Source organism: Vanessa atalanta, chromosome 22 (genome assembly GCF_905147765.1).
Source record: "Vanessa atalanta chromosome 22, ilVanAtal1.2, whole genome shotgun sequence".
NCBI classification, from domain to species: Eukaryota; Metazoa; Arthropoda; class Insecta; order Lepidoptera; family Nymphalidae; genus Vanessa; species Vanessa atalanta.
In genome coordinates, this window is record NC_061892.1 from 892,876 (window position 1) to 964,964 (window position 72,089).

A 72,089-nucleotide genomic window follows, 5' to 3' on the forward strand; every position below is an offset into this window, starting at 1 on the left:
GACCTCTCGATACCGTCGGGCGTTCAGCCTTTTATGACAAAAATGTGTGGAGAACTATTCACTTAATATAAGACCTATTTATGGAAATAAAAATGTATCAGACTAATATAAAATCTTAGAATTCACTAAATATTATTAATTTAATAATCAAACAGTTTTCAGATATCTATCAGATACGACAATGTAACCTTAAATAGTTAAGTATATACACAATAATGGTAGTTAAATTCGCTGGTAATGGCCACTTCGTTTCAAAAAGCCACGTGTTTCGAAAACGACTGACATAAAAATTTAGCAAATACAATACAATAAACGAATTAAAATTAAAAAAAAAATGTGTTTACCTATTAGAAAAAATATGGATTCGATTCCGAGAAGTCGGTTGATGAATTTTGCTCAATGCTACGAGTCATGGCCAATCTCCGGGCTTAGCAGTACTTCCATAAACAATCAATTGATTTTATGATTAACTTTTCGTTTGCCGCATTTTGATTTTGGTTTTCGTTTAAATATCGAATGGACCCTGAGGGTGAGAATTATAAAAAAAGAATTTAGAACACGAAAATATGATCTCTTCAAAAATATATTACATTAAATTTGATGTCGATAACAGGGGATATTGTTTTGATTTATATTTTAATTAAATAAGTGAAAATCGGTGGTGTTGTCAAGATACATCAAACAGTCATAAGAGCCAATTATTCGTTCCACTCAATAAGACGTTTTGCTTTGATGACTCTAAGTATTTGACTGGATTTGGGTTGTTTATTTTTATCAGTGGTCTAATAAATTTGAATTAATGTATTTATAATAAAATGCTTACAGCTAATTGATATTGATGGCAGACTGGCAAATGGGAGACCTGATGATAAGTGGTCACCAACGCTCTTTTGCACTGGAAAAAATATTGACTATCCCTTCCTAAATACCAATCCTAGCAATTAAGATGTTATGTCCCTTGTGGCTGATGTTACACTAGCTCACTGTTTGGTAAGTTGATGGTACTCAGACGGGCTCACACAGAACCTCACCACCAAGTAAAACTATTTACTACTATCGTGCTATTAATATCAGTGTGTTTGCATACTTATAAAACTTGGCAGTTTACAATGTTCTAATCCACTATTTTTACGCTTTTTTATTGTAACTACAATGAACTTGACTCCTGGTTTCTCGGTAACCAAAGCCCCAAATTATACGTAGTCTCAAGTAAAACTATCTTGTACAGATTGTGTGCTAATTCTGTTTGCTTTTGTTTGTGTTTGAAATTAAAAAATGTTACAAAAGACTTTCTCGGGGATGTTGATGTTTTTATAATTTCGAATTAGGAACGTGAAAATAATTACTTGGTGGTAGGGCTTTGTGCAAGCCCGTCTGGGTAGGTACCACCCACTCATCAGATATTCTACTGCCAAATAACAGTACACTGTATTGTGTGTTCCGGTTAGAAGGGTGAGTGAGCTAGTGTAATCACAGGCACAAGGGACATAACATCTTAGTTCCCAAGGTTGGTGGGCGCATAGGTGATGTAAGGAATGGTTAATATTTCTTACAGCGCCTTTGTCTATGGGCGGTGGTGACCACTTACCATCAGGTGGCCCATATGCTCGTCCACCAAACAATGCCATAAAAAAAAAAATTGGTTTTCTTGCTTAAAAAATTTAAATATTTAAAAATAGAACAGACAGATGTGTGCTATCCTGGTACGCGCAATTTAGCAAAAAACTTTCTTGGACAAGTAAAGAATTATTAATTTAAAAACGTCAGAGCCATATATTATTTGTTTTACTACTTACTAACGTTAATTTTGCGTTACGGTTTTCAATTAAATTTGAAATCAATTTGACTGTAAAATATACATGAAATTCGATTTAATACGCTCAATAATGCCGCTGAACCTAGTCCTATTCTTATTTCAGTGTCCACATCCACATCTTCAATGTCTTAGAAGCATAATCCGATATAATATAATTCGGTTCATAGCACGGTGGATCTCTTAGACTGTAACAGTAGTCGATCGACGTCTGTGTTTGGATTGGTAGTGGAATAAATATAAATTTGATTACTGCCCTCATGCTTTGTCCTGAAATATATATTATAAAACTTAAATTAAAAATGTTGGTATCAAGAATAAATATTTGTAAAGTAGGTATCTATAGCCTATTCATTGAGACTATTCCGATGAGCTCAACAACGATATTTCTGCTGTAAGTTGGCGAGGAATCAACAAGATTCATGATGCTATAGAATAAGCTAGAGTTACCATACAATTGTCAGAAAATCGAAGTATTTGAAGCAGGTGAACATATTTTCTTTAATATAAACTAAAAAAAACTCTCAGTCGAGTCACCTTTCAAAGATTAAAAACTAAATAAATATCAGTTTTATCTTTGGCAGCTACGATGCCACAGCTAGACATGCGAGTAGGTACGCACGTTCAACTTAAAAAAGTCGTATCGTACTTTTATATTAAACGTTAAAGTTTAATATAAAAGTACGTTATCAATCACTGTTCACTGAAGCGTGGATCCTGTTGTGAAAATTCAAATAAGTTCCGTGAACTTGAAATTAATATTTATGCTTTGTTTATCGTTTGAGATACAATTTACAAAAAATTGTATCTTAAACGATAAACTGAGCTATGAGCGATGTATTTGTGTATGTTTTATTTGTTCAATATAACCTTAATTTTTGCTTATACTATTCAAAAAAATTGATTATTGAAACATTTATATTAATTGAAATAAATTACGCCTGCCTTTATTTTAGAGCAAAAAGGTAAATATTGTATTTTACCATTAATTTATAGCAGGCCATTTAAAACAACATTTATAATTATTTAAAGATGGAATTACCAGCAAGCTTTTAAATTATTTAAAAAAATAAATTCGCTTTCCACATCTGTCTCTTTAATTGCTAACTACATCTCAATTACACGTTGGATTTTGATATGTCATTTAACATTATTTAGATAATTTTGATTAGTTTTTAGTAAATCATACTATTTATTACAATTAAAATATTTTTATAATGTATGTATTCTACTGACATACTCTGTAATTAAAATGGCTAAAAAGAGTAACTACTGAGTTTCTTGCGGGTTCTTTTTGGTTTTTAAACCTTTATTTTATTAGTAATCAAGTATAAATTATTATTAATAACTATTTTTTTATTCGAAAAAACCATCGGCATATTCCCAAAAACAATGCAGTCAAAAGTACACGGACCAATGCGGTGTGATACACCGTTACTGGTCTTGGCTTTACGATATATAATAAGGGTCTATGTAAACGATTTATTTTGCAAGACAAAAATAAAAAGAATAAATCATATATTTTTATGCCGAGTAAATAAAATATGTCGTATTTCCGGAAGAATAACTCATCAAATTTCCATCACAGTCGAATGAATAGTTTAGAAACGACAGCAGAAATTCACTTATATTTTGTAATAGCGCCTGTAGAAAATGTAATAGCTATATACGATAACATGTATTCTAGCTAATATATAATTGAAGGCTCTATCGTATGGGTATAAAAAATGCTTATTTGTACGGTGCAAATATCTTATCTATTTAAGATGACCCACTTGCTTGTCTGTGCCTAAATAAAAACTGATGTATTATTTAAAAAAAAATAGTCGTGAGGACACCGAGTGGGGACGAAGTTGATTTCGCTTTATATTATGTATTAAATAAATAATTTATCAATTACATAAATATAGAAATAATAATTCAAATTAAATTCAGGCAAGAACTATTGAATTTTGATGTACTTGATTTTGGTTAATAATTTATATCGTACTCGACAGTTCTAGAAAAATCGTAATGAAACATGATGACAGATACAGACAGACAGATATATAATACCTTAAGATTATATTATTTTTCAAATCCAAAAATGATTTCTACCAATAATAATAATTGCACCCGTTTTCATTACAGTGATGTTAAATTTCATAATGATATTTAATTGTGAATTGAAAATAAAAAATAAATCAGGTACAAAAATTTTATTACAAAATATACAAATCTATAATACTAAGTCTTATATATGAGTCGATACCGTCGAAACCGATACATTAGAGATTCCAGGTTTAACTTTCGCGTTCGCTTCGCGTTCCTTCGTCTGTCGCTTAGGTCCGAATAGAATTTTCTGGAGCTGGCAGGCTGGTGCTTCCACGAAGAGATGAAGCGGCAGAGATAGAATGTACGTTGTGCATACAATCCCAGCGAATAGCATTATCTGGTAAAACAAACACCAATTAAATCCTGTAGCAGTCTCATCTTAATTCAACCCAATCCCTTTTTGAAACTCAAACATGATAATAAAATATAATTTATTAAATTCAAGCCTTGATAAATCGGTAACAAGCAGAAAGCGAGTCATGAAATAATTTAAAGCCTTCTTTTTAATTATTATGGTAAGTTATCGCCCAAAATTTAATTGGTAAAATAATAAAATGTATGTTTTCATGTGAGTATCCTAAAAAATCATAATATGAAGTTTACATCCAAGAAAGATCTTTTTTTTTTAATTTGACCGAATTCTTATATGAACCCATTTTAAAGTCTCTCGAGTAAAAGACTGATACTATTTTCGATGTACAAGGCGTTATGCTAAAATGAGGTTTCTTTCAAAATATTATACAAGTTAAGGTCCTGCTATATGGATATCACTTATACGACTAGGTTCAATCTACTTAAAGCTGTTAAAATTGGGCGATTTTTTATTTAAATTGATATATTCAACGCTCCTCTATTTAATCTGGTAGTTTCTCAAATCGGAATTCAAATGAAGGCTTAATCTCGTTAGCATCGGAATCTTGAATTAAAAAATAAACTCTAAAAAGTCAATCCTAATTCAAGTATCCCGTATTCATTACATTAGTAGTAGTTAACTTGCTTTACATTACAAATTTTATTCTAAAAGGTATAATTCTTAGCATTATTTAATACATAACTTTGTGCGAGAAAAGATTTCATGGAAACTTTTAATGTATCCTAAGATTATTCAAAGTATGAAGGTTATCATTTCATCCTCCATTCCTCCATTAATTCTGAGCACAGCAACTGAAGTGTGCAAAATTGTAAAACTAAAATAAATAGGTATTAAAAAGAATACAAACAGCGGTGTAGTCTGTAGCATAAAAGGATCTTCTCAGCTGACCACCATAGGTCCTTAGTACAGTCGCATGTAACAGCATAGCGCAGTACGATATCCTACCAAGCGGCTGCAATGGGCCCCATTCTACTGCTCCAACGTAGATTCCTGAAAAATTAAAAGAAACCTTTGAATGATTCCTTACGAGGAATCTATTACGTTTTGAGGTCCTAAGAGTTCGATTCCCTTTAGAAGAATGTCAGTTTGTGTAATAACCTAACAAGTACCAATTTAAATTAAATGAGATTCTACTTTTAAAAAATCATATACAGGTTCAATTTGTTACAAAAATTTCTAACAAACTAGTTTCGTTATTCATTTTTAATGTGTACAACGCTCTGCATCGTAATTTAGCTAGCACTTGGTTTATCAAGCAGGCCTCTCATACCAAACCGTTTGAATTCCGCATACCCAGCACGTTCCGATCATTTCAAAGGCATATTGTTATATTTGGTGTTAAGTATTCAGCGTCATCAATAGCTTGAATATTATTACGTAAATGCCTACACAACAGGGATAGCAACATCTTATCGGTGATTATGGATCTGCCAGCGCGATGTTAAGCTGAAGCGTAAACGCAAATCTTCACGTTTTTATTTTTATCCAGGTTTCTTTTGTAATCCCCTTATCTCTCGCAAGCGAATCAAACGTTTGTGTTTAAATTTCAAGACGTGTTTTCGGAGGTAAGCCACGTAAGGTAATACTAGAAAGGTGGAACTAAAAGGGATTTAGAAAAACCAATTTTAATGCTTCGATAAATACGAAAAATCTTAGAGAGGTTTTCTTAAAATTTTCACTGAATTTTTTACTTTACTTTTTAATACTTTCGAATGGAATTTCGCGAAACATTCTATGAAGGAAATTATCGGATTCGAAATTGTAAATTCTTGTAACATTTTTTTAAATCGAATCCTCGATTATATAAACGCTATTTTTATAATCGATATTATTATTTTCTCTCGTACTTATTTCTTGAAAATATTACATGTCGTTTTATTACCGATAAATATAATTACTAAATTGAATATTATACTTTTACTTCAGCAATGGTCGTTAGCTAGTTCTTTATAACGGAATTAAAGAAAGAAAAATATATTTGCCAACTATGAACAACGAGAACGATAAAATTAATATTCAAATTGTGTATTGCTTATACAGAGAACCGAAACACTTTTGTGATTACACCAGTTCTCTACACATAAACTATAGACAAATATAATGAGGTCCAAAAATTTATCGTTTATAATTAAAATACGACGGCTGGCAGGAGCTGGATGCGAGTTGCCGAAGAAAGACCACAGTGGCGTGCATTTGTAGAGGCCTATGTCCAGCAGTGGACGAATGCGGGCTGATATGTGTGTGTGTGTAATTAAAATATACTTTAATGAAATAGCTGCTTACGAAGATTCTTGAACTGGCCGTATTCAAAATTATATTAAATATAAGAAGAAGACCAGAACCTTAGTAGTTACATACACTATTCCATAAATAAAACGACAAAAATCCTGACTAAAATCTCAACAAATAACTCCACACTTTTAAGCATTTATACAAATTTTAAATCACAATGATGATGAAAATTATTAAACAAGTAATAGACTTACTGTTACATTTATAGAAATTGCCAATGATGAAAACGCACATGGCAAGGGCAAAGAAGTTTTGATTCAAACTGTTGAATACTGCAGATTCGAAGGCGGAAGCTTCTCGGTGGTGCAGGTCCCAACCCATGAGCACTGTTCCCGCGGCCACGGGTATTGATATCAGAAAAAGAATCTTTAAAAGCTGTAACAATTCATGTCAAATTTATTCATACATAAGTTTTACAGACCAAAATATACTCTGAAGAAATAAAAAATGGTTTTACATATTGAAATTAATTATCTTTTGACTTAAAATTATATTTTAGTGGATGTTTGCTGATTTGATTATATTTATCATTGGAAATGTCATCGATATCTGTAACAATCATTTTCCGAAAAACATCGCCTAATGCTATCGCTCATTTTTAGTATATTTTTGACGAATTGGCAATTTTGGAACGATTACATTTTTTCACGAAGTCAATATCTACGGATAGCGGTGACCATACACCATCAGCAGATCCATTTGCTCGACCAAAAACTAAATTTTCCATGTCTTTAATACATTTATACACAGAACTGAAGGAAAACATTCCGAGGAAACTTCAATTGGTTAAAATTTAATTTCAACACGTTTATCATCTAATCCATAATAAGAACTGTTTGAAGCTCGAAGCAATTTCCTTGAAATGCACTCTCTTTAGGAGGATTTTTCCCAGTAGTAGGATATAAACAGGCTGTTACTTTTTTACAGTTGGACATCATATAGTTTACGTATGAATCAACACTACCATCATTACTTCAATCGGTTATAAATATCCCTTTATTGCTAAAGCATAACAAATTGACAAATGTTCTCGTTTATTTAAGATAACTTAAAAAAGGCATATATATATATATATATATATATATATATATATTAAGTCTGTTTCGGCTAGTCTCTAGAAAGGCTGGACAGATGGCAGGTGATGTAATAAGGCTACTAATAGTAGTAATTTAGGCTACATTTATTTGAGAATTATATACAAAAATTCAGTTAAATTCTAACGCGCACCAAGTCGCAGGCACAGCTAGTGAATGATTACAATTTACAGCAGAAGTAATTCATTTATAGAGTTAATACTATACGCATGTAACTTTTGACCTTATTAAAGCGTACAAATTTAATTCCTTGCCTACTAACTAATAGAGTTATGTCCAAAAAGTAATCTACTTAAATGAAACGTAAAACCTTGAATTATATCAATAAATACGTACCCAAGATTCACCTAAATCCCATTTCTTGGTTTGTGCTTTATGATAAAACCAGGCGGTGAGAACGCCTAGATGGTAGCCGGCCCAATTTCCTTGCGCCGACACGTAGGCATGGTAAAAAGTTTCGTTGTAACCGAAAATGTCCCTTATCGACCTTAAAATAAGATAAATATTCCTTCAAACTCGTTCCCAAGTACATAAAACAGGTTATTTCCTTGAGAAAAGCAAGGTACAATTTGTTTTAGTAAATTGAAGTGGAATTGAATATCTACTAAATTTGAAAATGATTTCATGTTTGTTTTTACTAAATTTGTTTGTAAAACTTTTAGTATATTTGCTTTACGTGTGAAATTATTTTTATGCGCCAAGCATTTCGTTATGAATTTAAGTATTTCGGCTTTGCGAGACATTGATAAAAAAATTGCGGTTCTCCTCATATATTTTGTTTAGTTCAGTTAATCGTTGATTTCTCATTTTGTCATCATTGATTTGTCATTCGAAAAAAGTCAGCATTTTGGAACTAATCATTGTTTAAAAATCTTTTTTGGTATAGTAGATCTTATAACATTTGGAAGTGTATCTTGAATTTACTCCTATGATTGAAAATTATCTAAAGATCATTTAAGAATTGTAATTTTTACAATTTCTCAATTATCTACCGCCAGCAGTACTCAGTATAGTTGCATTCCGGTTTGAAGGGTGAGTGAGCCAGTGTAACTACAGGCACCAGGAAAATAATATCTTAGTTCCCAAGGTTGGTTGCGCATTGACGATGTTAGCAATGGTTAATATTTGTCTCAGCACCAATGTCTATGGGCGATGGTGACCAATTACCATCAGGTGCCCATTTGCTCGTCCAACCATAATCATAAAAAAAATCATAATTTTGGATTGAGAACTCTGAAGCTGATATATTCATGTTGATACACTTCAAGAAAACAAAACTCAGTACTGATAAATAAATGCTTAAAATTACTCACTCTGGAAATAGACTGACTCTAATTGGTAGTAGATTCATGAAATAACTTTGCAAAAATGGAATAATCAGACTGATGACCATCACACTTGATAGCACAGGGACTCCTGATTTCGGCCATCTCCAGATTATCAATAAAATTATCAAGGTCACGAAGAACAGCTGCGTATCCGTTCCTAGATACCTATAAAAAGAAATTCAAAATCAATAGTGTAAGGTATTTTAGCCTACCTTCCTAACCCTAAATTGGACTGTATGACGTAAGATTTTAAGCCAGGTTAAGTTAGTATTTATAGAAGAGTTTATTGTAAAATTAGTAAAGCTTAGCACAGCATCTGCACTAAAGTCCGTATCGAAATTAAAGTCAAATTAATAATACAAGAATTTCAAACAATTTTTGTAAATAATAATTGCTTATTTTTTTTGCAATTTGAACAGTTTTAGATAAAAAGTGGAATCTGACGTTGAACATATAAATATAACGCAGTACGTTCACTTCTCATCTCACTTTGCGAAAACAAGTTAATTGTGTAATAGCTTAACTCAATTTCTTAGTACATTATTATTCTTAACCAATAAAATAAAAGGTACAAACAGCGTATCGATTATTCATCTTCGAGACAGTATACGCAGCATTACACGCCATAAATATTTAACGTGTCTGAGATGTAATACTCTCAAATGCTCCCATAAATTGTCACTATTGCATTAAACAGCGCTAAATAAGGTACTATATAGCAAGAAAATGTCTAGACACGTGATTATCAAAGGAAGTCAGACAGTTTAACACGATTAGGGATGCGTAAATCACAGCAGCGTGTAATGATACATAACCGTCATGTCCACAGTTATACTTGCGTGGGATTAGACTTGTATTCTTGTATCTATGGTTGTTTTTAATTTGAAAATCAATATGTAAGTGTAATGTTTGATGTTCTATATTGAAAAATGGAATTTGATTCGTTTTCGTTAACTAGAAAACAGTCTTTACAAATAATTTTATCGAGGGTCTTCTGAAAGGAGAAATTTTGAACTTTATTGCCCCCTGCCTCGCTCTTCCGACACGTTCAAGTTTCCTGACGATTTTTACAGCCAATATATTATAAAATCAATGGTGCTTCTCCGTGTTCGAACTCGCAATCATCAAGCAATTGTGCCATCTCGGCTGTTCGGTTAATTCAGAAGTAAGATAATATACCGAATGATCCCCTTCTTGTTACTCGGACTAGCCGTCTTCACTCAAACTGAATTTTAGCTACCTTTTATTCCATCCCTCTTAATCCGATCGAACGGCAATCCGATACGATGACGTTGGCACCCTTGTTTTTATTAAATTCTACTTAGAGGGTCGTCACGGTTTGAAATCTTGAAGGTACATGTTTTACTCCTTTAGGATCAATTTCATCGATCTAATTTTTTGTACTATACGCATTAATGATACTAGACAAATATATCACTGTATGTTCAAAGCAATAATATTATATATTATTATCATCGTAAAGTTGTAACTTCTGTAAAGACTATGTCAATTCTACTCTGTAAAATTGACGTCAAATCTCACTCGTGATCTGTTGAAAATCGAATTACGGCGATAGACTATTTTGATGGACGTATAATGCTTTAACTATTATATTCATTTTCGAATGCGACTTTCTGACATTAACGATCGAGTCTGCGGAGAGAGTCGAGTTTATTTTTACAGAATAATACCGACTACTTTCTTAGCACGTTTTTGTTATTTTCTTTTTTTTTTAATTATTTTTCTTTTTGTTATGTTTTCAGCGCAGTCTACGTTCTATTATGTATATGACATGTATATTACAGTGTAACACTATCAAATTATAATATTTTGACAGAAACATTTAAAAACATCGTCAAACCCTGTGATTTATTCGCACTTAAGTTACTTACTTACTTAAGCTACTAGACGAATGATTTTACCAGCTGATGATATAAGGCGTTAGAACGCATAACAAGATACCATAGCATAATAAATAATAAAATTATCCGCCTGTAAATGTCTCAACGCTATGCATAGAACTCTCCTCCTCTACAAAGGGTATTTGTATTCCACCAGGCTGTTCCAATAAGGGTTGAAAGATATGTTGCAGATTTTTGTCAGATATATGCCGTTTTTTCTTCCATGGAGGAGTGTCACATTCACCAAAGATTAGATTAACTATAAATAAAAATTGAACTCCTGAAAGTTTAAATAAACTCTTTGACCGGGTTTGAATTTGCAATCATCGCTTAAGATTCACGTTTTCTAGCCACTTATATACATTGATTATGCCGTGGAATGTATAAGAACGTTGCTCAGGCTAGCAGTGTTCTTTATATCGAAATGCTTTAATATACGGGAGCCGCGCGTAATTGCAACCAATGAAACCCTTTTTTAATTACATTTTACTTGAAATCTAGTCTTTTTATTTGGAGTTATTTTCATTGGTTGGTAAAACAAAAATGAAATTAGCCTTCATTAGACCCGAGCACTAATTGAATGTGTACTTCTTGAAGTCCGAGAATCTAAATTGAATTTAAGTGCAAGTAGTAATTAGGACTCAATATGTTGTAACTCTTAATACAATTAAAATAAAGTTGGGTTTACTGCGAAATTAATCACAGTCAACAGTAGGACAACCTACTTAAATCTGAGGGATTCGGTTGGTAAAAAAAAATCTAAATTTTTTTTTGTGTTGCTTACTATTAATAGTGTTTTTTTTTTGCATTAGCAGCCCGTAAATGTCCCACTGCTGGGATAAAGGCCTCCTCTCCCTTTGAGGAGAAGGTTTGGAGCATATTCCACCACGCTGCTCCAATGCGGGTTGGCGGAATACACATGTGGCAGAATTTCGTTGAAATTAGACACATGCAGGTTTCCTCACGATGTTTTCCTTCACCGCCGAGCACGAGATGAATTATAAACACAAATTAAGCACATGAAATTTCAGTGGTGCCTGCCTGGGTTTGAACCCGAAATCATCGGTTAAGATGCACGCGTTCTAACCACTGGGCTATCTCGGCTTTTTATCTCGGGTTTTTTAATTCTACATAAATATCATTGCTTTTTTGTTCAGTCGAGATTGGAGACAAACTTCTGTTATTTCATTTTTTATGTAAATTTTTTTTTTATGTTTTTCGTGTCTTTCCTTGCCTGTGTATTTTTATTACCAGACAGTATCACAATTTAAATTGGTTTAATTTGTTCTGCTTTTTTTTATTGTAAACATTCCATGGGTTCTAGTAAAATGGTTTGCGGGCCGCTCAGCGAGGAAAAAAGTTTCAGAATCGAACCTTCACTCCCCACCAGCTTTAAAGTAATTGGAAATCCATAGGAATATAAGTAATTCCTTAAAATGTAAAAAATAAATGGTTATTAATATATATCTCATTTAAATAATCCATTGTTATACCTACATAGGTTCCCAGGCATCAAATATTTATCTACCGATCAAAATTACCTAGTATTGTTTAAGGGAGTCAAATCTATTTTAATTTATAGTCCATTAAAAATAGCATGGAGTATTTAAATCTAAGCTTAGGTAGTAGCAAATCAACGGGTTAACATTTTACGATCTGACGCAACACTGGGATTTAAATTTAGATTTAAAGATTGATTGTCACTTCCATTTATAAAATAAAAAACATTTTTTATCTGTGGAGTTACAGTATACATGAAACTAAAATAAGTTTGTTTCGAAAGGCAGCATCAAAACCTTTATTGAATATATGGTGTATGATTGCACTGATTTTGAAAAAGGACGTTTTTCCAAAATAAATATAGCTGGATTATTAATTGTACTTTTCTTTTTTAGCTAAAGTCGCGTCGAGATATTTGCTTTATTAATCCCGAATGAGTATTTAAAGTGTTTAATTTGTATCTGTAGTTGTATTTCCTATATACATTAGACCGCAATGGAGCGCAAGACCGCAGAGGAAGCCTTTGCCCAGTTATAAGAAAGACTGTTATCTTGTATTGTTCAAGTCATGTTACTTAGATTTAATATTTAAGATATTCGTAATATCAGATGTCCTCTTGTACGTTATGTCTTAATGAATTTCTGGCACAAGGTTTATTTGTCGCGATGTGTATCACTTATGTTGGTCTCTTGTCAATTTGCGCAATCCGTCTTGCGTTGCTATAGTATTTGTTTGTCTAATAAGAGTTGTGTACTTCGTGGCACGTTATTTGATTAATGTGCCCTGTCCTCGAACTTTTACTTTGCAGATTTATACCATCAAATCCTTGTTAGAAAATAATAATAAATAATGTACCGACAAGATTATACAAATGACTTAAAAACTTGTGGTGGTGGTGGTGGTAAAACTAGTTGACTTCAGGATATATTATATAAATATATATTGGACAACATCACATACAATACTTTGATCCCAATGTAAGTAGCTAAAGCACTTGTGTTATGGAAAATTAGAAGTAACGACGGTACCACAAACACCCAAACCCAAGACAACATAGGAAACTAATGAACTTTTTCTACATCGACTCGGCCGGGAATTGAACCCGGGACCTCGGATTGGCAGAGTGGACCCATGAAAACCGGTGTACACACTACTCGACCACGGAGGTCGTCATATATATAACTGTATTTAACTGATATAAAATTTTATTTCAAATTTTGGAAATGATTAAGTACTGAGTTTCTTGTCGGTTGTTCTTGGCAAGAAAGAACTACGTTTAGAAACGGTGGTAGCTTTACTTTTAGTTCTGTAAAATGTATATAAATCTTGCAAAAACCTACTCGAATAAAGTATATTTTGATTTTGATTGAACTCTGATCCCTTTTGTGTTTTTAGGATAATCGTATTGTTATCACTATTCACCATCTTTTCATGTCCTTAATTTCTATGTATAAAGGAAAGCAGTTTTGAATAAAATAGATTTAGTTTATACCTTTTCTTTTTTCTTGTTTCTTTATTTATTATTTGTTTAATATAATTTTAAATAGAAGATTATACACTTACCAAGCTTGTGGTAGACATAGGTGTTCAAACGGGAATAGATTAGGCATTAATATCACCAACTGCCACCAGTTACTCCTACACATCTCTCGTTCACGACCGACCACAGCATCCCACATCGGTCCAGAACCTAAATGTGGTACCCAGGTCATCGCTAGACCCATCACAACCAAAACAGCCGGCATTAATCTGAAAAAAAGTTTTTCGTTTCTCTTATGATAAATTGTAATTATTTTCTCGAGTATCTTCTTATGATGAGTTGTAATTTTTTTTTTTTTTTTTTAATTGCAATACCTGTGATTCGAGAACTTTTAAGTTAGATCAAATTAGTGATATTTGATTGCATTATATATTCGTCAAAAGCAATACATTAATGTAGAGCTACTTCATCTATTCCTCTGAATATTACATAATAATGGACATCCTATTGAATATTGATAAGCCTCGTAAATAAGGAATGTGACGTGACTTTAAATTCAATATGCTTAATTTCAAACGCAGTTGGTACTAAAATCACTTTTCACTAAATCGTGACGACATTTTGTCGTCGAACGATAAAGATTCGTGACTTTAGTAGCACCGTTATTAAAGACGCTCTTAATAGTACGTGTAGAATAAAATAATGACTTAACGATACAAATTTCTTTACGACAAATGAAGATGAAATGGTAGGAAGATGAACTGTTTTAACTAGAAATTGTTTGGTCGTAAGTTAAATAGATATAAGTAGATAAAATACTATTTGACAACTCGGTATTTTGAAGAATGATCCGTCATTTTATAAAAATAGAATTAATTCTGACCACTGACAAGTATCAGCTTATAATTTTTACTCAAAGCACGCTATATCTCCACAAGGATCACACTATGATTATGACATTTGTTTATAATTTCATGCCATTCTGTGTATGCTTAACGTATGATGTGTGAAATATCGTAACTGCTATAAACTGGTTTGACTAAATCAAGGTCAATGGTCAAAAGCAGGTAAATTTTGTAAAATTTTACTATTTCTTATCAAGTTGTATACATTTAATTATTTGTATGATTACAAAAATATTTTACAAAGAAAATGTCGTCAAGATTAAGTAAAAACCTAGATATACATGCAAATTGTAAGTTTATTGACCTTACCTAAACCAACGATTAACAATAGCCATCGGCACAGTTTTCAATGTGAACTGGTGGGTTTCAGCGTAGACCAGCATCTTGTAGGCCATGAGGAAACCCCCCATAACGAAGAAAATCTGAACGATGATGCGTGCATTGAAGAGCAAGGACTTGAAGAAATCGTCGTAAGACTGCAAAATATAATACATTTAGATTAAATTTATAAATAATAACATTTAAAGTCTTCTGAAATGGGTTTCATTATAATTTTGATTTATCTCTCCGTTGCCAATTAATTGCCTTTAAGTGATTAAATGTGAGTTGGTAAATGCGCGATGAGTTGCGCAAAACTTTCCGCTTCAGGTAATCCGTGCAAACGAGGAAATGGTGTTCTATTATTGTATTACACATCGATACTGTAAAAAGTAAGTCATGTTTGCTTACGCATGAACTATAAATCTAGTTTACAGATTGTTTATGTACTTTCATTAGGTCACAATATTGAAAGACGAAGTTCAGAGCTTATTTCGCCACGCGGCTCCAGTGCGACTTGGCGGATACATATGTGGCAGATTATTATCACAAACTTATGTAAATTCTTGAATAGATGGTGGTAGGGTTTCTAAGGTCGCCTGGGTAGGTAACACCAACTGATCAGGTATTCTACTGGCAAACAGCCATAATTAGTATTTTTATCCGGTTTGACGGGTTAGTGAGCTTGTGTAACGGCAGTTACACATAACATTATAGTCACCAGTTTAGTGGCAAATTGGTGATGTAAGGATGGTTACTATTTCTTAAAGCGCTACTGTTAATGTACGGTGGAGACCACTTACCATTATAAGTCTTGTTTGCCTATGTATGTTATAATTTACATTTTACATTACATTACATTAACAGCTTGTAAATTTCCCACTGCTGGGCTAAGGCCTCCTCTCCCTTTGAGGAGAAGGTTTGGAGCATATTCCACCACGCTGCTCCAATGCGGGTTGGTGGAATACACATGTGGCAGAATTTCGTTGAAATTAGACACATGCAGGTTTTCTCACGATGTTTTCCTTCTTCGCCGAGCACGAGATGAATTATAAACACAAATTAAGCACATCAAAATTCAGTGGTGCTTGCCTGGGCTTGAACCCGCAATCATCGGTTAAGATGCACGCGTTCTAATCACTGAGCCATCTCGGCTCCGATTTTATAATATCAAATAAAAAATAATTTGAAACCTTCACTTAAAATTCAGGTGTTCTAGCAACTGGGAGATGTCGTCACAGGTAGGTTAGATAATATTATTATTCACGGATAATATTTGGTCTGCTCGAACCTATTTTCAGAAAAGGGTTTCCATTTAATAGGGGGGATAATATGCAAATCGTTATCCATTATATAAAGCAATATCATAGTTCCATTAAGTCCTATCTCGTCCTAATGACATTCCAAAAATAAAATTTGATGTTTATGAAGTAAATGAATATTCTTGCGGAATATTTGCAAGTATAAGTGGTATGTTCAGCGTTAAACTTGAAAGCGTATGTCGATAGTTCTAGAAGTCAGATCGGCAACTTTCACATCGTTATCTGGCTCGTATTCCAACCCTAATTCATTCAGCAGTTTTGTTTTAGAGGCGCAAACACATACACATAAATGATTTTAAAATAAGTTGTGCAGACTGGTAAATTGGTGGCCTGATGCGGTTAGCGTGTATAGACTTTTTTTTAATGACATAGGTTCGTGGATTAGCAAGTGATCACAAGCTTCCATAGACAATGGCGCTGTGAAATATTAAGCATTCCTTACACCGCCAATACGCCACCAACTTTGGGAACTAAGATGATATGTTCCATGTGCTTGTAGTTACACTGGCTCACTCACCCTTCAAACCGGAATGCAACAATAGTAAGTACTGCTACTTGGCGGCAGAAATCTGATGAATGGGTAGTACCTACCCAGACGGGTTTGCACAAAGCCGCCAACCATCAAGGATAGGTCTTTGTGCTTCAAGTATTACACCATTCATCTTATCTCATTACATGACCAAACGACTACAAACCATTTCTTTCGTCTTATGCTGACTGACTGACTGACTACCACATCAGTTGTATTTGACTATTACCTGAGCTTTACAACATTCCAGGAGAGTACCTACACAAAATAATAAAAACTATTTTTATTTTTGGCATTATTATGAAAAAACATAAGATGTCAAAAGTAAAATTCATCATTAAACTTGCATATTGCGTGGCTACCATCCGTTAATTGTACATTGAAAAAAATCTAGTAAGTACATTTGCCAGCAGTTCTGTGTTTAATTAGTTCTTGGTTAATATTTAATAAAATATACAAGTCAATTACCGATGAAACAGCCTAGAAAAATCAAATTGATATCATACAAATCGCTGTATTAACTTAATTTAATAATAATGGCAACATTATTAGGAACAACGCGTCAATATAACCAATAATTTTATAATTTCTTTAAAATATGAATTTCTGTATTCAATACCAAACAAGGTCGAGAGAAGGGTTACTTTAAAACAAACGTATTTGTATCATTTCAAAAGGTTAGAATGTTAATTTATTTACTTAAGCCATTGTTGTACAATAAAATAAATATATTAAAAATACGCATCCATGAGGCTTCATTAATGTGAATAAAGACCGAAAAGAAAACTTATGAAGACGTCCTTTGTTGGAATTCATCAAATATTCGACAGAACGGCGCATAAATAGAACAAAAGCTGTCAAGTGTACTATAAAATCTAGATTTATACTTAGACACACGCACACACATACGACACTCATTGCGAGAAAAAAACGAACCTTTTGGAATGCCACATGTTTTAAACGGATTTCTTATTTACACACATGCGACAGAAATAAATTGTATATATTAACAGGCTGTAAATATCCTTCTGCTGGGCTAAGGCCTCCTATCCCTTTGAGGAGAAGGTTTGGAGAATATTTCACCACGCTGCTCCAATGCGGGTTGGTGGAATACACATGTGGCAGAATTTCGTTCAAATTAGACACATGCAGGTTTCCTCACGATGTTTTCCTTCACCATCGAGCACGAGATGAATTATAAACACAAATTAAGCACGTGAAAATTCAGTAGTACTTGCCTCGGTTTGAACCCGAAATCATCGGTTAAGATGCACGCGTTCAAACCACTGACATCTCGGCTCGGCTCGGTAATAAATTGTATACACGACACAAAAAAAAAAAATATTAGACGTTTTATGTTATATAAAATCACACTGGATTTTTTTTTTTTTATTTATGATTTCGGTAGGCAGACGACCAAAGGGCCACCTGATGTTAAGTGGTTACCACCGCCCATAGACAATGGCGTTGAAAGAAATATTAACCATTCCTTACATCACGAATGCGGCATCAACCTTGGGAACTAAGATGTTACGTCCTTTGTGCCTGTAGTTACACTGGCTCACTCACCCTTCAAACCGGAACACAACAATACTGAGTACTGCTTTTTGGCGGTAGAATATCTGATGAGTGGGTGGTACCTTCCCATACTGGCTTTCACAAAGCCCTACCACCAAGTAAAACCTTTTAAAATCCTTTTAAAAAAACACTTTAAAAATTCCCAGACAATAATGTCGCATGTGTGTAGGAGAATCTATTATTATGAATACCTCAGCATTCTACGACAGACGTCCCCCAACGCTGACAGACGCCAGTTTTTATTAGATCATAAACGACCCTCTAGGTTATCCGTTGAATACATCTATTGAATAAATAAAAGAAAAAAAAAGTGTAATAACAATTACTTTTATAAATATGGCGTCTGTTACTCTTGATAGTACTCTCATTTGATTTAAAATAGTTAAAGCATATTATAATTTAACACGTTGATTATTATTTTAAAATACGTACATAAAAATAAATGTGGACTTAGTATTTGTTGATTTCTAGATAGGATATATATAAATGTAATTGTACTTTATTGACATGCTCTGTATTAGAATGGTGTATTAAATGAATCGACAAAAAGTATTATATCAACGTTCTCGTATCACGTCGCAAAGCCGAGTTATTTTCCTTCCTTTTCTTCAGTCCTTTTTTCAAGATGGCGGCGAACGCACATCGGAAATCAATTTCAAATTAAGCTATTCTATACCCCTCCTATAACATACCCAAAAATCATCTCGGTTCGTTTTTCTTCAAATGTCTATAACTACTGAACTGTAATATCATGTCAAACTAAACACTTTGGTATTCTTCGTTAAGATCGTCTGATGTTCTTCTAATAGCAAATATTTTATAGAAAAAAATATATTATCTATCTATAAATTTTATAAAAAATCTTTCACTGTACAAGCTGTACAATTATGGAATGCATTGCCTCTGTCTATTAAACAAGCAAAAAATCTGTCAATTTGTAAAAAGCTTGTGAAAGACCATTTCCTGGCATTGTCTTATGGTGACAATACTTTTGATATTTGATATAGCATTTTGAATGTATGTATGTAAGTATCTATGTATCTATGTATGTATGTATGTATGTATGTAAGTATGTAAGTAAGTATATATTTATATATTTTTGTATGTATATTATATGATAATTATTATTTAATATACATTAAACATTATAACATGTGACACCACCCTTCTCTGAAATCATGACTGTGTTTCTAAGCCCATAAGGTTGTCTGGTAGAAATCGCTACCTAGCGATAAGACCGCCTTATTGTGCATCTACTTTTATTTTGTATATATTTTATTTTTATTGTTAAATTACTGTGTTACTGTGGTGTACAATAAAGTATATTATTATTATTATTATCTATTAATGTTTACTCTAACACCAGTCCGTGTTACAACAATACAAATAATTAGATTGAATTTGATTACATTCAATATATACGTCTATTGACAGTTTAATTTTACATTTTGGCTTATAATTTATAGTATCGAGCAAGTAATTTCGGATACAATTTCGAAAATTTGCTCTTCGAAACTTATAATACTGACTACGGGAAAATTATCGTACCATTCAAGCCTTGTAGCGCTTCATCAATTTAATTACGCACTCGGTTTTGAATTTAGGAGCTAAAAGTATCATAGAAGCTTCATTTGAAACGTCCGTAATATCAATAATATTATAATGATTAAAGTTTACATTTTTTTTTTAAACTGGACATCGATAAGCAGGCACGACCACCAGCCATAGACATTGTCACTGGAATAAACATTAACCTCGCCACCGCGGCCCCAATGTCGGAACTGAGATATCTCTTTCGCCTTTTACACAGGCTCACTCACCCTTCAAAACACAGCAATACTAAGCAATGCTATTAAGCAATAGAAATTTTTGATTAGTGGGTGGTAAGTACGCAGAGGTGCTTCCAAAACACTCACAAAATATTTACTTCAACTGCCCCTATTTATTTAGCTTACATCTTACATAGCTGCAGATAATGAGGTTTTACGTGTGTCTCTGGTCGGGCTCGGTCCCTTAGTAGTGTTTTTTTTTTGTATCAATACATTCTCAGTAGCAGGATGACTTCAGAAGTTGAGGAATATCAAAATCTTGCTTCGTGAGAAGCGTAACTGCTCGATCACTTATCCATTCGTTTCGAAATGCCTTTCACAGAGAGTGTATACGTTCAGCAATTAAGAGTAAATACAATTACTTAAATTTAATGATTTTATAATTTACAATGACGTTCCTCTTTCTTCATTATTTTAATAACGTGTTCGATGCTATTTCCGATTATTCTTTGTTCTGTGATTAAAACAACGATTCACATTTGGGGCTACGTTTAATTTATGAATCAAATAAATCAGGTATTTAGCATACTAAAATAATATTCCAAACCATTGATCCTTAAACTTTTATTACGATTAATGATATTTTATTTTTATCAGGTGATAAAAAAGCTATTAAGGACCTTACCTATCAAGGATGTCCTTGATAGGTAACTACTTATAGGTAGTTATTATGACATCGGTTTAAGGGGTAGTATTAGAGCTGTTTTTATAAACACAATGTCATAAGGAAAAAAAATTATGTATTAGATCTCACATAATGTCTTTTGTATCTTACTCTGTTAATGCTTATAATAATTGGGTCTTAAAGAATGTTCCTTAGCTGTATAGTTTCAAATCTCATTTGCTTCTGGAACGTTCTCGAACGTGTTAACATAAGAATTAAATCTTTTATCATTTCTTTGGTGTTTGCATTTCCGACATTAACCTATCAGTCCTGAGAAATGAATACAAGACCAATTCAACGTCGTTTAGTTTTAGCAATTATGAAAAAAACACTTTGGGACAATCATCATAAAAAATCTCTTTTAATATTGTCAAGCATAATGTCTTTCTTGATCTTGAAGGTTCGTTTTGATCTTTGTTTATAAACATGGGCTTTCTCACAAATAGTAATTACTCTTAATACTGTTAATGACTTACAGTCTTGAGAATTTAACATGTTATAAACGTTAATTAAGAACATGGAAACTTAGTGGAACAGCAAAGTTTGGGTAAGATTTTCGGTAACTATGTAGGTGACATATTGACGTTACTTTAAAAACCGGAAACCGAATTTTCACGTGGACCTATGAATCCGATACAAATCCATGATTTACTAATATTAGTCTAGCACTGTGGACGGATTCAATGAACATAAATAATACGTGTAATTCGTAATGATAGCAAATATACCGTTTTACCATAATTTATTGAAAATTCTACAAACTATAAATCGATTGGAATAGCTTAGTGGCGTTTGTTTTTGGAATTTATATGTTTGGTTTAGAATTTAGATTCTACAAAATCCATGTAAATTAATAAGGACACGTATCATATGTATATTATCTAACAGAAAAAAAACTACTGTTTCGAAGAAGGTTTTAATATATATATTAATATATAAATAATAGAGATTCGTAGTTTCATCAGCTTTAACGTTAGAATATTGTGCAATTATATTGATTAAGGTGATAGCCTTTTGACTTTTGGCCACGGCAGCTGTTCTTAAAGAAGCCTACTAAGTTCTATTTGCATAGAACACACTATTGTATACAAGTGTTTCTTGTTTCTTGTTTTCCTCACTGTCTTTATCCAGATGGTTATATTTGACTGTATAATAATTAAAAATTCATAACCCATGGCAATCTAATTCGGTCAGAGTTCAGTCAGTGAGTTAGTATTTAGGCATTGTATCTATATACTGCTAATTAATAATTTTGTTATGTCCAACAACCTGAGCTTTTTACATTAGAATTTGAGTCTAGGTCTTTGAGACCTGCTTTGTTATAAAATAGCATTAAAGGGCTATTTATACCTTTTGGAGTGGACTTAAAAATAATGATCAGTTTTTAACTGACTGTTCCGATGCGAAAAGAATAATCATAATATAAGCAGAAGGAATATTTCTACGATATGCTGTTTTCCACTCTCTAAAATTAATTCTTTGTTAAATCCTAAAAATTTAGTAAATTGCAATAAATAATCTTCTTTATTTTTCTGCACATCTATGGGTGCTCTTCAAATTTATGTGCAGCTATCGTCCCATAATCACTGGGACAATATTTTACGCTATTAATATATATAATAACGTCTAACTAGGTGCCCTTGGTTTTGTCTTTGAGTCCCGAGTTTTATTCAACATATATGTAATTTGAATAAAACAACAACAAATATTGAAAAGGACGTATAGAAATTGGTAAGTAATATCTTATGATAGATTCATTACAATACCGACGTCTTCCCAAATACAGTCATATGTGTCAAGACCCTCATTACGTTCCGCACCTAATTTCCGACTCTCATATTTTATAATATATGACTGGAACTTCTCATTGAGAGAAAAAATCAATACTAAGGAAGTGTGTTATATTTGTGGAAATAGTTCCATTATGTTTTAGTTATATAAAAACAGGATAAGAAATTTCGATGCAGCTCGTTCAATGGATTACATGGTGGTTTTTGACGACATCGTAATATCAATCCAAGGTCACTAATACTATTCTGCAATCCATTCGTTTCTCACTCGTGTGACTTATAGTCAGGATTCATTTTATATTAGCTACCTTTGTTAGCTACTACTACTAGCTTAGAAATTGTTGGTTGTTCTCTTTATAATGAAGCTTCTCAAGAAAAAATAGCTTGATAGTAATCAAGTGCAAAAATGGACCACAGATCCTAGACTATTATGGTGGTTATTATGATACGGGTATCCTTTAACTGCTATGATGATTATTATTATAAAACATTTTACAATGTTTCTTTATTTTTACCAAGTTTTACCAAGTTAGGAGACTTTGCTCTTCCTATATTCATATTAGAGTCCAGAAATTAAGTTGAGATAATGAAATATAAACATAATAACTACGTTTTGACAACCTCCGTGGTCGACTAGTGTGTACACCGTTTTTCATGGGTACGCCACTCCGAGGTCCCGGGTTCGATTCCCGGCCGAGTCGATGTAGAAAAAGTTCATTAGTTTTCTATGTTGTCTTGGGTCTGGGTGTATGTGGTACCGTCGTTACTTCTGATTTTCCATAACACAAGTGCTTAAGCTACTTACATTGGGATCAGAGTAATGTATGTGATGTTGTCCAATATTTAATTTAATTTAATTTGTGATATATTTCATTAATAGTTTAATAAATAAATCTTGCAAACAAATATGCGTGTGCGGTTGTATGGGAATGTGCGTGCGTTTGTTTTGTGTGTATGTGTGTATTAAATGTCGTAAATATCTATATAACATTTCAAAATTATGATCTACCATGAGCTTCACGTTTATAACGGTGAGATATATTGTTGCTTTCTCAATAATAATTATTGGTGATGGTAAACCGGTCAGTACGGTCAGTCTAACGAGTTTTCGTTTAAAGTCAAGTAAAGTACGTCAAATTTTCTAAATTCAATTTTAATTTTCACCCACCGAAGCAATTGTATTGCACAGATTTTTGCAAAAAGTCTAGTATTTTATTTTTAAATTAAATTTTATTGTTTTCCTCACAGAATATAAAACATTTGAAGATGAAATCTCCCGTGGTATTGTGTGTGTCAACAATTTGTTAATACATTAATAATGAACAATTAAATTGAAAGCACTTTAGAGGCATCAACAATAAGACGCGTCGTTTCGCACTACCGAGAATTTTTATTTGTTTTTATTCCTCACTATAATGTTCCGCGCGCTCCATTTGCTTTTTGTTTTATAAGCCGAGTTTCGAGTAAAATCAGATTTTTTAAATAAATTATATTAAAGTTGTATGTTATGTATGAGCGATAACTTACATTTTCAATGAAGTCGGGGTTCTCCGTATAACCGTAACCTATGAATATCATGGAATGTAGACCAAGTATCATCACCATTGTGTAAAATCTGAAATAAAATAAAAAAAATTGAAATTTCAAAATATAAGCAAAAATGTCAATTTCATAAAATTTGTGATCGAATGAGGATTTCATTCTTATACATTATGAAGATAGATTATATAGATTGATTTTCTTTTGTACCATTAGGATCTAAAATAATGATGATGACAACGATAATGATGTTGACGCCATGATCAATTTCGGTCACCACGTATAAAATCAAGGGAGACACGCCAATTACGCAGGACATGTTATGTCGTGTACGTGTTATACGTGTGTGTTCAAAATCAAGAGCACTCTCTAAGTCGGCAAGTTGGCATCACTGGAAAGGATTAATGCGTAACTTAATTTTCTTTTCGAGGTACGAAAGTGTAAACATTTCCAATTTGCAGACTTACTGAGAATTTTTGGACAGAAATACCCAATAACTTTTTATTAGACCGACCAAATATTCGAACCCAGGGCTTCAGGATCTGCCTTATATTTCGCCAATAAGCCGATAAGGCAGTAATCACAACAGTTGAGTTATAACGGATAATTAAATCTGGTATTGCAACATATGCCGGGCATGCTATTTGATCATAAAGGTGCATAATATAAACGTGTCCTTCAGATTGATTTTGTGAATGCGGCCATTCTAGTAAACTGCGCAAATGATGTTATAGTGCGCCAGCATAAGTACATTATGCAATCCCTCAATGTCAAGGCAATTTGACACGTCTATAGAATGTTCAGTAGCAGGAACAACAGCTGCTTTCCGAATCATGGTAGAACTGGTACTGTCTAATTCCAACCTTCAATCTGCTATTCGGAATTTAGTGACGTCAAAATTCACAGCCCATTCATAATTTATCACCCTACACGGGGCTTGAATTTAGTTATTTGGTTTAATCTTGGAATCTGCAGCCATATACGCTGGCCAAATAATTCTTCTTGATACCTTTAAGTGTGATATAAATAAACAGGTCAACTACTAATATCTTACCTCATAGCCTGGAAGCACTTGAAGATTCCACCTTCAGCACTTCCTCCATATTTCAAAGCTTTCCAATTCTTTTGAACGCAGAACGCTAACATGTATCTGTTACCTAAAAATGAAAATCAAATAAGCAACATGTCTCAAATACCTAAATTATTCAAAGAGGTTCATCAAGTTGCGCATATTATCAACAAATTTATACATTAAAACCTACTTTACGAAAACTTTTTGGTCGTCTATGTAATCTTTAACGGAATAATGAATGATTAATGGTATTATAATTTCACTTTAAGAGTGTTTCAAAATCGAAGATTACGACAAAACGGGTGATGTGGGTAGAATGATAGAATTTGCATACTGATATACAGATATACATATTTCCTAAAAATCTTATTTTTATTCAACAGCAAATATAAAACAACTTCCAAGACACTATATTTAACATTAAAGAACTCTTCATAATTTAAGTCTTCTAAATGAGAATCTAGTAATCAGTTTATTACATCTTCATACCATTAAAATTTTAAACATTGCATTAGTTAATATCCTAAAGCTTTCAAATGTCTCATGGTTGAGATAAGGCATCAGATGAAGGCTTGAAGATTTCAGCACTCTGCTTCATGCGGTTCGGATATTACAAACGTCGTGAAATTTCACTCAACGCAGTCATCGTTAACAGATTTGCTCAAGATATTTCCCCTAAATGAATTACAAACTCAAATTCGGCTGTTTTTCTTCATTCTAATATAATAAATGTAAATATAATTAATGTCTATTGAAGTCAATACGTCATGTCATGATCTGATGGTCTATGCTAAACCGTCAGTGCATCTGCTGTATTGTCAATGCGCTCCAAATGATCGCATCTAAGATGTCCTTTGTGTCTTTAATCACACTACCTAGCCCATTCACTATTCAAGACTGGTTACGTCAATACGAAGTATTGACATTATAGTTAGTTTTAATTATTTTAGTATTGGTAAAATTTAAGAAATAATTTAGTGTGTTAATTAATATATTTGAAGATATTGCATCATTTTTGTCTGACAATTATAACGCGCACAGTAATGTTCCTTGACCTTTGATGAAGGAATGAAGATATACAATCCCTAGATATTTTTTCACACGATTTTCTTTTAGTTCTTGGTTAATATGTCTCAATTTATAATACAAAACTTAAACTTAACTTTTACCCATTTTAATTTTACTTCCAAATTTCCGATAGCAGTTTCGTCGACGTTCAAAGCGCATTTTTTCGCAAAGCCATAATGAATAATATGAAATCAAAGAATATTCAAGCCTATTCTCGACCTTTCGAATGATATTGCGTCAATTCGATGTCAAATGTCATTTGTTTGACTTTTGTCCTCTTGTGGTTGGAATAGACTGTAGGATATTATAGCATTTGATACCTTTACGAAGTGTTACCTTTTGTTCGCTATTTTTTTTAGTTACCATTCTTAATTTGAGGTAGTATGTAAATTAAATAAATAATAATAGTCTGGATTACAATATTTTTAAATACTAAACGAATCTACACACGAAACCAGCTGATCAGCTGATACAAGGCTATGTTGTCGGCGGATTCATATCAGCTTGTCACTAACGAGAAAATCGTCGATGGCATAAAATATGTAATTTTTTTTATAATATCATGATGCCACCGACACTAGTTCGGTCGTCGTTCGTTCTCGTTCGGTAGACGTCGGCTAGTTCGGTGTATAGACTCCTTTATAGTATCATCTTACAAAACATAATAGTAGGTTTAGTTACTCGCAATAATTACTCACACGAATACCTCACACGCATTAACATTGATGCTATAACAAAGTCAATTTTACTAAAACATAAGTATGATTTTATAGGTGTTCTGTTTAAAATCTTTTTAAAACGTAGCAATTAATAAATCTCACATTGATTTTTGAAAATACTAGTGTTGACTCCGTGATCAAAATTTTCGCTGGTTCCAAACATATTTTTCTAATCTTGTCTCGATTTTTCGATTGGCAACACTGATGCTCTTTCAATAGGTAAAAAACAACAAAAAATATCGTTGACCGAAAAGAATAGAAAAAGGCACTGAAGAACTATACATTTTCATCAAACTATTATCGTACATATAATTATCTAAGTTTATCAGCTATGAATACTCTGTAATATTTTTTAAATCCTCAAGGAAACTGAGACAGTTTTATTTACAAAACATTTAATACATACCCTCGTCATCTTCTGGTTGCCAAAAGAAGTAATACGCTGAACATCCAAGATTAACCAAAAGCAGTAACAACAATAACGCTCCAATGATATAATCCAGAAAATCAGGAGGAATGTAATCGTTTTGGGTTTTGCAATATCTCACGGAAAGGGAGTCGACCTATTGATGAAAAAAAAAACATTTTTAAAAACATATAAAACAAATCTATATTAGATACTCAAATTACTCCAGATAGTTCTGAATTTTTCAGGCGTTTATTTAGGTGCTTTTATTTCATCCCAGCGTGAATGCATCATAAGAGATATGCATCGCTTTATCAAATATCACTCACCTGTAAACCATAGCTTTGATGAATAGTGGTATTGAAACATCGCTTCAAAGATACCGCTGTGATTTCACTCGCGTTCGCATGGGTGAGATTTAGCCCACAATTTTGAGAGCCACACACACCTCTATGCAATTTCGTGTGCTTATAGTTCTTATAAGATAAGGACGAGAAGTTCTAAAAAAGGATTAATTGTATTACATTTACATAAAATACATTAATTTAACATAGCAGGGCAGCGGAGAAGTGGAAGGCAAAGCTGTCGTGTGTCAGAATTTACAAGATTAGTGATGAGTTCTTTGATAGATTAAAATGGAAAGTTTTTTTCTGACAGATGGCTGGTAAGTGATCACTATTGCCCATACACAGCGGGCACATCGCCAATTCTCTATCGACCTTGAGAATTAAGATTTCTTTAATTTTTAAAATAAAAAGACGTCTTTCAATATATGACGATGTGAACAATACTCTCTCTGAAATAGTAAATTGGTTTAGTGTTAATAATTTAATGTTAAATAGTAAAAAGACTAAATGTATTAAATTCACTACTCCCAATGTAAGATGTGTCAAAACGAGTGTACGTTTAAACGGGGAAGCATTAGATGTTTTAGAATCAACAGAGTTCCTTGGTATGACAATAGACTCTAAGCTCCAATGGGGCCCCCATATAAATAAATTGGCGAATAGACTTAGCTCTGCAGCCTATGCGGTAAAAAAAATTAGACTTTTGACTGATGTGGGTACGGCACGCCTTGTGTACTTCAGTTATTTCCATAGTATAATGTCGTATGGCATCCTACTCTGGGGTAATGCAGCTGACATTAATACTATTTTTGTACTGCAGAAGAGGGCTATTCGTGCAATTTATAACCTGGTCCCAAAAGATTCGTTAAGAGGTAAATTTAAAGAAATTAAAATAATGACTGTCGCTTCTCAATTTGTTTTTGATAATGTTATGTATGTACGCAAAAACATAAATGATTTTCCCAGAAATTGTGACGTACATTCTATTAACACTAGGAACAAGAATAAACTTGTTACTCCAAGTACCCGATTACACAGGGTTAGTAACTCTTTTTTGGGGCAATGTATACGTTTTTACAACAGGATCCCAGAAAACGTTCAAAATTATTCAATTATAAAATTCAAAAGAGTCGTTAAAGAGCGTTTGTGTGCTAAAGGATATTACAACACAAATGACTTTTTAGTTGACTGCACACCTTGGGAATGAAATGATCGCCTCCAGGCTGTTTCAAACAACTAATATATACTTATCATTGTACCTACATGGAAAATGGTTAAAAAAAAATGAAAAAAAATATATCCCGCTGAGTTTCTTTCGCCGGTTCTTCTCAGGTCCGAGGTGCTAAATTCCGAACCGGTGGTAGATTTTTGACAATCAATAAGCAAGTGCAAACACTTCTATATTGAATAAAGATTTTTGACTTTGACTTTGACTTTGACTTTGACAGCCTTTGTGGCTGTAGTTTTTGATTAATAAATATACATAGGTACAAACATGATGACTCATATTTTAAGTTTCGTAAAAAAATAGTACTTAGACCTTATTTCGTGTCATAATTATGTTATTACAAGCTGAGTTCTATATTGTCCTGGATAACCATACTTCATAAATATTTGTTTGCGAAATAAATAAAAATTACGGATCTTCAATATGCGACAGAACAAAAAAGAGATTTAAATTATATATCCGTCTTAATGTTAATATACTCTTTAAATCTGAACATTAAATCTTAGTATTGCTGTTTTCTGGTTTGTAGTTTTTCAGCCAATGTTACAACAGACACAAGGGACATAACATCTTACAATTAGTTCACAAGGTTGTAGATCAATCAAAGATGTAAGGACTGATTAATATTTATAAGTAAATGGCCTATTGACAGTAATAAGCTTTAGATCCATTTGCCGTTCTGAATATCTATTTTAAATAATAAATAAATGGAACTTGAATAGCTGAAATATGTAGTGCGATAAATACAATACGTAGAATTGAAATAAATCTCGGATACAAATCCAGTTAAATCCTGTTGAGTTTTTCACCTACAAAAGTGCTTATTATTTATTCTTTGCTTAAGGAAATATATTACATAAGACCGAAATATTTTTATCTCATTTTTAATTTTAATTTTCTTGGAAATGAATATACTGAAAATCCATACCTTAATATACTGGTATAGAGGCGTTTCATCTTCCAGCAGTTCAAAGTCTACAATACAGTAGACGGCGTCTGGTTTTCTGAGGCACAGGTCGTAGTCATCCAGCTCAGACAGAGCCGGCATCGAGTAGTAGTCGAAGGGTTCCAAGATATCTAAACAAAAAAAAATTGGTTTAAGACTTAAATATGTAGTCATAATAGTATTAAATCTCAGTTAAAGGACGTAAAGACATGGTCCTCTACCTGATTTATTTACTCTCCACCGGTAATATAAGACTAAAGGAAAAAGAGGTCAGTTAAATATGTTCTTTTAGAAGAGCAACCAGGAGGTACACCTGACGGAAAGTGACTACCCATGGCAGTTTGCAACACTTGCAGACTTGAAAGATTTCTAGGTTGGCTGTTGGCTCTATAATTTATATCTTTTAAACAAACTGTTCTTTCAGGTTGTTTACCCCTGTCCCTTACGTTTATGTATTTTATACCTATTGTTTTTCATTTTTGTGTGTTTTATGTATGTATGTATATACATATGTGTATGGTAATGACGTTTCAAAGAAATCAGACTGGGCGGCTTGGAACTAAATTCCGTATTTAACAATACCAAAAATTCAGCTTCTTGATTGGGTTGAAATTTCTAAACATATAATAATAATAATTATATATATTTATTAAGCGAAGAATATATATATCTGAAGTAGCTAATTTGATAGATGACTTGAACCTTAAACGAAGATTGACTGTAATCTAAGTTAACGATAAGTCATTTGTGAAATTATCATCGGTAATTTAGGATATGTAGGAATAAATGATCATAGCCTGCTGAAATCATATCCCACCTTTGATTTCGCGGTAATCGGATAAATTCGGAAAACGTTCGGATTCTGCTGTATTTTAAAAACAGTAACATTTAGAATTTTTGGCATTAGCAGCCTGTAAATTTCCCACTGCTGGGCTAAAGGCCTCCTCTCCCTTTGAGGAGAAGCCTTGGAGCATATTACACCACGCTGCTCTAATACACATGTGGCAGAATGTCGTTGAAATTAGGCACATGCAGGTTTCCTCACGATGGTTTCCTTCACGGCCGAGCACGAGATGAATTATAAACACAAATTAAGCACATGAAAATTCAGCTTGCCTGGGTTTGAACCCGAAATCATCGGTTAAGATGTACACGTTCTAACCACTGGGCCATCTCGGCTTAAACAGTAACAACTGCTTAGAAATAAGCTGTCATTTATGAAGGTAAATTATGAAGTATTTTCTAATACGCACGAAATAACTGGTTGCTAACGGAAATGCAACGATGCAATACTGTTGAAGGAAATTGTAATACCTGTTTGACGAATGTTTCAAATGTATACAAACAGCTGTTTATGACATTGCGTGCGTTTTTTTTTATAATGAAGATTGAAACATAACTTTTAAGCACGAAAGAGTTTTTACTTATTGAGCACTGAACCAATAAATACGAGTCATTATTTTTATTTATTTAATTTGTTCCATATTAAGTAAACTACTGAATTTTATTATTATTTTAATAAATAAATGTAACATAATTTCATTTACTTCTTCGGCCTATCAAGCGCGAGATAATTATTAACACAAATTAGCCATTGACACAGATTTTAAACCCTTACGATTTAAAAAATCGTAGAATAGGATATTGTTATATTCTTGAGTTATTTTTTTTTTAAATTGTTTTTAAATAAACAAACAGTGCAAGCAAGCGAAGCAACGGGCTGAAACTAGTTTTTAAATAATGTTGTTACTTATTGTTTCTGGTTCAACGCTCGATGGTAAAAGGTCACCAACGCCGGTAGACATCGGCTCAGTAAGAAACATTAACCATTTTTGGCGGCAGAATATCTGTTAAGTGGGTTGTACCTATACTTGCTGACGGAGCCATTAAGTAATGACCATGTAACTGTTCAGTCTAACCTGTTCAGTGGGTTGTACCTATACTTGTTGACAGAGCCACTGAGTAAGTGTTCAGTCTATTCCAAATTCAATTTTTTTTTTTTATTATTATCGTCATATTCCAGGCTTATCTAAATAAGTATCTGTATGAAATAATTGAATTTCTTTTTAAATAAACTAATTTACTGCATACCTGCAAATCATGATACGCTTCCTACTTTATTGTATATTATTGAAGATAAAAGAAAGCAGCATAATCTACGATCTTAGACTATTTTAGTTATAATGATATAAAAAAAAAATTAAGTGCTCTCTTTACCTCTTATACCGTATATTCGAAAGAGAGAGATATATAATTGACTAAGAGCCTACATTTTGTTTACTTAAAGAACTATTAACAATGTTTTACAATTGCGATTTAGTTTTAAGTCATTATTTTAATAGTAGCAATCTAAAATGTTTGCTTTGAAGGATAATGTTCTTAAATACGTTAGTCATAGGGCTCAAAAAGGTATGAACGTGATAATATCTGGACGTGTCGTAAGTACAACCGGTTGCGTACACACTTTATTACTTCAGATTCAGTAGAAAATAGTTAAAATATACTAACAATTTTGTGTTATAAATTTAAGTATTATTTTATTCAAACAAATGTTAATATAATTACAAACATTTTTTTTTAAGAATGCAAACATTTAACATCATACATCCTTAATTTTTTTTTTTTATTTATTTGTCCAAGAAATCAAATCAAATTATTCTTTACTTATGAATATTCATTTTACAAGACGTTCAATTTGAAGCTACCTTCTGTTCGAAGAGTAAATTCTAACGAGAAGAACCGAACAAAAAACTCAGTAGGTTGTAACTATTTTTCAAATTACGTATATAATTACTAAATCATTGAATTTTTAGATATAAATTAAAATGCCAAAAAAATCAAAAAAACAAACAAAAAACGTGTGCAGTACAAATCGCTTACCACCGATTATATTCATGCTAATTAAATTTGTTATACCGTATAACGGAATGAATACATGAATTTTAATCATTTTTATAATTATTTGTTTCTTTAAGATAACTTTTAATTTACTAATCGGCAAAGGTATTAAGGTGCATACATATTTTTATGATAAAAACGAATGATTTATCGCACAAAGATTTTGTTGACTTTTTGGATCGAGAAACTTAATATTATACTAAAAAAGTATTTATTTTATAAACACACTATAAAATCTATGTTCGTCCTTAGATTATATAATATGTCCTACATTATTTATAATCTTGAAGCTCGAGACTCCCGCCGGGATGTTTTCAACGAAGTAGAAATACTTCTAGTTGCGTCACAATTTAGTCGAGATGTCTTAGTTGCTTAGAACACATTATTCTTGAAGAAAAGTTGGAGGTTCAAATCTAGGCAAGATGCAATCTGTTCTCGGGTATTAAAGAAAACGTCGTGAGGAAATCGATGTGCAATCACCAATACGCATTGAATTAGATTGTCTGTCTGTCTCCAAGCGTTTTCCTTGAGAGGAAGTTCGACCTTCTTCATGAGATTTGACGTCATCGGTTTTTTTTTAATAATATAGTTTGATGATGTAAGTGGTCACCATTGCCCACAGACAATTGCGCTGTAAGAAATATTAACCATTCTTTTTATCGCCAGTCTTGGAAACTGAGATGTTATGTACCTTGTCCCTGTAATTACACTGACTCACTCACTCTTCAAACCAGAACACAACATTACTGAGTACTACTGTTTGGCGGTAGAATATCTGATGAGTGAATGGTACCTACCCATGAGCTTGCACTAAGCCCTACCACCAAGTTATTTTACTAAATTTTCTCTGTGGGTATGTAAAGTCGAAACAATTAAGCACTTTTAAGCCGATATTCGACGGGTTATTGTCGAAATACAACCTGATTTACTGAGAAGATAGTATGAAAATTAGATCTCCAGACTACGACATGTACACGCCAGCTATGGCGGTTAAATTTCCGAAATCATATTCAAACATAAAGGCAATAAAATTACCTTTAAATAAAACCAATTTCACGAAGATTAAAAACATTCCTCTGTATTTATTTCAATTCAAAGTTACTTGCCTCCAAAAAACTTATTATATATAAAAAATAACTGTAAAAATTTATTGGAGACAACTTGGCCAACTCCGCTAATAAATTTAATATCGTGGCTTCTAATTATGTTAACATTTAAAGTATAACTTAAATATCAACTAATCGTATATTCACGGAACAGTCGCGTTCATAGCTTGTATGGTCTAGTAAATGGATTACAAATAAACGAAACGCAATAAGATTTAGTCTATCGATGTTAAGTAAAATCGTGACTTGCTTTTAAGGCTTAGGTCCACTTTGTACGGATTATAATTTTATTTATATTGCTCTTACTCTTGTAGAGAATGGAAATTTGATCACGGTAGCTAATTACAAAGACTGGATAGGATCCCTATTTTTAGTTGTCTACGTGCAACGACTGATAAAAACGTATTCAGTTTTTTGGTATAAAACCCTGGAGTCGGAAAATTAGTATATACTCTTAATCCTCGGAAAACGCGCGAAGCAATTGGTCTTGAGCCTAAACTCTTTCTGGACTGTTATTCAGTGAACGGTTTCCATTGGATTATGAGATTGAGGCACCAGAGAGTGCACCTGTGCCTTTGCGCATACACTTCTGAACTACATGATCAGCGTAGTTGGCTTGTCTCTATTATGTCAACTGTGATCGATAAGATTAATGAGGACTTTATCAGCATCATTATTTAGTGTGCTAGTGTGTGTGTACCCACACATGATCTCCTTATTGTTTCACTCTCTTATACCGATGAGACGGCAATAGAATTTCAGGACAAATAGCTTAACGCGTTTTCATAGATATTGGAGTACAACATTGTCATTAATTTCGGGAGTACCCTGAGAAATTATTATTTAAAAAAAGAGTAGTATTTTTGGTCCTACGGTTTGGACCGACTACGCTGACGAATGGTTACAGACAGAACCCAGGTGACTCAAGACATATAATGGATTCTAACTGAAATTAATAAACGCGCGTTACAAAGTACATAAGTACAATTAAATACAATAATATATAAGTAGAAAAAATGAGGACGATGGCTCAGAAAAATATAAAAGCTTAATGTGAATCAATTGATATTAATTTATTTTAACTTATAAAAATTAAATTCTATAAATGGTAACATAATATTATAATATAACAAAATACATTTATATAACAAAATACATTTTTGTTTATATCATTTTAATTGCCCGACACTGCCATTTGAATCCAGAACCTCAGTTTAAGCCAACTCGACCATCATTTATCATCATTACATAGTATAAAACAAAGTCGCTTACCGCTGTCTGTCCCTATGTATGCTTTAATCTTTAAAATTGCACAACGGATTTTGATGCGGTTTTATTTTAATAGATAGATTGATACAAGAGGAAGGTTTATATGTATAATACGTGCACCATATGGTAGATAAACACTGATAATTTTAGAGGTTTTTAATGTGATGTCGTAAATAAACACATTTTTTGCGCTTACATTGCAAACGCTGGCTGATAACTACGAGATAGCTCAAAATAATGTACTACAGTATTGTACAGCTTAAATTATTTAATCTTTTACTTTTTACGAGCAATAATGGCTTATTTCCGAAGCGGTTATAAGCAATGCAGCATTAATCCTTATCCAATTAAGTACCTTAAATACATTGTGCAATATGGATTAATATGGCCCTTTACAGCATATTTAGAGGTAGCATTACACCAGTCCGAAGCCGGGGCGGGTCGCTAGTTAATAATAATTATTAGAGGAGCTAAATTCCGAACCGGTGGTAGATTTTTAACTATCAATAAGCAAGTGTAAACACTTCTATATTGAATAAAGATTTTTGACTTTGACTTTGACTTTGACTTATTAATAGTGGAATCATGTAATTAATTATTAAAATCATAGTAATAAACGAGAATGTTACACACCTGAGCGACCAAGCGAAGCGAAAGCGACTGTGAACTCAGGAATATATTACAAATTGTTTTTTTTTTTCTATCGAATTTATTTTAAAATGTAAATTTAAAAAAATAAACGAAAAGTGTCGTGGGATATCCGGTTAAAAGGATGTTAAATGTTTGTGCTATACATATATTATACATTAAATACAGTGTGAATTAAAACAAAGACTAAGTTTAAACTATTTTATATGTAAAGAACCGTATACAACAGAAAGAGATAGAGATAGAGAGAAAGAGAGAATATATGATGAGAGGCTGGTGTATGAAAAATAAATAATAACGGATTGAATAACTATTTTTAAACTATGCATGCATATGAGTGAGCTATACTATTTTTACATTTAACGTATTAGAGTTGCTCTAGAATGAGAAACAAAATTGTATACGGCGTCGGTTTCATTTTTAATAAATAATAATTAATATAATAATAATAATATAATCATCCTTTTTCATCATTCAATTGGAGTCTCCCCATTCGAATTGGGTCAGCGTTGTGATGGACAGGTGAGGAACTTCGTTGATTTTTTTTTTTTAAATTTTACCGTCTTTTGTTTTCCATAATTGCCGTGTTTGTAGGTGCTTTTTTAGCGGTAAGATTAAATTCTTGATGTTAACTCAAGGGTGCAAATTCTCAAATTGGTCGCACCATCTGTGGCTAAATTACGTGTCTTATTATCTAGAAACCAAATTAGCCGTGTTAAGATTCACGTGTTCCAACTACTGGGTCATCTCAACTCATCATTGTATTAAAAATTTTATATAGCGAATAATTTCCAACTTCGATACAAAATAGAGATTATGCAAAATATCCAAGCTCTAAGTACTCCCTGGATAATATAACGAAACCACATCTTAAAGTTGTCCAGATTATAAAGAGTAGAATTAAGTCGTCTCTCGAGAAAACGAAATGGCTTGGGCCCTAGTTTAAGTAAAAGTTATTCCTTGAAGTTAAGTAATATCTAGCGAACCAGTCTAGAATGTCACTATTGGTAATCAACTGGTTTTGCAATTGTATATTACCCGTTTGCAAGTGAACTTAATAGGCCTTTAACCGACTGTGCAGCGGAGGATGCTATGTTTGGTAAGCTCGTAACGACTAATATTGATTAGGCCACATATATATATGTCTAGTATATAGTTGTATAGATAAATAAATTCATTTTTTTTTCATTGAAAGACAAATGAAATGGGAAATACATAAATGTATACTAACAGTAAACTATATATACTATGTCTATATATAGGTGAAAACTTTTACCAGACGCTCCAGCGCGTTTTGGACAAGTTTGTAGTAAAATACAAGGTCACGCAGGAAAACGTCTGCTGAAGATTTTCTTGTATTGATTATTACAACTCACAAGTTATATAGTTGCCGCCTGCGGTTTATCTCTCGTTTTAGGGTTTGGTCACGTTTGCCTAAAAAGTATCCCATGTCCTTCCATGAAGTTCAAGCTTGACTCGTACCAAATTCACCCTCGGTTCAGAGCCTTGATCGTGAAAGAACAAGAGACAAATAGACTTACTTTCCCATTTATAATATTAGTACTCTATGTATTTTATTATAGAGTAATTATAAAGGCCTCTTGAATAAACTTAACCGTTTTGTATTTATAAAGAGCGAATACTGTAAGTAATATTAAAGATTCCTTACAGAGCCAATACGCCATCAACCTTAGAAACTAAGATGCTTGATGATGAGGATATACTTATGCCTGTTATACACTGGCGGACTTACACCTCAAACCGGTACAACAACAATACTGAGTACTACTATTTTGCGGTAGAATATTTGATGAGTGGTACCGACTCAGACGAGTTTACACAAAGATAATATTACCAAATAAACAATTAAACTATGCCGTAAATATATACTAGATCAAAACTAAAAATCTCTATCCCTGGAACAAAACCGAAAACGACACGTACTAAGTTATGAAATTATACAATTTGTACTTAAAACGCTACGCAAGAATCTGTATATCTTACAGAATAATTACAAACTGTAAAAAAAAGAATGATATCATTGAAATTAATGCGTGTTTACGGTATTAAGTGATTTTTGCAATAAAATCTTCTTAAAATATACAATTTATTACGAAATGCAATAATGCTTGACGTAATACGTATTAAGAACGTCGATGGTACAAAGGAAAAGTGAGGTTAGTATAGTTTTCGTTGATTTATTTACGGGATATATAAATTTAATTGAATAAAAAGTAACAGTAAATATTTCACAGCTGGTTTTAGGGTCTCCTCTCTCTTTAAGGTTTGGAGGTTTTCCCACCACGCTGCTACAATGGTTTGATGGATTCGTGCGGCAGATTTTCATTGAAATTAGACACATGCAGGTTTCCTTCACCGCCGAGCAGAAGGTGAATTATAATTAAATTAAACAAATGAAAATTTAGTGATGCTTGCCTGGATTTGAACCCGCAATCATCGGTTATACACGCGTCCACCTGAACCTAGTAACGTATATGTAAAGAGTTATCACCCATAACTGTTTATATGCAAGCCCGTCTGGGTAGGTACCACCTACTCATCAGATATTTACCGCCAAATAACAGTACTCTGTATTGTTATGTACCGGTTAGAAGGGCGAGTGAGCCAGTGTAATTACCGGCACAAGGGACATTACATCTTAGTTAACAAGATTGGTGGCGCATAGGTGATGTAAGGAATGGTTAATATTTCTTACAGCGCCTTTGTCTATGGGCGGTGGTGACCACATACTATCGTGGCCCATATGCTCGTCCGTTTACCAATGCCATAAATAAAATGTTTTAGAAGTTGTGCTCCTTTTGCGTTTATAAATATTACTGAGTGAATTTATATGACGCGCACAGGATTACACGATAAGTACATGAAGTCAACTGTCAACTCACTCGAAATAGACAACTTCACACTTTATTTAATGTTTATTTTATTAGAAATAGTTATTCACTCCGTTTATTGATGAAACCGCCTTTAGTTTAAAATATCTAAGCGGACAGACGGCGGGAAGCGTCTTTGTTTTCTACTATGTAGAGATTGGCAGTTGTCTGATGCGGTTTTGGTTCGAATTTATTTTCAACGTTCGTGTCGTCATCAGAAACGTAATAAAGCGAACAGTAGTCACAATATTTTTATGTTACAACTTTTGATTGGTTGCGTTCGGATCTTTTTTTTTCGCTATTGCATTCTTTTATTAAATTCAAAAATAAATGTTCCAAATTAATAAATCTATACGTAATACATTTACTTTTAAAAGTAACGTATAAATGTCATTGCTGCAAACGCCTTTACGTTTGAAAAAAACCACCACCACGCTACTCCAACGCGGGTTGATGGATACACATGTGACGAAATTTCACAAACCTACTTTCCTCATTGTGTTTTGTCACCAAGTACGAGGTGAATTACAAATTCCTACTAAAATTATAAACGCGAAAGTAACTCCGTCTGTTACCTCGTCACGCTTACACTGCTGAACCGATTTAGATGAAATTTTGGTATGGAGATAGTTTGAGTTTGGGAAAGACCGTAGAACTTAATTTGGGGTGAAGATGTGTATGCTATAAAATTTTATAAACTTCGCGTAGGTAAAGCCACTGGTTCAGATAGTAAAAAATAATATATACGATAACAAGGATTTGATCTCAGATACTTCGATTAGATTCGCTTTTTCTAATCACTGAGCCGTCAGATTACAGTAATTAGCATAAAAAAACTACTATATACAGTATTTTTATATATTATATATTATCATATATTATTTTTATATTATTATAAAATGAAAAAAAAAAATGTCAGCGTGGGCCACGTCTTCCAAGAAGACGACAAGCTCGAAGTCCAGCGAAGATCTGCTGATGTTTAGTAAAAATATAAAAGAACGCCGAAATTAATAAAAATAAAATGTAAAAAAAGTCACGGGCAACTGTGAGCCCGTGGATGTTGTACATTAAATTAAAAAAAAAAAAAAAAATCACTGGGCCGTCACGGTTCGTTCATGTATTGTGATTGTAAATTCATTAGCACAATATACTTTGTAAATTTACAGCTGTCGATGTTGAAAGGTCTTACAATGAAAAAGAAAAACTGAAGCGTTACATGAATCTCTTACGACATAAAATCGTATTATTCGCTTTACTTTCTAAAAACTGTTATTTTGAGACGATTATATGTCGCCTGTTACGTTCTTGTCTCTTGTCGAATGTTAGGCCGAAATAAGTGTAAGACTTGTGTTTTTAGAAAATGACGTTTAAAGTTTACATTTTAGAAATCATTTTTCAAAAGTATCATTATGGAGTTGTGACGTTTTTTCCTTTAAACTGTCGATATGTATTTAGTACAGTGATAGCCTGTAAAAATACCAATGGTGGGCTAAGGCCTGTATCCATCGTTCTGCTAAAAAGGGAGAGTCCCTTCGTCCCTAGAGTTCGAGGAGAATGATGGAGCTCATTTCACTACGCTGTTCCAATTTACATAAGTTTAAACACAGGTAATATAACATAAACATAACATAAGCAGCCCGTAAATGTCCCACTGCTGGGATAAAGGCCTCCTCTCCCTTTGAGGAGAAGGTTTGGAGCATATTCCACCACGCTGCTCCAATGCGGGTTGGCGGAATACACATGTGGCTGAATTTCGTTGAAATTAGACACATGCAGGTTTCCTCACGATGTTTTCCTTCACCGCCGAGCACGAGATGAATTATAAACACAAATTAAGCACATGAAATTTCAGTGGTGCCTGCCTGGGTTAGAACCCGAAATCATCGGTTAAGATGCACGCGTTCTAACCACTGGGCCATCTCGGCTCCACAGGTAATATAATTTATCTAAAATTATATTTTCATAAACCAAGCAGATGAATTATAAATAAATTATTCACTTAATAGTTCAGTACTTGGTTTGGAATTACTTGGCCGGAATTGGAGTCGGAATCTTCGGTAATGATTCACGAGTTGTAATCATCTCGGCTTATATATTTAATTATATTCATATATTAATCTACCTATCAGTATTGGTATTATTATATTCCTTAACTTATTCATTACATTATAATATTTTAAGTATATTAAATTAATATACACCTCTCTTTCTTTCTTTCTTTTGTCTCTTTCCTCTACCACAAGGCCGGTCCATCACTGGTAGCAATAATGTGCTGAAGACAGACCCTCGATAGCTCGTTAATTGCCTTACTGAGACGAGCATTCGTCACTAATGCAACAAATAAAGTTTTGATATTGTGTATTCGCCTACCATTAATTAAATTGTATTTACAATGACGGACGAAGATGAATATGTTTTATATTGAGTGCGGCAATATTGATTCTATTATATTCTTTACATAAAAGAGCAAATGATTTATATTGGTGTCACAGCTGATTACAAAATTGACGAAATTTGTTAAGTTGCGTACTGTAATGTTCGGTGCTTCTATTTCACTTATGTAATGCTCGTGTCTGAACTATTACAATATAGACGAATACCTTATGTGGGACCGCCCTTAAGGTTGTCTGGATGAGATCTCTGTCTTAGCAAGCCACATGAAGCTGGCCGTGTGCATTGGGAATAGTGCTTCTCTCTCTAAGCTAATTCTAGCTACTGCGTTTTCCAAACTCCAGAGTCTCGGTCAGTAAAAGTTTCAGACTTACGTAATAAAATATGAGCAGGTTGGCAATTAGATTCGACCTACTCTACTGAGACAATCTGAGAACTTAACCGAGATTCTGTACCAGTTAAACTCTTGGACTCGCGTATCAGGGTATAGGATTACGACCATAGATAAGAGTGGCTCTCGTTGCTGTCTGTTTTCTTGAGTCAGAGACGTTTCAAATAGTAACTCAAAAACGCAGTCACGAGTCACGCTCAAGTCGAGCCTACTGCAGTATGTAATTCGGCCTGAAGCTATTGATATGCATTGAGATTGAGATTGAGATTTTAGGTGTTTTATTATATTGGGCAAGGTTTGATTTTTTTGGCTTTTTTATAATGAATAAGAACCGATACGACTATTTAGTAATTTTAATTAAACTCGTTGAAGTCAGTAAGTACCAAACACAAATTCATGTCACGCTGATAAATAAAAAAACTAATTAATTTGTAGTAAAAAATGTATGAGTTTAAGCAAGAAATACTTATTGTGATTTTTTTTTTTATTTCTTTTATTTAATTAAAACATCCACGGGCTCACAGTTGCCCGTGCCTTTTTTTACTTATTACTTTTATACATTTTGGCGTTATTTTATGCGATATTTTAATTTGTGATATTTATTTACATATAAAATAATTAATAACTCCAACTAAATATCGCTGTGGTTCGTTTATCTCATAAGATTAAGCTAATTGTTAGCAGATTTTTTAACAAACATAGTAATAATTAAGAAAGCCTATTTACCCATTCAAATACATCCAACAAAAGTTCAACCTAACCTATATACAATTTACAACTAACCAAGCAAAGCAATATCCTACCCTATAACATACTCTACTGTCCAAATAAAATAATATCATAATAGACTAATTATTATAAGCGCAATTTTTTAACAAACATAATAATAATTAAGAAAGTCGATGTACCTATAATGAAAATAAAATATACCGTTTTTTTTTTTCAAATATATTGTAACCAAACCCTCCTAAGCTGAAACCTATTTAATGAATCTGGCTACTTTATAATAGCAAAAAAAACGCCTGTCGCGAGATTTACTAGTAAATAATTTGATGTAAATAAATTTTTCGACCTCCGTGGTCGAGTAGTGTGTACGCCGGTTTTCATGGGTACGCCACTCCGAGGTCCCGGGTTCGATTCCCGGCCGAGTCGATGTAGAAAAAGTTGATTAGTTTTCTATGTTGTCTTGGGTCTGGGTGTATGTGGTACCGTCGTCACTTCTGATTTTCCATAACACAAGTGCTTAAGCTACTTACATTGGGATCAGAGTAATGTATGTGATGTTGTCCAATATATATTTATTTATATAAAATTTTCAAATTAAGTAAATACGAGTAAGTCTCTAGACAAGTTTTTTTTTATCTTATAAATTGTGTCAAAAGTGTCAAATGTAAAATTATGTTATAACTTACCAGTAAAAGGTATTTTCTTTTTTTCGGCGTATTTAAAAAAAAGGCTTGTTTTTAAAAAAGTCTTTTAGTTTTAATTTATTACGTAGATAAAGGTGTATGTGTTAATTTATCGTTGTGTGTGTAATGTTTTTTTTTATTATCTTAATGTATAAATGTAATGCATACTTTATAAAAATATCTACACTTCTTCTCCACATAAACTTTAATAGTGACAAATTTCATATACTTCGCGTCTTTTTGGTAAAAAAGGGGAATAAATTTCCTCCATGTATTAATATATAGAAAAAAATATAATTTCGTTTCGACTAAAGATTTTTCTCTATTATTTATTTAAAAGATAGATAAGAAAAATTTAATTGTATTTATATTTATAATTGATATTAAAAAGTTCAATGAAACCAACAAACCATAATCAATTCTATAATTTAGATCGTGATTATATGATATAATATATATATACATATATGATAATATATTTAATAATAATGCACTAGCAGGAGAATGCACTAATCTAAAAAAAAAAAATTAGTTTACCTCTTTTTGTGTCATTATCTCCTAGAACTAAAGTCACAGCACAGTATAGCACAAACCACCACATTTTGAACTCGACTGTGCGTTATCGCTACCCGCATTGCTGCAATGTTAGAAGTGGGGTTTTAGGTACCGAGGCTTATTGTCGAACGTAGTCGCAATCATGATAATATTCGGTTTATCTTTTGATGTTGGTCATTGCTTTAGATTGAAGACGTTACTCTTTCATAGTTGCCGTGCTCTAATAAACTATTTCCATCGCAAAACAATTAAAAAAAAAAAACTTAATATAATCATAGTTAAGTATTATTCATGTAACAATATTTCTATTTAAATATAAATGTAAACATATTAATATATATATCGACGTTAAAATATTTAATTATGTACCTATATATACATTTATAATTTATATACAAATATAACAGTCCGAAAATAGCCCGCTGTTGGGCTAAGGTCTTCCTTTGGCTGAACATAGCGGATCGTTGACACGCGACAGATCACCCGCCACATGCTGGTATACTCACCATGTTTTCCTTTACCTCTGAATTATAAATAGAAAACTAAGCACTTCAATTCAGTGTGGCTTTCCCGTATTTAAACCTGAAATCATCTCGTAAGATTCCTGCGTTCTTACCAAACATAAGAACTATAAAGATAAAAATAAATTAATTGTTTTTTTTTTTTTTTATTTTAGCTCTCATATTTCTTAAAAAACCTTTCGAAGTCGATATAATTTTTTTTTGTATTTAAAAAATTTAAATATTATTCTGTGAATATATATACCAATATTACAAATGTGAAAGTAACTGTTACCTCTTCACATTTAAAACACCGATTTAGGTGAAATTTAGTGTGGAGATAGTATGAGTCCCGGGAAATAAATTGGCTACTCATTTAATTCACCCCTCGAGCGGGTAGAATGTGAAGTGATGGTTGTTAAAGTTTATGAATTTATCTAAAAGACGCAGATTTAGCTAGTAAATTATAAATAAAGATCGGTCTACAAAAAAAAATCGTAATTAAACGCGTTTTATTACCGTAGTATTATATTACACATATAAACCGATGCAATGCAAACTCTAATATCAGGAATAGCAATCAGACACCAACGGAAATATATTGCCTAGCCTAACCTAGGAGTGTGGCCCAACGTAGCCGGGCTGCTAATGAATACTCAATGCGTTTAGTAACCTCAATCAGATTTAAAGTCAGAACCTCAGGCTCTACAAGCTTTATAATTTAGACCACGAGCTGCTGAACTCAAATAGAAGTTGCACTTAGAAGTAAAAAAATCAGTAAGTGTTTTAATTTCAACGCTTCTGCGTGTGTCTATATTATAGAATGCTTTTACTACAAAATTATTGTTTAATAAAATTTTTCGAAAAACTCGAAAACAAGTATGTTGTTCGACAAAGGCTAAACCTTGAAAAACCCGCCTAAAATTTCAATAGCATGGAATTTTATTCATACAAATCGGTCAAGTTGTTGTCGAGTAATTGAAAATAAAAAAAAAAAAACTCTACTCTAAATATTTTGACGTATTTTGACCAACGACGTATGGAGCTAAAAACATTTTTATTTGAAATTTTTACACAAAACGGATTATAGATTTTGAAAAACACAAAAATGTATATAAATATGTTTAACATAAATACCAACACTAAAAATAATATTACCACATAGTTCCTTGATAATGAATGAACCATTACAGACAGAGAGTCTGTTATTGAAGAGTTTTTTTATTGTACAATTGTTAATCGAATATTCCAAACATCGCTAATAAACCACCAACTTTGGGAACGAAGATGTTACATTATTAAATTAGATATTAAATATTGGACAACATCACATACATTACTCTGATCCCAATGTAAGTAGCTAAAGCACTTGTGTTATGGAAAATCAGAAGTAACGACGGTACCACATACTCCCAGAACCAAGACAACATAGAAAATTAATGAATTTTTTGTACATTGACTCGGCCGGGAATCGAACCCAGGACCTCGGAGAGGCGTACCCATGAAAACCGGCGTACACACTACTCGACCCATAGGTTGTCGTCGTCGACGTTTGTGCAATGTCTAAATCACCCTTCAAACTGGAACATAGGTAAGTATTGCTGTTTGCAGGTAGACTGATCTGATGACCGGGTGGTACAAATCCAGACGGACTTGTACAAAGATACAACACTACAACCTACAATATGGAGCTTAATCCACCACGCTACTCCAATGCGATTCAGTGACTACATAAATGATATCTTCGTGAGATTATAATCACAAACCAATCACAAGAAAACGCAGTTGTGCTTGACATTGCTTGACATTGAATCTTTGGTTCATTCATGAGGTCTATCGCATATTAGTGTATTACAAGCAATTCGGAATAAATCTTGAGATTAATCATGGATATTGATTTTTAAAATAATAATTGTAATAATAATTATTTTTAAAGTATTTTTTTATTTAGACTAAAAATCTAAATTAAATTGTTTTGATTTATGTTTCAGGAGATATTGGTATGGAGGTAGTGGTACTGAATCGCATTATAAATACTGAATGTACCAGACCATTGAAAAACTAGCGGTACCCACTGCGCTTTAAGGAACGTCAAAGGATCGCTTGCGTACTGTCTTGACAATGCGAGCCTCCTTTTTCAGGGTAGTTCTCGGCCTAGAGATAATTCGTCTAGAGCCGATGGCTGACGGTCTGACGTTGACCTGTTAAAGCTTTAAAAAAAATATAATATCGCACCAACATAATCTTGGTTTCGATTCCGACAGGCCGAACTATCACCCAAACTATTCAACCAAGAACATCGTGCGAAATACTCCACAAACGCTTGCGTTATATTTTTTTCGTCATTTCACGGTTCATTATTTACATTACAATACTTTTTCTTCGTCGATCATTTTGTATATGTAATTGCTATCATTTCAAAAATTTTACGATGCTTTTTTTTCTGACGGTACTTAATTGAATAATATAATTAATATATATATCTATATATATATATATTTATTTATATAATTTAGTATACGTTTTCCTTTTTGATATTTTTTGATATATACATTAGTATATGCTAACGCTATCTTTGAGAAATCTCTAATCTAATTACACTAGTAATTAGTTTAGTCAAACATACATTCATTATTTTTAAATTCTCAAGAAACTATACATTTACATTATCTAACTTTTTTTTTTTATTATTAAACTAACCGTTTTCCTGCAAAATCGAAAAATAATTAAAATAATTTTAGTAAACTTTGATCTTGGGTCATGAGACCAGTGGGGAATTTTCATAATATAATTATAATTATATCTTATATGTAAGATATTTGTATATATATTTAACACTAATATACTTTGACATCGTTTAACCGCTCGCCAAGCTGGTTGGTATACACAATATGTAATTTTTAATCGACTTCAAAATAACAATAACAATAAAGAGAGGCCCTCGATTTGATTACATTCTTTTAGATGTTTTAACCTCAGAGCTCCGTCTTTTATGAACCGATTTAGAAAAATCTTTGTTAATTTAGGAGAGAATACTTGCTGTTTGGTTTTATTTGAAATTGATGATGAGACGGCATTTTTTTTATATCCCTCTTTGATGACAATTTTATTTTTATTTTATTAATTTAGACGATCTTTTGTACCGTCCATTGCATCGTTACCGAATAAAAAATCGCTCAGCCCAAGACAAAGGCACTAATTCATGCTTATTTATGGACCAGCACGCATCGTGACCTACCTACTATTATTTTATTATATTTGCGGTTTGTTTTGCGTTTAATTTTAAAACTTGCATTTATTTATTACCATAAAACTATAAATGTCATTATGAATTATACATTACATTATGACATATGTATATAAGGGTGTATACACTACTGGACGACCTCCGTGGTCGAGTAGTGTGTACACCGGTTTTCATGGGTACGCCACTCCGAGGTCCCGGTTTCGATTCCTGACCGAGTCGATGTAGAAAAAGTTCATTAATTTTTTATGTTGTCTTCGATCTGGCTGTTACATTGGGATCAGAGTAATGTATGTGATGTTGTCCAATATTTATTATGATATATTATTATTTTATAAAACTATTATAAATTTTTAATTATCACTTTGTCACGTTCTTTGTCTCGTCATAGATACAAGGCTACTATTGAATATCAGCGTTGGGTTCTAACCCAACTTAAGAGCTGAATAATACAGCTTTTGGGGAGACATCACGGGTGCACACATCATAAGATAAGATTGTGTTTAAAACACAAACACATTTTTTAGTTCTTATGTGGTTGTTTTCTTATAGTCATTAGTTAATGTTTAATTTACTTTTATTTTTATTATTTTTATTTTGTCTGTCCTGAATGAACGTGTTTTTATTCTATTCTATTTCGGCAACGGCTGTCATCTTAAAGGGAAACTAGCTTATTGCAGGACACATTTTATGTACAAATATGAGTATTACTGTAAGTATTTAAAACGGGATGTTAACATCTACCCGCAAACTTCAGTCTCGTGAACAAGACATTCGAAATATCGAGTTCCAACAAATAAAAATAAAAAACATGGTAAATATCCCGTTTCAAATACTTATAGCAATGAAAATAACCATGTTAATTTAAAATCTTATACCTACTGTATTGTCCAAAGAAAAGCCATATGTTTATTGGGTCGTTCTTGAGTTTGAACTCAGTACATGATCTGTCTTATAAGCTACTTGAGCAACGAGGTGTCAACGCATACATGTGTACTGGTGCACAGCATCGAACATGTTCACGCGCCGCTTACACTACGATCTCAAATCCATGCGGGCACGAGAAAGTGCGAGATTGTACGATGTTGCTCATTGAGTTGTACATCATAAGTAGCACGCTTGCGTATACGCAATCTTGCGGGCCACTTTCCGTCCCTTCATTTTTTTTTATGGCATTGGTTGGCGGACGAGCACATGGGCCACCTGATGGTAAGTGGTCACCACTGCCCATAGACAAAGGCGCTGTAAGAAATATTAACCATTCCTTACAACACCTTTGCGCCACCAACCTTGGGAACCAAGATGTTATGGCCCTTGTGCCTGTGATTACACTGGCTCACTCACCCTTCTAACCGGAACACAACAATAGAGAGTACCGTTATTTGGAGGTAGAATATCTGATGAGTGGGTGGTAAGCCCTACCACCAAGTAAATTCTATCTTGATGGTCTTTACATTTCGTTAATTTGTACAGTTCTTAGTAGCAAAATTTCTTATAGTTGGTTTACATTGGTTAATACGCGTGATTTTTAGTCGACAAATCATATCTTAAATTGTCTTGTGTACCGGATTCGGTTCGACCAATGAGATGCGAGTATTTTGTATCATAGGAATTCGGCTGGTCATAATATACATAACTCTAAGAATTTTTCAAATATAAGTTAATATTTCATAATTTGTTTCGGAGAGAACTAGATCAACTGAATTCATTTGAATTCGTTAATCGTCGGTTCAAGGCTATCTTAACCTTATTGCATAAATAAAGAAAAATAAGCCTAGTCACCGGCGCATAAAATTGCGATGGCGAGTTTCCTCACTTTCTGCGCACCTCAGAATTATAATTAACACGAAAATGACAACGCAATACGAAACATAAATACAATTATATTTTTCTTCTTTTCGACTGAATCGACTTCAATAAAAGGAGGTTGACTCTGTTATTATTGAACCGTTTTGGAAAATACGTTTTTTTTGGAAATTTTATGGGTATTTATTTTTAATGTTAAATATTGATATCTGATAATTAATCGAATGAAAGCCAAGTATTGGCAAGCGTTAAATTAATAACCTGTAAATTTCCCACTGCTGGGCTAAGGCCTCCTCTCCCTTTGAGGAGAAGATTTGCAGCATATTCCACCACGCTGCTCCAGTGCGGGTTGGTGGAATACACATGTGGCAGAATTTTATTGAAATTAGACACATGCAGGTTTCCTCACGATGTTTTCCTTCACCGCCGAGCACGAGATAAATAATAAACACAAATTAAGCACATGAAAATTCAATGGTGCCTGCCTGTGTTTGAATCCGAAATCATCGGTTAAGATGCACGCGTTCTAACCACTGGGCCATCTCGGCTCTCACGACGGCCGACCCAATACGAGCAACTAATTAAATAATATCCGACTTATGCAATCGATAGAAACATCGCTCGTAAAGATTTCCATTTCACTTAACGCTGTGGTGCTTCCAATAAAGTCTCAACTTTATGACGAAGCGCTGCGTTTTGAAAATATTTGCGCGTCGAATGTCGAGCCTGGGGACAATTCTACTGAATTACAATAGTTATGATACGTTTTCGATTCTATTCCGATCCAACTTCAACCGAATCGCAACTGTATATGGATAAGGAAAACGGCAACGATTACAAGCGATAAAATTACATTTTGTTAGTGGAATTCTTGCTTACGTCCGAACGACCTTTCGTGCGAAATATACAAATACAGATTTTCTTACGGTTTTTTTGCGCGCATGATTGCACTGTATTAAGTAATGTCAAAACGAGTTTATTTAAGTAAATTATTTGGTTTCGTATTTGCGATTTCTTTTTATTTAAATAAAGTGGGTGTTATACTATTTGATGTGTATTGGTAATACTGTGCTAAACACATACAACCAACATTCAACAATGAGGTTCGTGTATGTTTTATTTTTAGACTAGCCGTTCGCGTGGAAGTTGAATCACGCTATTTTTTTAAAATAAAAGTAGTTAAAGTTATTCCTCATAACATCGGCTATCTGCTAGTGAAAGTCTCGTCAAAATCGTTTCAGTTTTTGAGATTAGCTGGAACAATCAAAATGAAAATATACTTTATTCGAGTAGGCTTTTACAAGTACTTTTGAATCGTTATTTTAAAGAATTATATTAAGTCGTCGTATAACAAACTATATTAAGTGAAGCTACCACCGGTTCGGAATATAGATTCTACCGAAAAGAACCGGCAAGAAATTCGCTAGTTACTCCTTTAAAATTTAAAAAATATATATTAGTTAAATATATTTATATAAATAGCTCAACGTTTTTTTTTTCAATTAATATAATTTTTTTTATTTTTTTAATTATTTGAATTTATGAATCGGCAAAGTTAAAATGATCTGTAATGTATTTTTTTTAAAAACGACCAAACAAACAATTAAATTGTTTGTCTCTCTATCTTGTATGTGACAAGATAGAGAGACAAACAATTTAATTTTTTTTTGTAGATGTAAGAAACGTATATTTATTACGAATAGCATTAAGTAAAACGATGTTATTTTGCCATTAGCAACGAACACTCCAAATTTTTATTTGAATAGACAGAGCCGAAATGGCCCATAGGTTAAAATGTGTGCATAGCAAACCGATTATTGCGGGTTCATACCTAGTGGAGCACCTCTGTTAAACCAATTTGCCCGACTGAGCTCGATAAAAAGTCACATTTTAAAGTAATGTATTCATGAAATTAAGTTTACATAAGTTTACTTGGCGGTAGGGCTTTGTGCAAGCCCGTCTGGATAGGCACCACCCACTCACCGTATATTCTATCGGTAAGGAGCAAATACTCAGAACTGCTGTTTCGGTTCAAACAACAAGCGTCACTTTTTTATTCCAACTTTGGGTTTGAACCTAGGCAGCAGCTGCAGCCTTATCTAGCCACTAGAACAAGGAGGCATTGAAAACGTATGTATATGTACATTTTGATTGCCTCCGTTTTTTTTTCGAAAATCCACATTTCGAAGAAAAACTTGATGGATTACCAAGTTTTATAGGTCGTTATTCTTGTGTCCGCTGTCAATAAATAATATAACGCTGCTATATTAAACAGTCATGTGTGAATATTATATTATCAGGCTTTGATTTAATTGCACCTGTTGGTGTCCGTGGTTTAATTATCGTTAAAAGTTACACACAGTCTAAGCATTAACTTAACATTTTCTATGATACTTTATTTAATATATTTGTGCTGCAGAAGAGGTCTATTCGCGCAATCTATAACCTAGGAGCCAAGGAATCATCTTTCTTCTGCTACTGAACAACAGTTCAAAAAATTCCCATTTAAAATTCCTAAACATATGTATCTAAATTTATATATTTCTAATTTATTTATTCTAAATTTATATATAGTATATATGTCCTTACATAAACATATGTATCTAAATTTTATTTTAAATTTGTATTAAGTAATTTAGTTAAGTAAATAAGTAAGTTTTTCTACATTGGTTATTATTTTAAATCAATTTTGTGGGAATTTTAAAGAGCGACCTTTAGTACGAATTCGGTCTTGTTCGAATACGAATTTCCACCATCGTCATGTCTGATCATTTTATTTCGGTTGCTTTGAAATAAATTCCTAGTTTTTATACATTTTCGGAAAGCTAAGTAAACGGTTATGTTTTTAAAATAATCTGCAGAACAGTATAATGATTTTTTTGCTGAAATTATATCGTTTTCCGTCTCGCATTTTTAAATTTGGGCCGATAATTATTGTTTAAATATTAAAAAATATCCAGTGTTTAATCGTTTTTATAAATAAGAAGAAAAAAATAAATTTTAATTGATACTTTTTTTTTAAATAAATTTTTGAAGTTGCATTTTTGACTTATTTTAAAAAAATCTAAATAACGCGATAACTCAAAAATGGTTCACTTTTGCATTATGCATATGGGGGTTAAAATTATTGCAAATAGTCACCCCTATTACCTCCTAACGGGAATACGTCGAATTACCAATAACCCTGTATATATTTATAAATAAGTATATATACTTATTTATAAATAATTTCTAATAATTATATATATATAAATATGATCGTGATTCATCAACCCATGGTTCTTACTTCTGACCATATAACAATAATAATATCACCTGTTTCATTGATGCTTTAATTTAATTTATTTAATAATCAAAATCATAATCGAAATAATCTTTATTCAACTAGGCTCGTAAAACTACATTTGAATCGTCTTAATACAGAATTTGAATTACACGTGGAGATACCGGCTTAGAAGAACCAGCAAGACAGTCAGTTTTTCCACATAGTTTTCTCGGATGGAGTTTTTGATATTAATCATAATTAGAGTAACATACTCATATCAAACGATAATTAAGCAAATCTTGGCCTAAAAGACGACGAAGGCGAAACAAGTTAACTAACACATAAGCTTACGTAACGTGTAGGCTTTAATTGTGTATTTGTAAACATTTGTATATATTAACTATTAAAATAGGCTGCAATTTTGTAATGGTTCCTAGTGGTACAAGCCCCGGTTGCGCCAATGAAAAATAGTATGCATTGTAGCCATCGTCACATCGGATTATGGAAGTAGATTGACAGCGCACCTGTGCTTTGCACACATACTTGAGCAGTATATATATATACAAATAGCATTAAATTAACCGATGTTATTTTGCCATTAGAAACGAACACGTCAATGGTCAAAAAATGGCCCATAGGTTAAAATGCGTTAAAAATTATATGTATTCCAAAGTAAATAATAATATAATGTCATTAACCACGACTGATTTTAGAATATTTTTTAAAAAAGAAACTTAACACACAGAACTTTAAGCACGTTTTTACATATTTAACATCGAAAAAATGTAACTCCGAAGATAACTAGTGATTTTTATCAACAATTTTATATTTTACTCTAAATAGAAGACGAAGTGCAAACTTTTATTCTTTATCTCAACCTCGTTTTTTTTAACGTCGAATTTTCAAAAGTGGTGCTGAAACAACTGTATTTTCTGCATAAGCAAGAGCCAAAATATTAAATTCCATATTTAATAAAAAACTAAATACTCTAAAAATACTCTTTCAAATATGAAAAATTTCCAAACAAAGTTTTATTTTCAATTTCAGAAACGCTTTCAAATTTTTCTTTGACTCATTATGTTAAGATATGTAGTAAGTATAAGTATTAGTGTGTAAATGTTTGTATGTAAGTTTATTACTGCACCGCCTACGCCGATGGTTTTAAAATTCTCTCTCAGATCGGGTTGTCTGGAAGAGTTGGCTAATTAGCCATAAGTCCGCCCATTGTACAACACTCGTAATCAACATTTATTTTTCGTTTTTTTTCTTTTTTTATTTTACTAATTTTGTTTTACTTTTTTTTGTGTGTTTCGTGTTGTTTGTGGTGTATAATAAAGTATACTTAATTCATAAGTCTAAATTTTTATATTTTTAACATCAGATAACATGAATTTCCGTAGAGATTTTTATCCCCTATTTAACCTCCCTAGGAGATGAATTTTGTGAAATCCTTCCGTAGTCCTCACCCACGTCCCATAAGGAATTGCTGTCTATATCATCCCGTTAGAGCCACCGGTGAAGGCTGTGCGTGGTCAGTCAGTCGTTTTAAAATTTTATTAAGTAAATGATTTAATACGAAACTTTTTTCTGTCACGATCTCATTGCCCTCAATCTGCTAGTCAAATGTTTTGAGACCTCGAGACTCTAACTGCGGGTTGCGTAACTTTGTGACAAAATGTAAACAGACAATGACATCGCAGATTATCCGCGACCTTGAGATCTGAGTTTGAAGTGTCGAAAGTGAAAAGTGAGAAGTTAAAGGGATCAAGCGTAAGTTTGAACTCTGTAGTAAATGGTTCCGTATATGCTTAATGTTATGTTATTTATTTGATAAGAAATTTTAAAAATATAAAAAAAATCGATATATATATTTGAAAATAAAATTCTAGTTTATTACAATATTAATTCGTGCATAATAGTAAAAAAAATATTTATATATGTATCAACTATAAGTATTATTGTGTAATTTTTTTTGTATATAAGTTTTATATTTTTTAATCATATGATTTCTGTGTATTATGTTTGTGGTGTAAAATTAATTTTATTAATAATAATAATACAACAATAAATAAATATGGAGTAGAATAAATAAAAAACATACAAGTGTTGTTAGTAAAATAAATATTTTTTTAACATTATAAGAATATATTGCCGTAGAAGTATATAGTATACGCGCTAACCACATACTGAAGTAAAGACCGGTGACGGAAAGGGGTTACGAAGGTATTAAGGGAGTCATACAATTTGCCATGGCATATGAGTCGGAGTATCTGAGGCTTATTAATATATATACAAAGCAGCCTCTAATAATACGGGTGAATCTACAAGCGGAAACTAGTGTAACATAATTATTAAAATTAAAACCGCCAAGTGTGAGTCAGACTCGCGCACGACGGGTTCCGTACCATTGACTAGGTAACAGTAGGTACACAAATTTCACATTGAAAAAATAAGATTTCTTGATATTATTTGAGTTTTTTTAATATTAAATTTAGATAGTAGTCAACATCGCCCCAGAATTAAGTAATGGTGATAGCAGAATGAAATTTAGCAGCCTTTTGAAATAGTTGTAATTTGGAACTCTTGGAATCCATGCACGTGACATATCTCGGAATCTCGGAATTTTAGAATCTGTCCGGTCTGTGAGCGCACGGACAATGACATTATAATATGCATGGTGCACCGTCAACCATAGCGCACACATAGAATTTAAATTGTGAATAGTTATAATGACATATACATCCTCGGATAGAAAGACATAATTCTACTTCAGAAAACGCCTTAATATAACAAGTATGATATTTAAGGGCTATTAATAATGTTCCTTAATCGAAGTACCGATAAAGCGGCGAACTGCAAACAGCAGTCCCGCTTAGGAATAATTTTGCCTAATTATGTGAACCAGGTTATATGTAGGTACAGTCAGAGTAAGAAAACCCTCTTCAGTTTTCAAATTAATTCCTGTATCAAGTCGTAAACTCTTAGTACATTTTGAAACTAAAGCATTAAACAGAAAACTGCACATAAAATTAAACTAACATAGTATGATAACCAGGTACAAAATAGTGTAAATCGCGACAAAATATTATGTCATACTCAATCGGTAAAGCAGATTATCGCGCATACTGAGCACACAAAAATAGACCTTAAGGTGACGAACCTTTTCTTACTCCTACTGTACATAGCAGATGATAGTCGGATTCGACGGCAATTGAAACGAGATAACGTGGAAGATCTTAAGTACTTTTCGAGGCATGAGTTTGACGCTACCAAAATCTTTCGAGTTGTGTTTGAAAAATATCTTTAACAACTGACTTGAAATTTAAAACCATGACTGTTGGATCGACAGGCATGTATTAACCCACTAAACAAACGAAGTAGCAATAGTTCCAACTAGAAATCAGTTAGTAAATATAATAACGTAACTGACCTTCATAGTGTTTGCGTACGCGCAATAATATGTTGATGTTAGTTTACGCATTCGACTGCTCGGTTAGCCCTCATAATGTCTATTTTTCAATTACGCAATGAAACTGACGTACAAATTGGATCATCAGATGTTTATTAGTCATTACCGTAGTAATATTGTATATGTCAGACGCCTATTGCTTTGATTGACACTCAATAGAAGGACATTATCTATAACTTTAGTACGCGGGAGCTAAGTAGATGGAACGGCAGCGACGGGATTAGCGTCGGTCGCGGTTTGACAGCCGTCATAGGAAAATAAATAAATTAAAATAAATATATTTGAATTGTTACAATCGTCAATCTAATTGTAAATCTGTTAACGACGGTCCTCATTTAACTTCGTTATGTATATCATTTGTTTCGTTAGTATAAATACAAGTCGATGACTGTTCCGTTGGTTTAGTGGCTAGAGACGAAATTAGAAATCCCTAGGTTCTGGGCTCGAACGTGTTTTGCATTTCCGTGTGCCTCTTCAAAAACTGTTATTAAATATCTAAACGAAATATTTCTAACATTCGGTATACCATCTTTCATACATCAAAATAAAACGCCCTAATTCCACTTCATGGAAAGATATATATATAGAATTAGCATTACGATATAAAACATGTCTATTGAGAATTGGGAAGTCGTCCTGCCTCAAGCATTAATCTATCAATTCTATCAATGCGCCACACGAAAGAATCATCAGCGATGTGGACCGAAGGTCATGCCAAAAAGTTATGGAGTTTTATTTTGTAAAATTCTCAGTAAATCTTAGAGTCTGAATGTTGGAATTGTGTACGCTCCCTTACCTGTGCACACATTAAGCTTGCGCCTGTTCTCTTTCCGGTCGGGACGGATTTGTCGTCCCACCGAATTATGAAAGTGAGGATTCTCTATATTGCACCTGTGTTTGGGTACACACTTGTGCTCTATTATATGTCCTGCGTAATTGGCCGGACTCCTTTCAGATTGACCGCCGTTCAGGTCGAAATCATCATCATAAGTACTTGTTTAAAAAATCTATTACGGTTCTGTTGTTGTCAGTCAGTCCGGTCTAAATTTATATGACGTAATATTTTGTTTTAATGACAACTAAACAAGGCTGATGTTATTATTTTATATAAAATAAATAAATAACTAATATTCATTTGGTGGTAGGGCTTTGTGCTAGCCCGTCTCGGTTACCACCCACTCATCAGATATTCTACCGCCAAACAGCAGTAGACAGTATCGTTTTGTTCCGGCTTAAAGGGTTAGTTAGCCTGTATAACTACAGGCACAAGACATATCATCTTAGTTCTTAAATTTAGTGGCGCATTGGTGATGTAAGGAATGGTTAATATTTCTAGTATCACCATTGTCTATGGGCAGTAGTGGCCACTTACTAACAGGTGGCCCAGTCGCTCGTCCGGCCTATCTTTATCATAAAAAATAAACCTTAACTTATTTTATTCTTAGCCAATTCAGTTTAGTATCTCCTGAATGGACTGTATATTTTTTTGACATAAGCGCTGTGAGAAATAGTAATAATTCTCTACAACAAACAAACGCCACCATGCTTGGAATCTAAGATGTTATGGCCTTCGTGCCTGCAGTTCGTCATTATCCTCACCAATAATATAAGTACTATGTTTGAATTAAGACTATTTCGTCTCAAATGTGTTACAGGCCCTTACAGGAACTAGAAACTGAGCGCGAAGTTGCGGTTAATTTAATAACATTTTCGCAAGAGTTATAATTGAAATGGTAGAGTGACCTTTGCTTTTGTTTCGTAATAGTTATATTTCATAAATGTCGAAATTTAACTTGGATTGAGGATTCGTTCAATATATATATAATATAAAGTCATAAAACTACAATATCTTTTGGAAGAGTATGTTTGGAACTAATTCCAGTGTGTTGAACGCTGAGACCTCTGTTCATATGATAAATTATAAACACAATTAAGTACATGAAAATTCAGTGGTGTTTGCCTCGATTTGAACCCACAATCATCGGCCCAGTAGTTTACTTAAGTAACTCAATTAAAAATATATATTTCTGTTAAATAATAACAATTTAAGTAATATTTAATAAATATCTCAAAGAGTTAGTATGTAATAAGTTTTAATAAGTATAAACATTAACATTAACTTATAACCACAGATGTCTTAGTGATATACACGACTCTCAAAGTCTTTAAAAAATACTTTATCGCCTGCCAGGCGTCTCTTCACATTGGCGCGAAGACACTTGGTTTTCGCTCCGCGCTCATTGTAGAGATAGAATGTAAGGGGGAAAGGGGAAAGTTATGAAACTAAAATTTCATTTAAAAACTTCAAATGTTTACTATTTACAAAGCGCTGTAACACAAACATCACTTATCCGCAAAGTACGTCGAAACTGACACGAAAAAACACGTTTTCCAATTCCAATCCTCTGCGAGGTCGATAGTACCGACAAAAAACCGGATTTAAAGTGGACGAAGTATAACAAGATAGATTTCCCGGGAGCGCAATTAAACGGGACAGCAACGCGCGAAGCCCGCCGGGATAGCTCGTTGCGGAGCCCTAATCACTCTTAGGGCGTTCCGATTTGAGTCGGATTGTTTTTTATTATGGTTTGGGGTCATATAATTCGATATTTATCTATCTTAGTCTATCGACACTTTCAACGTTGATTTCCGTACGTCTATATATATTTATACGAGCTGTATGTAATGATTTCCAAGATATTTTTTCCACTTTTTTATTGTCCGATCTAAGTCACATCAAACTTTGCATATAAACTCTCTCTTTCTCTCAAATCGACTGTTTACAAAACTGCAGGGATTTTAATCTTGGTCGGCCTATAGCTTTTATATACTAGATACCCGTAATATACAACATAATTATTATGTTTCAGCCTAAATTATACATTTTAACCTTTATCTCGATTCACTCCGTCCATTGGTGCAAGCCGTATCAAAAACTGTTACGTATTTTTGGAATTTATCGCGTTCAGAGAGATAGATGCGGCGCGGTTCTTTATTTTATAATTACAATATCATAAAAATTACGTTGATTATAATTTCATTAACGTTATACTTAATTACCAGTCGAGTGATTCTGTACGAAACCCGAAACTTACCGTGTAATATGAAAATATGATATGCGACGTTGAATATGATAATTATAAAATTTATAGGATACACGTATCAAAATGGCGTATCATTGTACGAGTAAGTCGGCTGTCACCATTTCACAAATGAGATATGAAGGGAATTCTCACAGAATCGCACTGCAGGACAAAGATCTTTTTTCTATTTTTAAAATAATTTATTATTACATTTTTTTTCGAAACTAAAATATTTTTAAAAGGCAGACCCATAGTAAAGCTTTATCGCGATCGCCCAGTATAAGCCGCCAAAGCTACATGAGACTGGGAAACCGCGTCAGTTTTAGTTGTGTTGACCATTGCGCAACTACAAACCACTACAAACAAATATATATAGCAATGCTCCACCTTAATTAAGGAATAGCTAAAATTTCTACTAACGCCTCCATTTAAGCTTATAGCTTGTGTGAGGTTAGTATTATCGTATACCTCAAGGGGTCAGGTTCGATCCTGCGACTTTTACGTCGCTACGCGGCCCCTTACACCATTGCGCTATTGGCGCTCTCAATTGAGCCTAAATTATAATAAATACAAAAATATGGATGTTCTATAAAATAAAGTAAAAAAAGTTGTAACGTACTGAAGAACGACTTTTTTTTAATTTTATAATACCTATATCTTTTTACCTACTAACACAGACTTTTTATACTTAAATAAAATTACAAATATGCTTTATTACAAACAAAAAATATAAAATGATAAAAAGAGATAAATGATACATACGCTTAAATAGCGATGTTCCAGACGACCTTTGGTTAAAGGTGCGGTGAGGAGGTGTTTTGTGAGCCGAGATGGCCCAGTGGTTAGAACGCGTGCATCTTAACCGATAATTTCGGGTTCAAAACCAGGCAGGCACCACTGAAATTTCATGTGCTTAATTTGTGTTTATAATTCATCTTGTGCTCGGCGGTGAAGGAAAACATCGTGAGGAAACCTGCATGTGTCTAATTTCAACGAAATTCAGCCACATGTGTATTCCGCCAACCCGCATTGGAGCACCGTGGTGGAATATGCTCCAAACCTTCTCCTCAAAGGGAGAGGAGGCCTTTATCCCAGCAGTGGGGCATTTACGGGCTGCTAATGCTAAAAAAAAATGAGGAGGTGTTCTAGAGTCCACAGAAATTATTAAAAAATATATAATAATAATAACTTGTGGAGCAAATTGTAAATATTACAAAAAGAAGCTTATATATATTTATTACAAAATAAGTCTGACTATAATTAAATATTACCATTGGCTAAATACTCTACTTACACATGTGGCTTGGTGCTTTACAAAGAGTGAAACTTATTATCCTTTATGCGTTATATACATTACCTGTGTTAAGGATAAGTAGCCCATCCCTACATCAATACATGCATAACAGAGTTATTTGATGACGTAAAAACGAATTTAAAAAAAGAAAAAATATTGGCAGTTATAGGGTCCGACGACAGAAGTGAAAACTTTTAGTATAAAAATTTTAAATTTCCTATTGTTTTAATTTAACATTACTCTGGTTTTCAAATCTGTTGGATCATATTGTATCTATGCAACAATTATATGCATGTTTTATTCAAATATATTAGTACTTATTTGTATTTACATAAATGTCAATGTATTTAATGTTTAACATTACATTTATTGATTGCGTCATTGTCATCATTAATTTCAACAATACTTAAGGATTTTTCGTACTTTCAATTATGCCATTGAATTCCAAAAAAGACACAATTGGCTTATGTTAACTAAAGTAAGAAATGAAAATAAGCATTTTATTCAAAACTATCTAAGTATTACGTAAAAAACGCATCGATTGTCATTTTCTATTTTTAGTACTGATTTTTCGATCATTGGACATATTTAAATTCATTGGACGTTTTAAATAATCATACACCGTCTGATTATTTAAAATGACGATTCAAAAGTACTTATAAAAGCCTACGTGAGTAAAGTATATTTTTATTTTAAAATAACCCTAATTCCATGACAATATTTTTTCGAAAAAAACTACTAAGAAATCGAATGATATAAAATTACAGTCATAATCATTTTCCTACAAATTCCATATTACATATTTTATTTTTCACAATTTTAAATTAATAACAAATAAATTCGAAATATTAAATTTTTAAATAAAATATTTTTTTTAATGGAATGGCCTTCATCATCTCTTCGAACTAAAGATTTTAGTAATATAAGGTTTTAAACTATATTTTCCACGAATAAACATAAGTATTTTAAGTTTCAACGCATTAATCTTAAATTATTGTTAGATGTTATAAATTTTTAATTTCAAAATTCACGATAAACATACTACTAGAAATCTGTTTTACCACGGTAGTAAGAAAACGTCTCAGTCACTGTGTAAGTATTTTGTGATGCATTTCATATTTTAAAGTATTAGAATATAAAAAAATATAAAAAGAAATCTAACGTCAATCTAAATACGAAGGCTTAAAATAATTTTCTGTTATTCATTTTAAAAATATTGGTATATTTATTGTGTACTCACTTCATCATAGTAGGAGGCAGTCCTATCGGATACTATTATTTCTAAATACATGATCATTTAATTTATTAAGCTACTTAATAAACATCAACATTCAATCATGGATCAGAAGTAGGGGCGTCAAAACTGCCTGCCTTCCCCTTTCAACAATTTCCTTCAAGACATCGGTCCACGTTGCTGGATCAGCTATTTGATGCAATTATGTCTGCTAATTTTGTAAGCTATGAAGTATGTGTATTTTTCTAAACATCTGTTCAAAAATCTTAATACCCATATCTACGTATAGATAAGGTCCACTGAATGTACTGTGCTGGTATTTTCTATACGCGTAATTTCTTTTCATCTGTCAATGAAGAAAATAATTATGAATATTTCGCATTTGGCGAAAGAGATTCTGCCAAATTTATCAAATGTGGCTTGCATTGGACCGTGCGTGGCGGATTATACTCCAGACCTTCTCCATAAAATTGAGACGAGGCTTTTCGCTAAGATATGGGATATTTTACTTTACTCTTTTATATCTACCACAAGTTAAGTTTTCTTAAGCGTCTCCACACATCAAGACTGTTCAAATTACGTATAGAAGTACATCCTTACACCAACGCTATCTCTGTTAGTTCAAACTTCACTAAGCCGGCTAAGACGTTGAGAAAATTCCCTGGAACATTACCCTCTGAGTTGGAAAGAGGTATTAAAAGTTGGATGTAAATGAGAAACGGACTCCAAGTTTTGAAGTCATTACTGTATTATTAACCTTTTGTTTCATCACATAATACTGTATAATCTTTGAGATAAGAATTTAAGTGTCGTTGGGAATACTAAAATATGTTTAAAAGTTGAATACGTATCGGGTATATATAAGAATGTAGTCATATTTATTAATTTACTTAAAGCCCAAGTGAGTAAATTCTCCACCTGATGGCGAGTGGTCACCACTATTCATAAACATTGGCGCGGTAAGAAATAGCCAAAGCTCCGCCAACCTCGAGAACTATATTGACTTATGGATCCTTTAAACCGGAACACAACAATACTAAATATTGCCGTTTGGTGATAGAATACCTGATTAGTGGATAGTGTCTCCAGACGTGCTTGCACAAAAGCCCACACCATAAAAATAAAGTTTGAAATAGTCTAGTAAATAGAAAACATGGATATTATTCAAAGGTCTTAAATAAGACCCGCTTGAGTTATTTAATTGTACTAATAGAGCGGTCGTGGCTTATCCAATAGGACTCGTACTTTTGAACCGAAGGTTAAGGGATCAAATCTGGGCAAGCTCCTCAAAAACTTCATGTGCTTAATTTGTATTTATAATTCATCTCTTGCTCGGCGGTGAAGGAAATCGGCATGTATCAGATGATAATCTGACACATGGATATCTACAAAATCGCATTATAACCGTGGCTTCCAACGGGCGTACGCCCAGCTGTGGGATTTTTACAGGTTGTTAAAATCTAAATTTAAAGTTTTGTCCTTGATATTGTTTCCTCATTGCGTTCAAATAAGTTTCCCTTCGAACAACCCAAAATAAATGAACTAACACAATCAATTTCGTTGCTACAGAATTCTCTCACAAATTAGGTCAATCAGAGCACTCAAGTGAACAATATATCTGTTAACAGATGGACAAACAAATGGATGGGAGGGATAATGACGTCATAGTATCTACAGCTACGGGAAATACGTGTCTTCATTAAAGACGATTAAAACAGATTGAATAAATCGAGTAACATATGTTGAGGTTTAGAAGCTATTCGACCATGCTGTTCTAACATGGTTTAATGGTTGATGTCGTCCTGACCGATTTTAGTCACGGCGGCTGGTCTTAAATCTGCAAATTATGCAGGAAATATAATAGTCTACGAGTGTGTGTGTACAGACACCGGTGCACTCAATATTCCGTCACTCTTGTAATCCAATGGGATGGCATGACTGGAATGAGTTCAGGTTTTACGTGCTCTCTGGGACACACTTCAGTTGAGTGTCACACTTCCAACTTTCAGACTTCGAGCTGTTACTGAAAAATTTTCGACGGCAAAACTCATTAATTTTTTTTCGCCCGTCTAGGGGTTTGAATTCTGGATCTGTTCTTTATATCAAGTCAATAGACCAACGAGACAGTCAATTTATACACATGGTGGCTACACACAGGGCCATACTTCATCTGACACTTGTCTTCAAGACGATTTTACTTACGTACTAGTTGAAACGTAAACTCAAAATTGGTGGCACATTTGTGTGATGTAAGGAATGGTTAATATTTCTTAGAGCGTAAATGTCTTTGGGCGGTGACTAATTACCATCATATGGAAATTAAAGTCCGCTTACCTATTTAATAAAAAAAAATTAAGATCCCTTCGTAAGTTTTCAGCCAGCCGGATTTGAAGACAAAACATAATGAACTAGCCAATAGTATAAAACCAAAAATATTTAATCCTTTTTTTTTCTAAACTCACATCCGTAATAAGAAATCGAACCGACATCGTACATTCGGTGTTAAAATAAAGAATAAATCCTATTCCATAATTGGTTTTCTTGAACCTTTGCGAAATCACGTACTGAATTACTGGATTTAAATTACCCATAGTCTTTTTGCTTAGTGTATTATTGTTACTATAGGATAGATTTCCACAACGATTACTGTTACTAGATTAAGATAAGATCAGCTAAAAAATATATATGACGTAGTTTTTTTATATGCCAAATGCTACTTGAGTAAAGTATTATTGACATTCAGTTTCGGGAAGTATGAAATTATAGGCCAAGGGATTGCTTCATATGATAAAACAAAGTCCACCCCGTCGCGTCTTTCTGTCTATTAGAATACTATAAGCTGAGTTATATAAGCCTTATATGTTACGGTGGTGAAGTTTAGATGTATAAATAAATAACGTTGATGCCGTTGATTTTTGACTTTTTACTGACGTATTCCACGTAAACCGATAGTTGCCCTTATTCTACAAATTTAGTCCAGATTCTGAAACTATTATTCACGAGTATTCTTATAAACAATCCTTAATTTATTGTACGAAACCTAAAGCAGAGCGTTTTAGATTAACATTTGGAATGTGGTAAAAAACCACAGTACTAAGTGGGTTGGTACATTTCTGATGGTCCATTTGAAGCATTGAATCTCAGTCTCAAATTAACGAGCTTAGCAAGCTGCACAAGACATAATACAGTGCACAGAGATGTGTCTCTGTGATTGCACTTTTACTCATACTATCAGAGTTAGGGCGAAAGATTTGTTGGTTGGTTTGTTGATTCTGGATTTATGTGCTTTTGACAGAAGATTTAGTAAACCAGAGTAACTACAGGCACAAGGGACGTAATATCTTAGTGCCAAGACTGGCGATGTAAGGAACGGTTAATATTTCTTATAGTGTCAATGTTTATGGGCGAGGTTGACCACTTACCATCAGTAGGCCTACTTGTCCGTCCGCCTACCCAAATCATAAAAAAGACTCATATGTTTTTAGGAGATACCTGTCTGAGATTTTATTTAATTTGTCGGATTAAATGTGATTCTATCTTTATAAATGATGTGTGCTTTGTTCTCATAACTTAATCTACTTTTTTATTTTAACATTCCTTCCCACTCTTCTTCTTATTATTCTAAGTCTTTCACTGTTGAAGCTTCTCGAATTTGGAACTCACTACCCTTAGCTATTAGACGCGCACAGTCGTTAGCCGTTTTTAAAAGAATGGTTAAGGACATTTACTTGTTGCATTAAGCAGTCGTTTTGTCGTTGATAATTTTTTGTTCTGTTATATCTCCTTTTTTTTTATATATATATATTTTATGTAAATATTTATTATAGTATATATTTATATTATATATATTTATTGTTATCTGTGTATTGTGTAATTTTATATTATGTAAGTATTATATTATGACTTAAATTACTGTACCCTTCCCATATATGTAAATATTATGATCCTCTGCCCAAAGGTTGCCTGGAAGAGATCGCTGCTGAGCGATAAGGCCGCCTGTTGCACCTCATGCAACTTTGTGTAGCAATAATGTAATTTTTAGTTTAAAGTTTGGGTGCAATAAAGGATAAATAAATAAATAAATAAATAAATATTCTTTTAATATTTAAATTAAGATTATATTGCTAAAATTGTTGAGTTATAAATAAGTTGCTGTCAATAAAATTGTTATTTCTCATCTGCTACAAATATAGTACTTTTTATGTTAAGCCATTTATATGTTCGGGAATACGAGTAATGTTATATTTTAATTGATAAAGTGGTAAAACATTTTACGTTACTCGGCAATTATTTTTTTACGTTACGTGCATAAAAAAATTACATTGATCTGAATTGAAATTTGTAAAGGGAAATTTTAATGGAACGTTAAAATAAATAGGGTTTTTTTATATAGAGGCTTAGGTACTCTTTGGCAAATAAATTTATATAACGTTAACTTGTTTTTTTTTGCTCGGTGATTATATATTTAGAATGTATAGGCAATTTGACAAATGTGTCATCCGATTGTAAATGTTATCATAAGTAATGCTACTGTAAGAATCATTAACTTCCATCGCTGATACGCGATAACAAAAATTACACTGGCTCTATCGCCCATCAAACAACGATCTATCAGTTTTATTTGATAGATAAAACGAATTCCATTGAGATTAAATACCTTTTCAGTGTTTTGGTACAATTAAAAAAAAATCCTTCTACAAAAATCACCTTCATAAAGAGTCTTAATCAACACTAAACATAATGGCATCCTTTTTTTTTCTCGCTGGAAAAACGCTTTACGCGCTTCCCCCACGTGATGGTAAGTGGGGGGGGGGGACTCCCCGGAGCCCTGGACTCCGAGTGCGCCCAGGTACGCCGGGTTTACCCACATTAAAAAACCCGCGGTACCCTCTCCGTCTTTCGGCGGGCTCCACAGGATCGCTTACACATGCTACCGTGACGCTCTGACGGTGCCCGCCTGTGTGGGACTCCAACACCTAGAGGGGGTTCTCAGGGTACTGAGACCCGCCTAGTCCCTGCGACGCCTATTGAGGCGGGGGGAGAAGGTGCGCGTAGCGCTTCTTCCTCCTCCCCGGTCGTCTTCGGCGGAGCGGGTCTGCAGCGGCATCCTCTTCTCGCTCCTGCTCCGCGGCTTCCTTCTGCGACATCACGTTTTCGCAGAAGGAGCGCATCTCTGACCAGCACGTCTCGCTACCGATCATTTCGTTGACGATGCTCGGCAGCGAGAGGTCTCCGCCCATAGTCGCCGTCAGGGTGTGCCTCTGGGGCCCCCACGCATCACACTCACTCAGGGTGTGGTGCGCCGTGTCGACTGGCGCACCACACTCGTGGCAGGAGGGTGACATCTCCTGCCGCGCTACTCCGTGCAGGTACTTACCAAAGCATCCGTGCCCGGTAAGTATCTGTGTCATCCTGAAGGTGAGTGTGCCCTTCTTCCTCTCGACCCAGCATTCCCACACGGTCCACGGTGAGAGCTGTTCCGACCTCGGCGAGGCGAGCTGCTTCCCGAAAGTCCCGAACATAATGGCAACCTGTGTAACCAAATCCAAGACCAATGTACTTTACAATAAAGAATTTTCGGATTGTCAATAATTCAACTCAACCACCGTTTCGGAAAGCAACATCCAACGAAAAAAAAAAAAACTCACATAGTTGCTCTTTTAAAACAAATCAGAATTAGTAGTCTTAAAATTTTCGGATAACGCTTGAATCTTTTGTATTATATGTATTTTATAAAATGTTTTAACAATTTTTAAAATAATTAAATTAAGAAAAAAATATGTTCGTCATTGCAAAGATATGTCGATGAGAAAAATTTACATCTGTCAAAAAGATCAAGCTATCTTGTATAAGACGTAATGTAATTATATCGGTAATAGACATGATTTTCGTTCATTTTTTGGTTTTGGAACGAAGTTCTTTTACGGTAGAGTGAACTGGTAGAAATCACGTGTCCCTTCTAGGCGACTTTTCACTCTATTTCTTTTTCTTTTTGTTATATGCGACTTAAAATAAAATTATTTTAATAACATTTTTCATTTTTGTCATTTCCTTATTCTCAAACGTTGATAATTTATTTCATTGTGTCTTTTATTTATTACATCATATTTAGCGAATTGAGCCGAGATGGCCCAGTGGTTAGACCGCGTGCATCTTAACCGATGATTTCGGGTTCAAACCCAGGCAAGCAACACTGAATTATCATGTGCTTAATTTGTGTTTATAATTCATCTCGTGCTCGGCGGTGAAGGAAAACATCGTGAGGAAACCTGCATGTGTCTAATTTCTGCCACGTGTGTATTCCACCAACCCGCATTGGAGCAACGTTGTGGAATATGCTTCTCCTCAAATGAAGAGGAAGCCTTAGCCCAGCAGTGGGAAATTTATAGGCTGTTAATGTATATAGCGAATGCAACTTTGTTCTAACCGGGTGCATGACACACCTCGTTTATATATATTTTTTCGAACTGTGTATTGTTGTTGATTATAGTTTCCTCTAAGGCGTTTCTCAGAGGTAAGTTAAATACTCTATACCATCGTCTACGACTCTGCTCGATCGATCACCATCACATGGGTATGTAGATAGTTGTCACATATATCAAGTTTATTTTTCATAGATAATATTATTGCAGTATTTCAACTTCTATACCTCGTGAAATATATAAAAAAAAAAATTAGCACAGTTAATCTAAAACTATTACGTTTTTTTTTAATAATTATCTTCTGGTCTGAACAAAAAAAAAATACTTTTACAGGAGTCTTAAGCAGATTGAGCTATTTTATAAACGGAAGATCTATTGCCGAATGCCATTCAGAAAGAAGTTTGAATGGCGCCGCTTAGTGAAAATGATAGGCAGTTATTTAAAGACTAATTTAACTAGTTGCCTGAAACATGTACACAGGCAAGATAACGTTTGCCGGATTTTGCTAATATTAAATATTTGAATATAATATTGAATTATACGTCGTTATCCTTAGTTATTATTGATATATCGTTTAGTGTTGTTTATAATGAAAATGTCTATTACTCTTATAAGTAATTACAATAAATTATTTATTTATTTAAAATCTTTATTGACCAACAACAAAAGTTGGAACAAAAGGCGGACTTAATGCCTGAAGGCATTCTCTACCAGTCAACCTTTAGGCCAAACAGATAGTCATGAAGGCGGTAACAATAAATTTTACAATAAATACGATAATAATAATAATGAAACAAAAACATAAATAAAATATTATATATATGCATGAGAATACACATTTATAATTATATATACATATATGATAACATAACAGAGACATAATAGAATAATGTTTTGTTACAGCTGATGAAGTAAATTTTAGTTAAGCTACCTACCAATACCAGGTAGAACTCCCCGAATATAATAGAAAGATAAAACCTACGCTATGTTCATCCAGAAGTTAGTCGTGAATATGTACTAGCTTTACCCGCGTAAAATTTGTATATTATTTCCTATCCCCATTTTATCCCTTTAAAGGTATCCTAAAGTTTCATAAAATCCGTTCTTAGTGGATATCTACGAACAATAAGGAACCTACCTGGCAAATTTCAAGTTTGTAGGTGTTATAGTTTCTGAGATTACGTGATTAATCAGTGACTGGTATTTCGCTTATATATATTAGCATTAGCATTTTTTTAGCATTAGCAGCCTGTAAATTTTCCCACCGCTGGGCTAAAGGCCTCCTCTCCCTTTGAGAAGGTTTGGAGCATATTCCATCCCGCTGCTCCAATGCGGGTTGGCGGAATACACATGTGGCAGAATTTCGTTGAAATTAGACACATGCAGGTTTCCTCACGATGTTTTCCTTCACCGCCGAGCACGAGAAGAGTTATAAACACAAATTAAGCACATGAAAATTCAGTGGTGCCTGCCTGGGTTTGAACCCGAATTCATTGGTTAAGATGAACGCGTTCTAACCACTGGGCCATCTCGGCTTATATAAGCAAAGCAATATATAATCTATTGTAATCTATCATTCACCAAAATATTGAAAAACCATTCACAAATACTCATTAGCTAACAAAGTTATAATGATATTCTAGAAAATGACAAAAACATTAAGGACTATTCAATTTTAACTCATATGTCAACTGAAGATGGCCGCCTCGCCGCCCGCTTGTCATATATTTTCTCCTGCCACGTCGTCTGTCCGGTGACGTCACTTCTCCGGCCACGTCACTCAGTCTTCGTTCAACAATACTATTTACATAGAGTGTCGCTCTACAGAGGAACCAACTTAATTACGTTAGTGTGCGTGACGGGTACGCTTAAATTCACCAAAAGTCATACAACTTTACGAGTGAGCGTGTACTGTTGCCCACTATTATTTTTGACGCGTACACATCTTTGACATAATAATATAAATAATCAAAAATATGTACAAAGCTCAAACAACAAACGGAATGTCAGTAGAAAATAGGTCAGAAATGACGTTGATGATTGATTTCGTGCGGAGTGACCATTCTCCAGGGAGACCAGCCGAAAAACATATTTTTTACATTACATTAACAGCCTGTAAATTTCCCACAGCTGGGCTATATTCCACCGCGCTGCTCCAAAGCGGTTTGGTGGAAAACACATGGCAGAATTTCGTTGAAATTAGACACATGCAGATTTCGTTACGATGTTTTCCTTCACCGCCGAGCACGAGATGAATTATAAACACAAATTAAGCACATGAAAATTCAGTGGTGCTTGCCTGGGTTTGAACCCATCATCGGTAAAGATGCACATGTTCTAACCACTGGGCCATCTCGGTTGTTTGAAAAAGAATATATTGATTTTCATAAATCATACGTATCGATAAAATATCAAAGCGAGATTCGTCCGTGTAATTAAAACTAACATCTCTTAATTAACCACATACAAACTAAACCCGGCTTCAAATTTCAGTTATACTTAGTTTAACTAACCTAAAATGGTTCATATGTAAACTATAAGAGCTTAAATTTTCGTATTTGCTGGGAAAGTAAAGTTTTGTATTTTTAATGTACTAGTTATTTACTTGGAATTTGTTTTCAGCTTATCATAATATCAAAATCGTAATACGCTTTATTCAGTGAATTTCAAGGATTACATTAAACGTAAAACTGCTATCGTTAGCGGATATTTAAATAAACTGGGTAACTACTTCAGTTACTGAGAATGAAGTATCTTTCTAATAGAATTCCTCAAAACGATATCATTGGTTATATCAAGAATACTATGTTTAGTGCTATACATTTTGTTATTTATATATATGTGGGGTTATAGTGAGTAAAACGTTTTAAAAAGTGGGATATTTCCTAAACAACTTCGGAATCAAAATCAACACGTCTTACATCGGGTTCCATTCCCCGAAAGCTGTCACCATACTTACAAAAAATAAATCCTCCAGTAAGGAGGTGTAAATGTGAAATAGCCTCACTATCTTAGTACACCACATATATATTTTTATTTTAGCATTCAAAACTTATTATTTCTTGTAAACCGTCGTAATTTTTGAAGTATATAATTATATTTAAGCACAATTTGTCTATTAAGTTATTGTGGGTCGTACCTAAGAGATAGACATATACCATCCGAGGCTATTTTGAAGACCTTTTTAAGGTGTACAATACTGTAGTACATTATTTTGAGCGATCCCGTAGGGTTCAGCCAGCGTTTGTACTTAAGCGCAAAACAAAGTGTTTATTTACGACATCACTTTAGAAACCTTTAAAATTATCAGCGTTTCTCTACTTTATTGTGCTTGTAAGATACATATAACCTTCCTCTTGAATCAACCTATCTATTAAAATAAACCGCATCAAAATCCGTTCTGTAATTTTAACGATCTAATCATACATAGGAAGCGTCAATAGCGCAATGGTTAACGGGCCGCCTAGCGAAGTAAAAAGTCACAGGATCGATCCTGACCCCTTCGCCTTTTTTTTCCACACTCCTAACACAAGTAATAATCTTAGAAGGAGGGGTAAATACGAATATTTGTAATTACTTCATTAATTTGGGGCATTGCTAGTATTCTTTAAAAAAAAAAAATACATAGGTACAGACAACGGTAAGCGACTTTGTTTTATACTATGTAATGGTGCGATGCGATGGTTGTGCTATATTTACTAGAGACAGTTTGGGATTTAGATTGACATATTTTTTTTCATAATAAAACACTATTCAATTTGACCTATTATATCTTCTTCAATTTCTTGATATAATAGAGAAAAAGGTTACTTAAATATAATATTTTTTGATTTTGAACGAAAATACGTAATCCTGCCACACAAGGCGTCATCCATCAATCATTGTAGCGGCATGGTGGAATATATTACAAAATCCACGTAAAGAAGAAATCATCCGTAAATAAATAAAAATTGTGAAACAATGAATCTATTGAGTTTTTATTACCAAAATATTTTCTTGTCAATTTCTTATAGTAGTAGATAAATATTTTGATGTTGTGTTTAGTTAAACATCTGTTCCAAATCAATAGCAACTTGTTC

At 33.2% G+C, this 72,089-nt stretch overlaps 1 protein-coding gene across 1 annotated transcript; it reads right to left on the bottom strand.

Annotated features, from left to right (window-relative positions):
- Nucleotides 1-4,046: 4,046 nt before the first annotated feature.
- Nucleotides 4,047-43,796, bottom strand: LOC125072797 (nose resistant to fluoxetine protein 6-like). The gene is made up of 13 exons (XM_047683493.1): nt 43,676-43,796; nt 30,118-30,266; nt 27,944-28,114; nt 27,615-27,771; nt 25,404-25,506; nt 24,338-24,425; nt 15,090-15,256; nt 13,959-14,144; nt 8,980-9,159; nt 8,003-8,153; nt 6,767-6,947; nt 5,128-5,270; nt 4,047-4,244 (listed from the first exon to the last, which is right to left on the bottom strand). The coding sequence occupies exons 1-13, from the start codon at nt 43,737-43,739 to the stop codon at nt 4,047-4,049; spliced, it is 1,938 nt and encodes a 645-aa protein (XP_047539449.1). The 5' UTR covers nt 43,740-43,796.
- Between the last annotated feature and the right edge of the window lie 28,293 nt (nt 43,797-72,089).

What these genes read in the sequence shown, in the direction of transcription:
- LOC125072797 (XM_047683493.1), bottom strand. Translation starts at nt 43,739, where the DNA reads ATGTGGTGGTTTGTGCTATACTGTGCTGTGACTTTAGTTCTAGGAGAT. An exon ending in ACCCCGACTTCATTGAAAAT is followed by an intron (nt 15,257 to 24,337) that starts GTAAGTTATCGC and finishes TATATTTTGCAG; the next exon opens with TCTTACGACGATTTCTTCAA. An exon ending in GGGATTTAGGTGAATCTTGG is followed by an intron (nt 6,948 to 8,002) that starts GTACGTATTTAT and finishes GAATTGTTACAG; the next exon opens with CTTTTAAAGATTCTTTTTCT.